This window comes from Miscanthus floridulus, chromosome 8, assembly GCF_019320115.1.
Source record: "Miscanthus floridulus cultivar M001 chromosome 8, ASM1932011v1, whole genome shotgun sequence".
Lineage (NCBI taxonomy): Eukaryota > Viridiplantae > Streptophyta > Magnoliopsida > Poales > Poaceae > Miscanthus > Miscanthus floridulus.
In genome coordinates this window covers 97,445,601-97,516,309 of record NC_089587.1, presented here as the reverse complement: position 1 = coordinate 97,516,309, position 70,709 = coordinate 97,445,601, and the positions used below count along the sequence as shown (strand labels likewise).

The 70,709-nt window shown below is 45.8% G+C and overlaps 5 protein-coding genes and 2 pseudogenes across 7 annotated transcripts; 4 read left to right on the top strand and 3 right to left on the bottom strand.

Moving 5' to 3' along the window:
- The first annotated feature begins 31,223 nt into the window (after window positions 1-31,223).
- Window positions 31,224-32,286, top strand: LOC136473033 (uncharacterized; annotated as a pseudogene).
- A 312-nt stretch (window positions 32,287-32,598) lies between these two features.
- On the bottom strand, window positions 32,599-35,743 carry LOC136473032 (uncharacterized). The gene is made up of 6 exons (XM_066470731.1): window positions 35,315-35,743; window positions 34,650-34,762; window positions 34,427-34,562; window positions 34,268-34,335; window positions 33,664-33,750; window positions 32,599-32,910 (listed from the first exon to the last, which is right to left on the bottom strand). Exons 1-6 carry the CDS (start codon window positions 35,685-35,687, stop codon window positions 32,833-32,835), a joined length of 855 nt encoding a protein of 284 aa, XP_066326828.1. The 5' UTR covers window positions 35,688-35,743; the 3' UTR covers window positions 32,599-32,832.
- Window positions 35,744-36,611: 868 nt separating this feature from the next.
- On the bottom strand, window positions 36,612-40,230 carry LOC136473031 (cytochrome c1-2, heme protein, mitochondrial). The gene is made up of 8 exons (XM_066470730.1): window positions 40,105-40,230; window positions 39,433-39,500; window positions 38,659-38,861; window positions 38,082-38,361; window positions 37,928-37,999; window positions 37,254-37,370; window positions 37,103-37,168; window positions 36,612-37,006 (listed from the first exon to the last, which is right to left on the bottom strand). The coding sequence occupies exons 2-8, from the start codon at window positions 39,490-39,492 to the stop codon at window positions 36,890-36,892; spliced, it is 915 nt and encodes a 304-aa protein (XP_066326827.1). The 5' UTR covers window positions 39,493-39,500; window positions 40,105-40,230; the 3' UTR covers window positions 36,612-36,889.
- A 349-nt stretch (window positions 40,231-40,579) lies between these two features.
- LOC136473030 (manganese-dependent ADP-ribose/CDP-alcohol diphosphatase-like) lies at window positions 40,580-41,833 on the top strand. The gene has a single exon (XM_066470729.1). The coding sequence runs from the start codon at window positions 40,660-40,662 to the stop codon at window positions 41,653-41,655; it is 996 nt and encodes a 331-aa protein (XP_066326826.1). The 5' UTR covers window positions 40,580-40,659; the 3' UTR covers window positions 41,656-41,833.
- Window positions 41,834-43,108: 1,275 nt separating this feature from the next.
- LOC136477054 (28 kDa ribonucleoprotein, chloroplastic-like) lies at window positions 43,109-45,379 on the top strand. The gene is made up of 4 exons (XM_066475065.1): window positions 43,109-43,623; window positions 44,056-44,157; window positions 44,690-44,971; window positions 45,070-45,379. Exons 1-4 carry the CDS (start codon window positions 43,195-43,197, stop codon window positions 45,130-45,132), a joined length of 876 nt encoding a protein of 291 aa, XP_066331162.1. The 5' UTR covers window positions 43,109-43,194; the 3' UTR covers window positions 45,133-45,379.
- A 263-nt stretch (window positions 45,380-45,642) lies between these two features.
- On the bottom strand, window positions 45,643-50,149 carry LOC136477055 (protein-L-isoaspartate O-methyltransferase-like). 3 transcript variants are annotated; one of them, XM_066475066.1, is made up of 4 exons: window positions 49,948-50,077; window positions 49,265-49,541; window positions 46,658-46,822; window positions 45,643-46,057 (listed from the first exon to the last, which is right to left on the bottom strand). In XM_066475066.1, exons 1-4 carry the CDS (start codon window positions 50,020-50,022, stop codon window positions 45,807-45,809), a joined length of 768 nt encoding a protein of 255 aa, XP_066331163.1. In that variant the 5' UTR covers window positions 50,023-50,077; the 3' UTR covers window positions 45,643-45,806. The 3 variants fall into 3 exon arrangements, with proteins under 3 accessions (XP_066331163.1, XP_066331164.1, XP_066331165.1); XM_066475067.1 differs by having other exon boundaries at window positions 45,649-46,057; window positions 50,017-50,149; XM_066475068.1 differs by having other exon boundaries at window positions 45,649-46,057; window positions 49,265-49,518; window positions 50,017-50,134.
- LOC136477056 (uncharacterized) lies at window positions 47,170-48,870 on the top strand (annotated as a pseudogene).
- Window positions 50,150-70,709: the final 20,560 nt, after the last annotated feature.

Below are 70,709 nucleotides of genomic sequence, written 5' to 3'. Positions count from 1 at the left end.
AACCACAACAAAACCACATACTTGTTATTCCCTTGCCTTATGATATTTGGTCTAACTCATAGGTTAACACTTAACCCAAGCACGGTCATGCATTTCTTGATCTAATCATTAGAGTGATCCAGTGATATCTCTCTCATATAGAGAGGGGCAAATTCCTTCTTGATTGTCTATGTCTCATAGCATGTTTCCCGACAAACCCAAAAAACCACATTTATAACTACCCTGTTACGGAGTAGCGTTTGATAGTCCCTGAGTAGGTCATTTCACATCTTGAATACATACAACAATCTCAGGTCTAAGGACATAACGTACATGATGTGAATAGAGATAATAACAACATCTCACGTTGGGTTAGTCCAGCCCCATGTCATACATGTGCCCACATTATTAGTTTGACATCTCCATGTCTATGACTTGTGAAACATAGTCATCAACTAATAATGTGCTGATCCCTTATTCATCTGTGTCCTCACACGAACTCTGACCAGGGACAACATTAGAATAACCGTACAAGTAAAAGAGTTTCACAAACAATTCACATAATTACTAATCGATATAGGTTGTCTTTAATGGAAATTCAATGAACTCATAATATATCATGGATACATGGCAATATAATCATCTCTATGATTATCTCTAAGGCATACTCCCAACAATCTCCCACTTGCACTAGAGTTAATCTCAAAGATATCTAATACCCATAGCTCTCATGTGCGCCTCATGCTTAGGCTGTGGAAGAGTCTTTGTCAAAGGATCTGCAACATTCAAATATGTGTGTATCTTGCACATCTTGATCTCATCTCATCTAACGAACTCTCAAATGAGGTGAAATTTCTGCAGTACATGTTTGTTCTTTTGGTGATTCCTTGGCTCCTTAGCCTGTGCAATTGCCCCATTGTTGTCACAACGTAGATTCAATGGGCTGGACGCATTCGGAAACACACCAAGTTCAATGAGGAACCTCCTCATCCAAACACCTTCCTTCGTAGCTCCAGAAGCTGCAATGTACTCGGCCTCTGCTGTAGAATCGGTCATCGTCTCCTGCTTGGAACCTTTCCAACTTACAACACCACCATTTATTGTGAACACAAAACTTGATTGAGAATGTGAATCATCCATATCAGTTTGGAAGCTAGCATCGGTGTAACCATTTACAACGAGCTCCTCCTCACCTCCATAGATTAGGAACACATCTTTAGTCCTTCTCAAGTACTTAAGAATGTTTTTAACAAGTGTCCAGTGACTCTCTCTAGGATCAGCTTGGTACCTGCTCGCAACACTTAGAGCAAATGAGACATCTAGGTGAGTACATATCATGGCGTACATGATGGAACCAACTGCCGAGGCGTATGGAACCTTACTCATGCGCTTCCGCTCATCAGCTGTCGAAGGACACTGTTTATCGCTAAAGCGCATACCTTGTGACATAGGCAAGAACCCTTTCTTGGACTGTTCCATGTTGAATCGTTTCAACACCTTGTCAATGTACGTATCTTGGCTTAATCCTATAAGCCTCTTTGATCTATCTCTATAGATCTTGATGCCCAAAATGTATGGTGCTTCTCCTAAATCCTTCATAGAAAAAATATTATTCAATGAAGTCTTTACGGATTTCAACATAGGAATGTCATTCCCAATCAATAATATGTCATCCATATACAAGATCAAAAATACAACAGTGCTCCCACTTTCCTTCTTGTAAACACAAGGTTCTTCTTCATTCTGACGAAAGCCAAACCCTTTGACCACTTCATCAAAATGAATGTTCCAACTCTGAGATGCTTGCTTTAACCCATAAATGGATTTCTGAAGCTTGCAAATTTTTCCAGTATTGTTTGGATCAACAAAACCTTCGGGTTGTATCATATACACGTCCTCATCCAAATTTCCATTTAGAAAGGTTGTTTTAACATCCATCTGCCATATCTCATAATCAAAATAAGCAGCTATTGCTAGAATGATCTGGATAGATTTAAGCATCGCTACCGGTGAGAAAGTCTTGTCATAGTCAATTCCTTGAACTTGCCAAAAACCCTTTGCAAGAAGTCGAGCTTTATAGATGTGAACGTTTCCATCCATATCCTTTTTCTTTTTATAGATCTATGTGCACTCTATGGGTCTAACCCCATCAGGCGGGTCAACCAAGTTCCAAACTTGATTGTTTCCCATGGAATCTATCTTGGATCTCATGGCACTTTGCCATTTCTTGGAATCTAGGTTCATCATTGCTTCCGCATAAGTCGCAGGTTCATCATCATCTAACAATAACAAATCCCCACGCAACTCAAGGATTTTTGCTGACCTTCGTGGTTGTGGCGATGTTTCTATTACCACGGGTATCTCAACTTGTTCTGCTACATTAGCATCACTCGTAGAGTCCTTCCCAACTGGCTCGTCTTGATCTTCTTCAAGATACACCTTCTGTCCACTTTTCTCTCTTTTGAGAAACTCTTTCTCTAAGAAAACACCATTCTGAGCAACAAACACTTTGCCCTCTGATCGGTTGTAGAAGTAATACCCTAAAGTTTCCTTCGGATATCCCATGAAAAAACATTTGTCTGACTTGGGTGTTAGTTTATCTGTTATAAGTCATTTTACATAAACTTCACAACCCCAAATTTTTAGAAAAGACAAACTGGGACTCTTACCAGTCCACATCTCATGTGGTGTCTTAACTATGGACTTAGACGGTACCGTATTCAATGTGAAAGCGGCTGTTTCTAGAGTGTATCCCCAAAATGATAACGGTAGGTCTGACTGGCTCATCATAGACCAAACCATGTCCAACAAAGTCTGATTACGCCGCTCGGACACACCATTTCTCTAAGGCATTCCAGGTGGCGTAAGCTGTGGAATAATTTCGCAACTCTTTAGATGATTGCTAAACTCGTGGCTCAAATATTCACCTCCACGATCAGATCGCAAAGCCTTAATTTTCTTGCCATGTTGATTCTCTACTTCATTCTGAAACTCCTTGAACTTTTCAAATGTCTCATACTTATGTCTCATTAAGTAGACATAGCCATATCTACTAAAGTCATCAGTGAAGGTTATGAAGTATTGGAATTCGCCTCTTGTTGTCATACTCATTGGTCTGCACACATCAGTATGTATGAGTTCTAGCAAGTCTGCCACCCTCTCAAGAAAACCTGTGAAGGGCGTCTTGGTCACCTTGCCCAGTAGGCAAGCCTCACATGTCTCGTATGATTCAAAATCAAACGAAGTTAAAAGCCCATCAGAATGGAGCCTCTTCATGCGATTCTCACTTATATGACCTAAACGATAATGCCACATATAGGTAGGACTTAACTCATTAAGCTGAGGCCTTTTAGCACTTATATTATAGACATGAACATCTTCAAGATTTAAAATAAAGAACCCATTCACAATGGATGCAGAAGCCACAAACATGCCATTTTTAGAGATCACACAACTATTGTCTTTACTCGCAAATGAATAACCATCCTTCATCAAACATGAAGATGACACAATGTTTTGACTTAAACTAGGAATAAAATAACAATTATTCAACTCCATAATAAATCCTGACAGGAGGTGGAGTTGCATCGTCCCGACGTTCAACGCAGCAACCTCTTGCATTATTGCCCACACGGAAATCAACTTCTCCCTTTTCCACACTTCTACTTCTTATCATTCTCTGCATCGTATTGCAAATATGAGCAACCGATTCGGTATCAAATACCCAAGAATTAATATAAGAATTAGCAAGAAAAATATCCGTAACATAAACAACAAGTGTACAAGCTACGGGGGTACCTTTACTGCCGTGATCCTTTATGGATTCTAGGTACAGCTTGTAGTTCCTCTTCTAGTGAACTTTCCCATGACAATAAAAGCACTCAGCATCAACAGGTGGTCCAGCCTTAGGCGCAGGTGGGTTTGGCTTAGAGATCTCATCTTTAGCCTTGCTCTTTTTCTTCTTCCAAGAATTGCCCTTCTTCTTAAACTTAGGTTTGTTTTGGACCGCCATCACATGGCTATTGCCAGCACCTTTCTTGATATCAGCCTCTGCTGTTTTAAGCATGCCACATAATTCATTCAAGCCCTTCTCTGCCTCATGCATATGGTAGTTTGCGATGAAATTTCCATAGCTAGGCGGAAGAGACGCGAGAATAAAATCAGTAGCTAATTCAGGGCCAATTGGGAAGCCCAGCTTCTCCAACCTCTGAGTGTAACTAACCATTTTGATCATATGTGGCCCAACTGTTGCACCCTCTACTAGCTTGGTTTCAGCAAAAGCCTTTGAGACATTGAACCTTTCAGTCCTAGCTTGAGTCTAGAACATATCATTGAGCGCCACGATCATATCGTGCGCTGCATGGTTATTGCCAAACTACAACTGCAGATCTGGTTCCATACAAGCAAGCACAAGGCAACTCACTTCAAGATCAGCATCACATGCTCTCTTGTAAGCGTTTTTCTCTGCAGCAGGTGCATTATCAGTAGGCTCTTCTGGTAATGGGGTGTCTAGAATTTCTTCCTTTTTCTCAGCCCTGAGAACAATTCTCAGGTTGCAGATCCAATCCTCATAGTTTGTTCCATTCAATTTGTCTTTCTCAAGAATTGAACGCAAAGTAAATGGTTGATTGCTAGGCGCCATTTATCTACAACAAAAGTAATGCAAAATACTAAGACAATGTATCCAAGATAGAGTAAACAATATTAAACCTTTAATAGAATCTACTCCCACTAAAATCAATCCCTGTCTTGAAACTTAGTGATTCAAGACCCACAACTAACAAGTCTACTAGTGAGCTTTAGCATCACCGCTAGAAGACATGGTAGATTGGTAAACAACTCTTTGCTAATCATATCACATATGACTCTTGTTGTTGGGTAGCATCTCTATGCTTTGGTGCCCAACTACTCATGCTCCAAGGTCCCTAACCGTTAGGATGACCTTGTCCAAGTAACCAACCCTTCTGCTGTAAGTATATGATGCGAACCTATCTAGTCAAGGAAAACTAGTGGCACCCTAATTTCATAGACCCACCACCGATTGTATAAGACACATGACAGTGCAAGGTTTGGGGAAGCATTTTAACTTAAACATTGTTGAGGGATCGTTCTACTTCACCATCGCATGTAGACAAAAACATTATCGCACATGAAAGTAGAACATAGTAAGAACGGCATTAACACAGATATGACATGGTATAGCCCATTGTTCCTTTGGGGATCTCCATCTCCATCGAACTGTTCCTCATGATGATCTCCATCTCCATGATCCATGTATGCCATCCTTCAGTGATGAGTCCACCAAGACTAGCTATCACTAACGCAAGGCAGTGAAGAAAATTACAGTCGCGGATAGGATCATCACAGTTTGGCACGCAGGCCATTACATCAAATTGACAATATATTTGTAGCTCTAGCCATATTGTCATACTCATGACATGCAAGCCATGAATTAATTACATACATGCATCACATACACATAAGGGCTATACCAGTCATAAGTTCCTGCAAAACAGAGTTAACCGATTCCGACGTCTAATTTTAAAACGCCGAAAACACCATCTTCTCGGCCGTTTTTCGCAAATCTAATTTCAACGAAACCACCAGAGGGTGTGAGAATCGGATGTAAATTTTTTTTCTCTACAATTTTTGTTTAGAGTTCGTCTCAATCCGAGGTCGTATGCAAAAGTTATGGTTGTTTTACCGAACAACACTTTTTCTTGCACCCCGACTCCCGACAGTAGATCCAATCTATTACCGCTGCGCATCACATGCGCTCGGCACTTGACCTAGGTTCAATTTGATCAATCTGATTGATCTCCATCTTGCCATGACTGGATTTACATGTATCACTTAACTCGGATGGTGGAATTCTGACCGGTACGAGTAGATCGTTACAAGACCAACACGGTAAAATCACGAACCATGATCAGAGACTCATCTACAACCGCGCATATTGTAACACCCCTGGTGTTATGAACTTGTTTAGCACCATGATTTAGGCCTAAGAAAAATTTTCGAATTGAGTTTTATCGGGTTTTTAATTTAAACGTACTTGAGGCGATAAGCGAATCCTGTGTGACTTAGTTTTGTGGACTCAAATAAACGCTCAAGTTAAATTACATAGTGCATAGAAATATTTAGGAATATTCGATAATGATTTTAGCAAGTAAATGGCTAATGGCTTGTTCTGTTGGATTAAACATGAAAACAATTTTTATAACCAAAGATACAATTTGACTGGTATAGAGTTCTTAAGTAAAATTCAGAGTATGATTTTGGTTACAGTTAAAATATCGAGTAACAAACTTTAGTGCTTTTGCCGTGTTTAAAAATATAAATAGTTGGCTTGGTAAATGAATATTTGACAGCTGAAATAATAACGATAGTGCTGCCGACCACTCATCTCACCTATCTCGCCGGTACGACATGCGCATTATGAGAAAGGACCGAGCTTGCTGGCCTTGCCGGCTGCTTGCTATCCCTCCCTCTACTGGCCTTGCCGCATACTACTCTCTCTCTCTCTCTCTCTCTCTCTCTCTCTCGCACGCGCGCTCTGCTGCTACCCGTGTCCTTGCCATGATGCCTGTCTATTGTCTCGTGCGCCTTTAAGCCGAGGCCAAGCTGCGGCTGCCGCTTGTTCCCCTGCCTCCAAGCTCGAGCTCAGCCATCGCTATTTCCACTGCTCTGTTTACCCGCGCAGCACGCGCACAGCGACGACCGACCATAGCAACAGCATCGCACACGCTACGCATTAATCTCACTTACAAGCTCGGCCCACTGAGCATGCCGCTCGTTCGCTGCTCTGCAAACACAGAGATTCTTCTATGATCACTCTGTTTAATGTCGTGGTACATGCAATCATGCGATCAAAGGAAATATGACAGAACCGCCCAATTTATACAAGATCAAGTATGGCTGTCCCCGCTTAACACGTTGACACGCGCATACTCTCACTTATATAAACCCAGTAGTCCACCGAGTGTCACGTAGGACCTCGGTAAATCAACATCACAACCAAGATCGCGTGATTAAGCAAATACACATCACATACGCAGAGTTGCAGCGGAAATAATATTACAAATAGGTTCATAAATAATAAAACAAGTTTGGATTTCAAAACCGATTAGTGAAAACAACATTGCTTTCGAAGGATTTCATTAATATGAGTTCCAAATACATTGCTAGCATAAGTGACATCCTCAGATAAAAGCATATAGATGAGAATAAATATAGAGTCACCGAGCCCACCGGCGGTTAGCCACCATCTTCAACAGGCCGAAACCTCACCTGCAACATGGTGGGATAAACCCTGAGTACTCGAATGTACTCAGCTAGATTTACCCGTCATAACCAGAAATAAAATTGACTCCAAGGAGTATGCAAGGCTTTATAAGTGGAGGTAGCTTGACAACATTTTGCATAAAAAGCGATTAACTCAATTATACAATTATAATTCTGTCATCAAGTTCATTAGAACTATCCATCTCTAGATTAGCAACTATCCTGTGCCAAACATGTGGTATATCTTTTTAGAGCATACAATAGTAACCATAGCAGGTATAGTAATTCCATGTTTATCCGAACCATCACATTCCATAATCCAATTACTACGATGTTGGGACTAGCCAAGTTTCTCACTATCTGGGAGAGACGGCGATTCGAATCAATTTCAACCAGCTGGGAATTTATTCCTAACACAAACCCAGGCAGACTAGATCAACGGTCACCTTAGGTCACCTTTGGTACAACTCAGGTACACATTTTGCGGGTCCGTACCGCGCCGCACAATCTGGGACACCAGATGCCAGGACGTTCAGGCCTAGCCTGCCCTTGGGCTCAGTCTGATCGTCCCCCGGAAGGAGCGCACAACAGAACGGGTCTCGGCCTGAGTTGAGCTACTCGGCTTCGCGGTCGGAACGAGTTATCTGACCAGCTAAGTGATAGGCATGCGTTCAATCTTGTCAGAAGCGCCAATAACGGTACGGTCCTTAATCGACATAGACGGAATCACATGAGTCAACCTAGACATAGACTCCGCCCGGCCTCGATTTACTTTTACCCCATGGTTCTTTTCCACGATAGCAAATATAGCCAACCGTGCTCCGGTATCCACCTATATCTCGCAGGTGACAGGATATCACCCGACTTCTACCGGTCTAAGCATGGCTAAGCATATATTCGATCCTGGACCTATACCGGTTAAAGGTGTAATATCTGGACAAGGAATTTATATGCATCAAGTGGTTCCATTCAACTCTTATAACCTAATGCATCAATCATAAGTACTTAAGTAATCATTTGTAAAATACTAGGAGACTTAAAATGCTCCGGGGCTTGCCTGGGATCCGACACAAGTCAGTTCAGTTAGCTTGCACCGACTTGGTGACATCTTAGATCCTAGCACTTGCTTAGTCCTTCCATCTTCGGGATAGATCCACCAAACACCGTCTTCGGGTTTGACTCCACATCACATCCTTCACGTGGTTCATCTAGCGTACCTAAATGAGATGCAAGATGTATGTGTATGAATACATGGAAGTGCAATAGATAATGCAGTGCATGCAGTAAGTAAGACAAGCATAAGGTTACGTTAACATGCACAAGCACTTCGCATTGCTTACTATAAATATCGCACAATTTATCATGCCACGATAGCAAAGAAGATGACAACACCAAGCATGACACAAGTTTCCCAAGATCTCAGGTACTCTAATTCAACCATCATCAAAGGTATGAGCCACACTTAGCAATATACAAGCAAACAACTATAATTGGAATCTATCAATTTCTGGACATGCAAACAACAGCTACCAGATTTAGCTATAACTGAAGTTACACAAATCCAAATGACTTGCAAGAAGACATTCTGGAAAGCTTATGAAATTATCTACAATTCATATTTAATCATCTTAGCATGATTCTCAAGTTAACTAAGTCAAATATACCCATTTACAGAAACTGGTCTAAACAAGACAGAGAGTAATCAATTCTGTAACCCAACTTTAAACAGGCATAACTCACAAACTACTTGGCCAAATACCACCAAATTTTAACAAAATCTAGATACATTAATTATCTACAACTTTGTTATTATCACCAAAAGTTAATTCAAATCCTAACTAGATCAAACACTAGCATCTTTCAGATCTGCTCAGAATAAAATCAAAACTTGCTAGAAGACTTAAAAGTCATGTAACTCCTACACTATCAGACCTGGGATCATGAAAATTTAACACAAGCAAGATAAGATAATCATCTACAACTTGTGTATTTACCAAAACTACAGTAAACATCATTTACACCATGAAAATAATTACACAAGCAAAACTACAAATCCAACCCAACAGCAGTGGTATAGAAAATGGATAGCATCATCAGAGAAGCATAACTGGAGTTCTAGACCCCCAACAAACATGAACCATAACTTTTTGAAAAGCTTAGGAAGTTACCTACAACTTTCTTATTCTCATATTAAGATGATTCTACAGTTAGAAGGGTCAACTAATCCAATAATTGCATCTCTGTCCAAAACATAGACAGAAACTAACATGCCACTTTAAACAGCAGTAAATGGAGTTATACATGTCTAATAAATGTGGTTCTAGACTTTTTAGAAAGCTTCGCAAATTCTAAACAACTTTGTTGTAAACACCTAAAGCTAATTCCACAAGTAAGAAGGCCCCACAGTAAGAACAAGGAAACCCTGTCTGGGTTTGGGCAGAAACAGCCACAGAGATTTAAGCAAGTATAACTCAAGATCTACTTAGCCAAAAATCATGATATTTAACTTTTTGGAAATCTTAAGAAAAGTACTACAACTCATGTATTTTCATCAAGTCATGATTCATAACTTAACTGAGCCAATTAATTCAAACATGCAGAACTATTCAGAGTAGGAGCAAAGCATTACAGGGCATTTGTTATTTTTATAACTCTTAAAATATAAATCCTAAACTCATGAAATTTTTACCAGACAACAACAATCATCTTAGTAGCACTCCACAAAAATTTCACAATTATTTGAGCACAACAACTGCAGTTATAAAAAAACAAATAAGACTAGCATTCAAACCCTAACTACACAAATCTATTTTTACAGCTACAACTTTAAACTAAAACCTGACATATTATAGATCTAGTGCATAGAGAATTTCACAAGGATTCCAAAAAGTCCACATTTACTATTTTACGAATTTTCTACGATTTACTATGAATTTCCAAAGTTCCTGCAAAATAATTACAAACCAGTCCTTACGACACTATTCATTTGAGTCTACGGTTCTGCAGAAAACCCCCTTGACTTGTTTCAATTGTTACCTGAGGTCCTCGGTCACGATTTACAGAGGGGTATGCACAGGAGCTCGCCGGAGGAGGCGCGTCGGCGGCGGGAAAGCGGCGGGGAAGCATCCAGGCATCCGTGCGCACCCGCTAGTGGCCGTGGTTGTGCGGGAGGCGGCCCGTACGGGAGCCGGCGGCGGATGTAGCTCCGGCGGCTCATGCACGAGCTCCAGCTCGGCGGCATCCATGGCAGCGGACGGTGGGTTCGGCCGGGCACAGGCGGCTCCGGCGGTGAGAGGGAGGGCCACTGCAAGCCATGCACTGTGCCTGGCCCTAGCTTGGCTGGTGGTAGCGACAGGAGGAGGGCACAGCTGGCCATGCTTGCGGCAGCCATGGCGTGACCGTGCTCATGCACGCGCGCTGGAGAGCGAGAGGGAGAGGGCAGAGAGTGAGAGAGAGTGCCAAAGAGAGGGCAGGGTGCCGGTTCTGAACTTAAGCACGTCAAGATGGCCACGCGGCGCGAGCAGGGACGCATGGCGGCCACGCGAGCTGCAGCGCCAGCAATCTGTTGGCCACTGTTCAACATTTTTAAAATTCTAATACCACCGCGAAAATACAAGCTGAAATCCCATTTTTCTCCCCTCATATCTCCTAAACCGATCGATTATTTGCTCCACCGATTACACCGTTGTGTAGGGCTACAAGAGTACTCTAACTTTCCTTAAAGGAGTTTTCCCAAATTCGAAATGGTTTGCAAACTAAAATTCGCCAAATATGGGTACATTAAAACTGAAAACGGGAAGTTCGTCATCTACACTTAGCCAAATTTCAGGGTTCCAAAAACAGCAGTTCATTGAATCTTGTGAGCTCTGTTTGACTAGGTTATGGACCAAACTAGTTCTGGAGCATCAAACAAATTTGGTTCTATTCGACTTAAACTTCAACTTTTATTTAAGGTGTAACTCCATGCAAGCACTATAAGCAATTGGTCAACGTCGGTCAAAGTAGCATCGCGGTAAAGCTTAAATCCAAGTTTTAGACCGATGGAGGTATTTTCTTGTCCTCCGCTCAACATGAACCCTTCATGACTTTTGTTGTAGATTTCAATTTGAGTCGTTTGGGCAAGGTAGCAAGGTTTGGTTGACGATCTATAATTCCATTCACTTAATAAAGCAATCCAAGAAAGATTATAACTTATCATTTCATGTAACTTTTTGATTCCAAACTTCACAAAACTTTTCCAATCATCCATGTGGGTGGAAATTGATGTGGGGCACATGAAAGAACTAGATCCAACATTACTCAAGCATACTTTTTGGAAAGGGCAACATGTAAGCAATGGTGCATGGTCCAAGTTTAAGTGGTCACTCATTTTGTAGATTTGATCTTGAAACTTTTATCACCACTTAACATGTCATGTTTGAGTTTAAACCCATTGCTTAACTGGTGACAAACACCTGGAGTGTTACAGGAAAGATGAGCTTTAGAAAGTTTATTAACGTTGCAATGCTGCAGTTTATAAGCTACATATAGTATATAAACACTCGTCGCGGCCACCTGGATGGATAGCCGAAAGCAAGAGCTGAGCTCATCAGGCTCACACACTCACATACATTTTGTGCAAGTCTGGTTCTGTCTCTCTGACCAATTATTTGTGTACTAGTATTTCGTGGTAGCTGAGCACTATAGCCAGCCATGTGAGCAGCAGCAGCCCCTCATGCAGCCCTGACGATATGAATTCCTAGGGTTGTGTTGTGCTGTTCTGCACCTGGTTTGGTAGCAACTAGCTTGGCGACGATGACCGGTCGGATGACGAACCGTGTACTAGATTGGATTGGCGGAAGGGATGACCCATGGCCATGGCATATATACCAAGTCAATCGTCGTGTTGGTCGGGGTGCGCCCATCAAACACGCACTTGAATTAATAGCAAATGCAAGTAATAGGGATCCCCGTATGACAATTTGTTAAGTCTACATTCCATGTTCCCTAATACAATGATAGCAGATGCAAGTAATAGCTTGTTAGGCTTCACGTACTCTACTTAAGACACAAAAGGCAAGCTTGAACTAACACGGCTATTACTAAAACAACAATAATGAGGTATTTGGTACAACACTTCTTTACTGATTGATCATCCCTTTCTTGTACTTTTTCTCTTGGCTTCTTTCCAACTTGCCCATTCATTGCTTCTCCTATTGCTGCTTGAATCTCCACGGCTTGCTTTTGTTCGTGCATGTACTTTTTCCAAGCATGGTCAGCTTCTTCCCACGAAACACAGTAGCACACAGAAAACACTGTAGCTACAACTTCTTTTGTGCTCCTGTGGCCCAGTTTTTGCTCTAGTCCAGGCCCATCAGTGATATTAATTGCATTAATTTTGCAGAAACCTTTTTCGTCCAAGAAGCAAAATAGCTAAATGCATCGGTCATGCAGCATATATTCACCAAGTGCTTTGCTCCATTGCTTGACTCGCACACTCAATCACTAGTTGGTCAATAATGCACCAGGTGAGACGCACAAGTACCTGGCTCTAGGCCGGTCAGAGCATTAGTTATTTCTTCCTAGGTCCGGTCCAAGCGTCTGAAGCATCCAATCACCTACAAGTTACAGTGGAGCTAACTATTCTAGATTTCCCACAGATCTGATCCATCGCTCTCACCTTATCTATAGCCCATCCAGCATGCGCACGATGGTAGGCGGACAAGCTTACCAGCTTCTCTTCACAGCCTATAAAATGCGAGCCCGCACAGTCCAGTAGCTGAGCCTCCACTCTCCATAGCTCCAGCTCTCTTTTCACTCTCTCGACTTGCTTGTTCTATCCGCAAGCTGCACGTGGGCCGGAGTCGACATTACTCGTCGGGCGAGGAACGATGATGGGTCATGGGATCGAAAGGAGTAGCTGAAAGATGATACTATGGTGATCATGTCACGGAGATGGAATGCTAACTTTTGGTTATATTTTACCAAGGCAAGCCCCGGTGCATAACCCCTACTTTTCTGTAGTTTAAATTATATTTGTGCATTAAGTTTTAAGGAGTTGAATGAAACCCACTTGCATATATATATATACATATATATATATCTTTATCCTATGAGTCTTACTAGTATGATAGGATCATGTAGATTGCTATGCTACAGGACTCCGGTAGAAGTCGAGTGATTGCCTGTCACCCATGAGAGATAGGAAATATATTACTGTATTATTATCACTTGAAAAATATAAATGGTGGAAAAGAAAATGGTGACCAGACAGAGATATGGTTTGGGTATTGGTGGGTGTAAGAGGTTGTGTCATCGTGGACGCGGGGCATGGCTTGGTTACACTGCTTTCCCTGTCTATGTCGGTTAAGGACCGATCATTACATAAGGCTCTAGGCAAGTCATAGACTTATTATCCTAAGCACATACTTGGGTATGGGCGCTTAGAAGACTTGTTGCTCTCTTGTCGCGGATCTGGCTCTTTCTGGACCGACTGTCAGGGTTTATTTTTGTGGAGGAGGTCCTTGCACCGCACTGAGTCCGAGACTTAGGGGTGGGGGCTTGGAGTCCCAGTTCGGACGGGGACCTGGACACCCAGAACAGGAGAGTGATGAGTTGGTCCTACTTGTGCCTTGGGTACAAACGGAGCGTGTGTTTTTGGGGTACCCAGCTGGGGGCATTGATTCACGAATCACCGGGAAATCCGGTATGGCTTGTCTGCGGCTTAGCATCGTAGTAAGAACTGAAAGATGGAAGATGGAAGATGGAAAAAGAAAATCTAATTGCTTACCACCTGCTTGAAAGTAGCATAGGTGCTTACATAAAATGGTTAGTTAATGAACCAATGTGGCTGTTAATAAAAATCGAATATAAGGATGCACGCTTAGTAATGCTTCCTGCAGATGCAATGAACCCACAAGTCAGATAGCCTTGCATATCCTTGGAGTCTTTTTCTTTTCTCCTATTGGGTAAGTCTTGCTGAGTATAATTGAGTACTCAGGGTTTTATTCCCCCTATTGCAGGTGACAGGTTGATGCTAGAGCTGATCCTTGTGTGTGGATTCCTCCTGGTGGGCTCAGCGAGGATTCCTTTACGCTTCGATCATAGTTTTTATTTATAACTCTCACTAAATATTTTTATAAATGAAAGTTTTATAATCTGTTGTCATATTGTACATATTGAAGTTTCATCATGTCATGAATAGATGATTATTTCTGCTGTAATTCTGATCACATATTTATATTCCGCTGTTATATTAAATTGTTCATAACTCTGATAATATGATTACATTTGGCTGTTATACAATAACTATTATACTCTGATGTTGTACTAAAAGTGATGTATGAAATGGTTAAGAATGATGTAAGCTTTGTTCTCTTATTTGTGATCCTGATGGCAAAAATGTAGATTTTCGGATTCTCCCCTGGGGTGTGCCCGATGGAACCAAGTAATTTAGTGTTCTCCCTTGAGTGCTTAGTGTCTAATGGAAGACAAGCACTCCTATGAGGTATTAGATTAGGCGGTTCTGCCACAAGTGGTATCAGAGCGCAAATGAGGATATAAAGCTTTGAAAACATTTTCTAAACTAAAATTTAACAATAAATTCCTTTCAAAAGTTAGAACGTTTGCATGCGAAGTTATATAAGTAGCCCTATTATTATGGTTATGTATCTAGGATAGATGACACTCTGTTGACTTAGATAGGCTTAATCAAGTTTTCTACAGGTACACTGACTCGAGCATAGTCTGATAGTATCGACTAGCTACAGGGAAAGAACGATGTGCCAAAAATCTTAGAATGGTTGCCCTATATGCTGGCAACAGTGGAAGGACGTATAGGACATGCATTCATGCATATCTTGTTTGTGCATTGTAGTGCCGTATTGCTTATACGCCATCCATAGGTGTCACACGTGTCGTATTGTGCATGATGGACTTGTTCCTGTTCTAGAGTTAGGTCTGCACTGGGGCTTCGTGTTTCGCGTTCGCCCGTGGTTCACGCCTGTCGTGACCCACGTCTCCCCGTACCCCATTTCTATACTCTTGTTGGACCCTTGCCCTGCAGTTGTACTAGTTAGTAATGGCCTCGGACGTCGCTCGCTTCGAACGTGCAGAATTTAGTCGATTCATCGTAGTGATCTCATGCGGGAACCCTGGTGAACCGCGCCAGGACCACTGAGCGCTCCGCCTTTATAAGCAGAGCCTGACTTAGCCCTTAGTATCACCACTCGGCACACTTTAGCTCGCTTAGCTTTTCCTTTGAGCTAGCCTTTCTTTTCGCTTAGCCTTCCTTGCAACCACCGCCAGAGATGGCAGGAGCCTGGGTTAGTACCTACTGCCTGAACGTTGAGGGTTTTCCCAAAATCCTGCATGCCACCCTACAAAAGCTCAGAGTCAAAGCTCGTCCCGAGTATGAGGGCCATGAGTATGAGGAGCATGGCACCGAGCGGTGTGAGCATACCGTCTACATCGAGAAAAGTGAAGAGTTCCCTGACCTCACCGAAGCCTAGAGTATGACCGCAACCAGGTTTTGCTTCATCGACACCTACCAGGTTGTGGCCCACAAAGCCTTGTGGTACCTCTGTCAGATCTATGAGGAGCCCATTACCCGTACCCCCATGCGGTTCTTTCCACCTTTGGATAAGAATCGACGGGCATGGAGGGCTCGCATGGAGGCTCTATAAGGGCGGGATGCGCAAGAGGATAGTCCTACCATGGTGCACTTGACCACGTACCTGCTTGCTCTAGATGAGCAGTATGACCGGCATAGCTTGGAACTAGGGATATGCCTCCGGCGAGCGGAGGAAGCTGAGATCTTCAACCGGATGCTCCAGGTGCAGCTCGCCGAAGCACATGCTAGTGCTGTAGCTGCTGAGCATCGGGAGATTGCAATGTCGGAAGCTCTGCAAGAGGCTGAAGACCGGCATGTTCATCAGCTGCATGCAGCCTATCTTGTCACCAGGGCCAAGCGGAGGACGCTGGCTATTGAAAGGTAGGATGCCCCAATCTTGGAAGGGATCCCTATCCACCCGTCAGAAAGAAGAAGAACTGGTGTTGCAGCACCACCAGCACCTCCACCCTCGAAAGTGTTAGAAGTCGAGCCCTTGATTCCTCTCACTCAGCCATTGCCACGAGAAAATGTAGATTAGTTGCCTTGGGATGTTGTACCCATAGTAGTAGTGTTTTTCATTGCTGTCCTCTGGTATTGTGTTCATGCCATTGTTGTTCATCCATAGTTATTGAGATCGTCCGCCAGTAGGGAAGGTGAATGTTGTATCATGCATGGGAGCCTAAATGCCTGTATGATGTACCCGTATCAGACTATTGGAACATGCATTTTATTTATTTCACTGTGTTTATTGTGTTCATCTACCTTAAGTTCGTTAGATGTGCTTAAGAGTTTTCATGGGTGAAATTAAGCGGGTTACAAGAGAAGTTGACATTCAGATGCCAGCAAATCAGCCATGAACATAGGACACTATATCGACTAATTGTGGATGTCCTAGCAGAACACTTGAATCTCTTTAAAATAAATCCGTCATTGGATTTGAATTCCTTGTCCCTTGTTGTGAAGGGAACTTTCGTTGTTTGAATTTTTCCCTTGCAATACTCCCCTACTCTGTGGTCTATGACCCCACTGCCTTTATAGCATGTAAGTTGGTAATAGTTGCCTGGTTAAAAGCTTATGGTGCCATGACGAAACCGAGGGCTCCCTGTGGAACAGCTGCCACATGGTGAAGATGCTTGGCACGCGCTGGTATTGAGGTTTTTGACCAAGTACCTTTACCAAGTTACATCACCATACCATTTTGCTACAAAATTTTCTCCTTGGAAATGTTCAGGTGCTCAAACAGGAAGTCCACAATGGGTTGATGCAATAGTGTACTATCAAAGTAAACAAAAGGAGGTGGTTTTGAAGGAAGAACGTACGACATAATCTGAGTTTACAGGAAAGACGGATGTGGGCAAGGAAAGGAAGGAAAGAACACTAGGGAAAGAGTTAGCCTCGGGTAGTCGGGAGGGATTGTAAAAGCCTAAGTGGACGTTATGTCCCAAGCCCTGTGCTTAGTTGACCGTGCTTTGCATGCTGGGTTATTTCGTGGTGTGCCCTGCGAACGTCGTCTATGTCGGGTCCTTTAGCACCCCATTTTTGCGTGGCCGCGGCATCATGCCGTGCTCGCCGTCTTTGTGCACTGTGCGTTTCTCCTTTTCCCAGCATCCGGTCGGCTCTCGACTCTCATGCCTTGTCCCCATACCAGACCCCCCACTTCCCTCTTCTTTCTTTCTTCTTTTGGTGACATGACCTCTCGCATGCCTGCCTCGTCGAGCGGACCCCCTCTACTCTCCTTTATTCCCCCCTCCACCGCTTGCGTAGGAAGCGCACCATGTCTCCGACCTTATCTCCACAACATGCACCATCTGTGTATTTCATCCCCGCCGCATCCGCTTCTGGTGTGTTGCGCCCCACCTTCGTTTGCCTCTATAAGATACCCTTGGTCCTCACTTTTCTTCTTCATCCCATTCTATCGACGAAATATGGTTGGTAGTCCACTAAGGGGGGTGCCCGTGGTGGTAGATTGTCGGTAGACGGTGCATGTAATCAGGATCCAGATAGTGACACAAGGCATAGAGACAGCGATTTAGACAGGTTCGGGCCGTCTGGTCGACGTAATACCCTACGTTCTGTATCTTTGGTGTATTGTATTGAGATGTATACATATTAACCTATCCTCTAGGGGACCCTTGTCTCTCCTTATATACTTCAAAGAGACAAGGTTACAAGTAAAGTATCCAATTTAGTACTATTACAATATCTAGTACAACTTGTAATCTTGATGTGTACGCCTTGATCTTACGGGCCGGGCCACCTCGGATGGTGCGGCCCATGTACCATCTTGTGGTACCCGGGGGTATATCCCCCACAGCTAGTCCCCGAGCGCCATGTATTCTGATGCGACATGCTATTTTAACCTTCTCCAAATAGTGAGGCTTGAGTTCTTGACATCTCCGACCACCGTTGTCGCCAGAGAAGTAGGTTGTTCGAAGAATGTATGGTGCTCTTAAGAAGAAAGAAAAATATTTCCGTCCCGGGAAGTGTTCCCACTTATATTTCTGAAAAGAAATGTAAGTGCGTCTTGAAGCGTAGCATCTTTGATCATCAGAGGCGTAGTGGTCGAAAAACAAGCACATTTACCATAAGGTGAAGTGTGCCCACTTAGTCCCCGAGCCTAATAGTAGGTGACGTAGGCACATGGTGCCAAGGTCTAAAAAGAATTCAAAGTTAAGTTGAGAATCCAATCGTCGTACAGGCGATATGAGATGCACCGGCAGGTGCATCGTACCGATGTAGTCCCCGAGCTTGCTGGAAGGTGAGGTATGAGCCTTGTAGCAAGGTCTAAACAAGAAAGAATATCCCAACTATATGCGAGTCGCCGGTCGCATGTAGTTGAGACGCAAAGTTCCCGAGCTATGGTCGGAGAGTGGTCGAGGTAGTCCCCGAGCACAGGTCGAGGAGCGAGCGACGAAGTCCCCGAGCTATGGTCGGAGAGTGATCGAGGTAGTCCCCGAGCATAGGTCGAGAAGCGAGCGATGAAATCCTCGAGCTATGGTCGAAGAGTGATCGAGGCAGTCCCCGAGCATAGGTCGAGGGGCGAGCAACGAAGTCCCTGAGCCATGGTTGGAGAGTGATCGAGGCAGTCCCTGAGCGTAGGTCAAGAAGCGAGCGACGAAGTCCCCGAGCATAACTCGAAATTCCTGCAATATAAATATGTAGAATGGTAGTACATGATGTACAAAATAATAAATTATGGAGAAAAATCAGCGGTGAAGAAACAACGCTCAGCAGTCATTTGCAAATGAGCATGATGTGATAAAGTAGTTGGTGCTTTGTAAACATCAGTGTTAATGTGAAGTTTGTGTTTATACTTAATATAAACCGCCCGACCAGTTAGTATGTAGCTGAGTCTCCAGCCCTAGCTAGCTCGTGAACCATAACACGGGGTGCGGAGCCCGTGCACGTGTAGGAAGAACAAAGCGTCGCTAAGGAGCCACTGCCGACCACCCATAACGCAGAGGGTAGACGCTCGTGCACGTGTAGGGAGGAGCCAGAGACAGGGCCGTCTCTGTAGGCATCGAGCGTCAACATGACTGGTCGAGGATTTGCATTAAGTATAGCTGTATGTTATATTTAAGATGGTATACATGGACAAACGCTATTTGAAGAATAATCATGACCAGGACGTTGTGGAGAAACATCGTAATGAAAATTATATTAAATATAAATATTAGAAGTGTACTTATCTTTGGATAGAAATCTGGTCAGTGGCGATGAAGTTGTCCGGTCCTCGAGCTTTTCGGCCTGTTGTGACGGTGGTCGTGGTTGTCATAGCACCGTTCTTCGCGGCAATCATCATTGCGATGTGGTCTGGTGGTCGAAGCTCGGCGGAGCCGCTCGGGACGTGGTCTGGTGGTCAGAGCTCGGCGGAGCCGCTCAGGACATGGTCGTGGTCGATGTGGTCGGAGCTCGGTAGAGCTGCTTGGGACGTGGTCAACGTGGTCTATGGTCAACGTGGTCAGAGCTCGGCGAAGCTACTCGGGACGTGGTCGATGTGGTCTATGGTCGACGTGCTCGGAGCTTGGCAGAGCTGCTCGATCGGCCCACTTGGCTCGATGTGGCTCGCTAGACGGCTCGATGCGTGCGTTGTCTTCGTAGTCGTCGTTCACTTGTGTGGTGATCTAACTTGGACTTGTGCGAAGTATCAGTTGTTATGCAAGAAACGGTGACATATACATGTATACGCACTCCATTGATGCATGGCCCTGTATACCACATATATGCTTCCTTGGTTGCATGGTTGCATGGTTCTGTAACATAGCACGGTGGCTTGATGCAGTCGGATAGCTTGTTCGATGCCTCGAAAGATCATCTCGGCGATCATGTCGGCGTTGGAGTGCTTGTCACAAGACGGGATGAATAGACAGTGCTCGGCTTGATTGCGGCCACATGATGCACACGTACATATACACGTGCACATGCATGTGCCCCTGTAGATCCATGGTTGCATATTTGCATGCATGCAGATCTGTTTATACTCTGAGTAGCAGATCCGTACAAGCACGAGGAGTCCAATCTGAGCGGGAGTCAAGAAGCCACCGCGATTGACGCTGCTCATTGCTTGTACGACTGTTCGTGGTCTAGGATCACCACACGCAATAGCATGCCGCCACAAATCATCGCATGATGCCGAGGCGATCTTGCCATCTAGCGGGCCGTCGGTCGTCGATAAGTCACTGCCGGGATAGTAGTGCTTCGACTTGGCAACGCGTGCTGCTCGAAGATGCGCCGTGATCGTTGAAGGATATCGACACGATCAGTCGAGTTGTCGCGAAGGATGTTGATCTTGAGTTATGCCATATGAGTCGCCAGGGATCAGCGCACACGACCCCTAAAGGGGACCCCTACCTGGCGTGCCACTGTCGACGAAATATGGTCGGCAGTCCACTGAGGAGGGGTGCCCATGGTGGTAGATTGTCGGTAGACGGTGCGTGTAATTAGGAACTAGATGGTGACACAAGGCGCAGAGACAGCGATTTAGACAGGTTTGGGCCATCTGGTCGACATAATACCCTACGTCCTATGTCTTTGGTGTATTGTATTGAGATGTATACATATTAACCTGTCCTCTAGGGGACCCTTGTCTCTCCTTATATACTCCGAAGAGACAAGGTTACAAGTAAAGTATCCAATTTGGTACTATTACAATATCTAGTACAACTTATAATCTTGATGTGTACGCCTTGATCTTATGGGCCAGGCCACCTCGGATGGTGCGGCCCATGTACCATCTTGTGGTACCCGGGGGTATATCCCCCACACATTCCCTCGCATTCGGAGCAGAGCTAGGAGATCCAGTCATCCCTCGTGAAATTAGGTTCATCAGTCTGAGGTGATGGTGTAATCTGAGGAGAAGAAAGGATCCGGTTCATCGAAGAAGTTCAAGTTCCCTTGGGGTAGGCAACCTTAGGGTTCACAATATTTTACTTCTCTGTCGACTGTTTCTGGATCTGTTGGTGCTACGCTATGTTTTGGATAATCATTATCTTGTTGTTTCTCCATTGCCCTCGTCTATCTCGACTTCTGGATTAAGTCTCGGTTGTACCAGGTTGCTCTTAACCATGTATCCCTAGATCCCCGTGTGGTTTAGTATTCGAAGTCATATAATCTTTCGTGTAATCCCTAATCTATGAAATGTGATCGCGTTTTCCCCTCTTCTGGTTCTTGCTTTGAATCTCAGGATGAGATTCTTTTTAAGGGGGGTTAGTTGTAACACCCCTGGTGTTACGAACTTGTTTAGTACCATGATTTAGGCCTAAGAAAAATTTCTGAATTGAGTTTTATTGAGTTTTTAATTTAAACGTACTTGAGGCGATAAGCGAATCCTGTGTGACTTAGTTTCGTGGACTCAATAAAACGCTCAAGTTAAATTACGTAGTGCGTAGAAATATTTAGGAATATTTGATAACGATTCTAGCAAGTAAATGGCTAATGGCTTGTTCTGTTGGATTAAACATGAAAACAATTTTTATAACCAAAAATACGATTTGACAGGTATAGAGTTCTTAAGTAAAATTCGGAGTATGATTTTGGTTACAGTTAAAATATCGAGTAACAAACTTTAGTGTTTTAACCGTGTTTAAAAACATAAATAGTTGGCTTAGTAAATGAATATTTGAGAGCTGAAATAATAACGATAGTGCTGCCGACCACTCATCTCACCTATCTCGACGGTACGACGTGCGCATTATGAGAAAGGATCGAGCTTGCTGGCCTTGCCGGCTGCTTGCTCTCCCTCCCTCTACTGGCCTTGCCGCATACTGCTCTCTCTCTCTCGCGCACGCGCTCTGCTGCTTCCCGTGTCCTTGCCACGATGCATGTCTGTTGTCTCGTGCGCCTTTAAGCCGAGGCCAAGCTGCGGCTGCCGCTTGTTCCCCTGCCTCCGAGCTTGAGCTCAGCCACCACTGTTTCCACTGCTCTGTTTACCCGTGCAGCACGCGCACAGCAATGACCGACCATAGCAACAACATCGCACACGCTACGCATTAATCTCACTTACAAGCTCGGCCCGCTGAGCACGCCGCTCGTTCGCTGCTCTGCAAACATAGAGATTCTTCTGTGATCACTCTGTTTAATGCCGTGGTACTTGTGATCATGCGATCAAAGGAAAGATGAGCTTTAGAAAGTTTATTAACGTTGCAATGCTGCAGTTTATAAGCTACGTATAGTATATAAACACTCATCGCAGCCACCTGGATGGATAGCCGAAAGCAAGAGTTGAGCTCATCAGGCTCACACACTCACATACGTTTCATGCAAGTCTGGTTCTGTCTCTCTGACCAATTATTTGTGTACTAGTATTTCGTGGTAGCTGAGCACTGTAGCCAGCCATGTGAGCAGCAGTAGCCCCTCATGCAGCCTTGATGATATGAATTCCTAGGGTTGTGTTGTGCTGTTCTACACCTGGTTTGGTAGCAACTAGCTTGGCGACGATGACCGGTCGGATGACAAACCGTGTACTAGATTGGATTGGCGGAAGGGATGACCCATGGCCATGGCATATATACCCAGTCAATCGTCATGTTGGTCGAGGCACACCCATCAAACACGCACTTGAATTAATAGCGAATGCAAGTAATAGGGATCCCCGTACGACAATTTGTTAAGTCTACATTCCATGTTCCCTAATACAATGATAGCAGATGCAAGTAATAGCTTGTTATGCTTCACGTACTCTACTTAAGCCACAAAAGGCAAGCTTGAACTAACACGGCTATTACTAAAACAACAATAATGAGGTATTTGGTACAACACTTCTTTACTGATTGATCATCCCTTTCTTGTACTTTTTCTGTTGGCTTCTTTCCAACTTGCCCATTCATTGCTTCTCCTATTGCTGCTTGAATCTCCACGGCTTGCTTGTATTCGTGCATGTACTTTTTTCAAGCATGGTCAGTTTCTTACCACGAATCACTGTAGCACATAGAAAACATTGTAGCTACGACTTCTTTTGTGCTCCTATGGCCTAGTTTTTGCTCTAGTCTAGGCCCATCAGTGATATTAATTGCATTTTGCATAAAACTTTTTCTTCCAAGAAGCGAAATAGCTAAATGCATCGGTCAAGCAGCATATTTTCACCAAGTGCTTTGCTCCATTGCTTGACTCGCACACTCAATCACTAGTTGGTCAATAATGCACCAGGTGAGATGCACAAGTACCTGGCTCTAGGCTGGTCAGAGCATTAGTTATTTCTTCCAAGGTCCGGTCCAAGCATTTGAAGCATCCAATCACCTACAAGTTACAGTGGAGCTAAGTATTCCAGATTTCCCACAGATCCGATCCATCGCTCTCACCTTATCTATAGCCCATCCAACACGTGCACGATGGCAGCCGGACAAGCTTGCCAACTTCTCTTCGTGGCCTATAAAATGCAAGCTCGCACAGTCCAGCAGCTGAGCGTCCACTCTCCATAGCTCCAGCTCTCTTCTCACTCTCTCGACTTCCCTGTTCTGTCCGCAAGCTGCACGTGGGCCAGAGTCGACATTACTCGCCGGACGAGGAACGATGATGGGTCATGGGATCTATAGGAGTAGCTGAAAGATGATACTATGGTGATCATGTCACGGAGATGGAATGCTAACTTTTGGTTATATTTTACCAAAGCAAGCCCCGGTGCATAACCCCTACTTTTCTGCAGTTTAAATTATATTTGTACATTAAGTTTTAAGGAGTTGAATGAAACCCACTTGCATATATATATCTTTATCCTATGAGTCTTACTAGTATGATAGGATCATGTAGATTGCTATGCTACAGGACTCCGGTAGAAGTCGAGTGATTGTCTGTCACTCGCGAGAGATAGGAAATATATTACTGTATTATTATCACTTGAAAAATATAAATGGTGGAAAGGAAAATGGTGACCGGATAGGGATATGGTTTGGGTATTGGTGGGTGTAAGAGTTTGTGTCACCGTGGACGCGGGGCATGGCTTGGTTACACTGCTTTCCCTGTCTGTGTCGGTTAAGGACCGATCATTGCATAAGGCTCTAGGCAAGTCACAGACTTATTATTCCAAGCACATACTTGGGTATGGGCGCTTGGAAGACTTGTTATTCTCTTATCGTGGATCCGGCTCTTTCCGGACCGACTGTCATGGAGGAGGTCCTTGCACCGCACTGAGTCCGAGACTCAGGGGCGGGGGCTTGGAGTCCCAGTTTGGATGGGGACCTAGACACCCAGGATAGGAGAGTGATAGGTTGGTCCTACTTGTGCCTTAGGTACAAGCGGGGCATGTGTTTTCGGGGTACCCAGTTGGGGGCATTGATTCACGAATCGTCAGGATATCCGGTACGGCTTGTCTGCGGTTTAGCATCGTAGTAAGAACTAAAAGATGAAAGATGGAAGATGGAAAAAGAAATTTTGATTGCTTACCACCTGCTTGAAAGTAGCACAGGTGCTTACATAGAATGGTTAGTTAATGAACCAATGTGGCTGTTAATAAAAATCGAATATAAGGACGCACGCTTAGTAATGCTTCCTACAGATGCAATGAACTCACAAGCCAGATAGCCTTGCATATCCTTAGAGTCTTTTTTTTCTCCTATCGGGTAAGTCTTGTTGAGTACAATTGAGTACTCAGGGTTTTATTCCCCCTGTTGCAGGTGACAGGTTGATGCTACAGCTGACCCTTGTGTGTGGATTCCTCTTGGTGGGCTCAGCGAGGATTCCTTTACGCTTCGATCATAGTTTTTATTTATAATTCTCACTAAATATTTTTATAAATGAAAGTTTTATAATATGTTGTCATATTATACATATTGAAGTTTCATCATGTCATGAATAGATGATTATTTCCGCTGTAATTCTGATCACATATTTATATTCCGCTGTTATATTAAATTGTTCATAACTCTGATAAATTTATTACATTCCGTTGTTATATAATAACTATTATACTCTGATGTTGTACTAAAAGTGATGTATAAAATGGTTAAGAATGATGTAAGCTTTGTTCTCTTATTTGTGATCCTGATGGCAAAAATGTGGATTTTTTGGTTCTCCCCTGGGGTGTGCCCGATGGAACTAAGTAATTTAGTGTTCTCCCTTGAGTGCTTAGTGTCTAATGGAAGACAAGCACTCCTGTGAGACATTAGATTAGGTGGTTCTGCCACACATATCTCCATATGTACTCATCCGAACCTATAACACTGCAGTAACCTGACTCTGATACCACTGTAGGGTTATGAGGATGCTACGCTAGCAGGAAAACAAAAAAAATTAACCTCATAAACCATGATCTATTGCTAGTTATAGATCATGAGATTACCACTAGACGCGCAGGTGCAGCGGAAGCGACTCGATGTAGTCGTACGCGTCGTAGCAGTGCCGTGCAGTTGCAAGGTCGTCCGTACGTCTGTCCCCTTCGTGCGGTTCATCCTTGTGGTCCAGATGCAGCAACTCCGAGGTATCCACACGTACAGGGAGGAAGCGTCGCGCCTCTAGACTGCTAGGTCCACGAGGAGCAGCAGGCGTAGGATGGGCGGCGGCAGCTGCCAAAAATGGCATGGATCCCTAGCCCCGTTGCCCACCCCACTTATTTATAGGCATCCCTAATGAGCTCCTGAGTTGGAGGCACATTAGTAACCCTAAGCCTTGTCTAACTCGGATCAAATCCAAATTAGGCTTCTAGCCCCTTAAGCGTGCGACCCTATGGGTTCACGCACACATAGACATGGCCCGAGTACTCCTACTCGGCCATTAGTTGATAGCGGCCTCTAGCAAGGCATGTCAACTCCTATGCGTACGCAAAGATCGTATCAGACGAACCATAATAAAACCACATACTTGTTATTCCCTTGCCTCACGATATTTGGTCCAACTCATAGGTTAACACTTAACCTAAGCACGACCATGCATTTCTTGATCTAATCATTAGAGTGATCCAGTGATATCTCTCTCATATAGAGAGGGGCAAATTCCTTCTTGATTATCTATGTCTCATAGCATGTTTCCTGACAAACCCGAAAAACCACCTTTATAACTACCCTGTTATGGAGTAGCGTTTGATAGTCCCTGAGTAGGTCGTTTCATATCTTGAATAAATACAACAATCTCAGGTCTAAGGACATAACGTACATGATATGAATAAAGATAATAACAACATGTCACGTTGGGTCAGTCTAGCCCCATGTCATACATGTGCCCACATTATTAGTTTGACATCTCCATGTCTATGACTTGTGAAACATAGTCATCAACTAATAATGTGCTGATCCATTATTCATGTGTGTCCTCACATGAACTCTGATCAGGGACAACATTAGAATAACCATACAAGTAAAAGAGTTTCACAAACAATTCACATAATTGCTAATCGATACAGGTTGTCTTTAATGGAAATTCAATGAACTCATAATATATCATGGATACAAGGCAATATAATCATCTCTATGATTATCCCTAGGGCATACTCCCAACAAATATTCCATAAGAGAGAAATGTATTTCAAAGAGCATAGTAGAATTAAGTTAGCCATCAAATATTCCACGCACATGCACATCTTGATCTAAGAGTATGATATTTCTCTCCTTAGATCCGGGATTTGATCTTACAATATATGCAAGGTAAGTACGCTACATATTTTATCCCTACCTAAAACTCCACATAAGCTTTTTAGAAGTAGGATAAGAAGAGACAAAATAATGCTTTGACGAGGAACTATACACATTGAGCGATCTGAGAGAATCATTGGAGGAGCAAAGCTATGTTTTAATTTGAAAATCTTTGAAAATCCAAGTTTTCTAAGCAGGGGAAGCGATGATGACGGGATTCTAATCCATTCCTCAACCTCCCAAGATGGTATGGTAGACACTTCAAAGTTCACATGTGTAGGTGATGCTTGAAATAAGGTAATATCGCTGCCAGTAAATTCCTCGGCTCCTTGGAAGAAGACTATCGGCTACAATACCTAAACTTTTATGCAGCATATTTCTGTACTTCCGGTTAACTTGTATTGCTATGATCGAACTCAGGGGGCCAGCTCCTAATCGGCTAAAGCAGATGAACGGAGATGCAGAGAAAGATCAATTTTGAAGTTATCAAGATCAAAAGAAGATGGAGCCGATGCAGCTTTCAGTGATTGCGATCAAATGTCGTTGGCTAGGGAAAAGAAGATCATCGGATCAAAATAGTTCAAAGCATGAAAACTCATACTTTGAACTAGGGGGCCTGTGTTTACACTAAAATTTGGTAAGCTTATCCTAGAAAGGAAGAGATCGGCCGATGATGTCAAAAGCGAGAAAGTTTTCTAATTAAGGGATATTTATGGACCGGCCAAGAAATATTATTTAATTAATTTGAGAGAGACATGACGTCCAGGTGCATATTAGGATGAAAGAAACAATGACACGTATCAAACAAGGAAGCTTCATCAGCAAGGATTCTACATAAGGGAAATTAGAGTCTATGTATCTTGGTATTTCTTTTTATCTAGTCATGTTAGTTTAGGACTATTATCAGCCCAGGGTATAAATATAAACCCCCGGCTATTGTATCAAACACACAATCAATCAAATACAAGTCATTTATTTTTTTTTGCTCCGGCCACCCCTTAGGAGTAGGAGTAGAGTAGATCTCGGCGAGTTCTTTAGCAAGTACGGCTGCATCGATCCGGTTGACCTCCACTGTTTGTCTGTAAGTACCGTCATGGCTCATACCTCTATTCGTATGGCTGCATCGATCCGGTCGACCCCCACCGCGACTCTGGTCTGAGTTAGTTATCAACTCTTGTCTAGTTCAAGTATGGCTGCATCGATCCGGTCGACCTCCACTGCTCGAACTAGATTAAGGTCAAGTTATCGGCTCTATCTAAGGGTGGCGTTCCTTCGGATAGATTCATTAAGTTACCGATATTGTTTATTGCTTTCATTATTTATTTAATTACAGCAATATCCCTTCGTCCGATTGGGATTGATCTAGATCGGCCTTATAACCTTTTTAACCCATCGTTTGTTAATCTAAAACTGATCTAATCTGTACTTTAAATGATGAGTTATGTTTTATCGGTTGTTTTACATCAATCTTGATCGTGCATAGCGTGTGGTTAAGGCGTGTTTGATCTTGAGTAGATCTATTGGTTAGCGAAAACTGTTCCATGACCCGTTATCACGGCCTGTGTGATTTTGCCTCACACCCCAATGTTAGCACCGTGGAATAGGGATTGTTATTTGGTAGATCTGTTCTTGAGAGGGCATGACCTTAACAGGGCGCTATGCCTGAATCGGCTGTTTTAGCCGATATCGAGCGCTTTCACGATCAGTTCGCATCACGAGATCGTTAAAGTAGCGATAAGTTGAAAGATGTGTTAGCCCTACGATCTTATTATTGTATTACGGCCTGCATGATTCTGCCTCATTACCCACTGATATTAGTAATAAGTTAGGGTCATCGAGTCTATTGTTGTTTCTACGGCCTGCATGATTCTGCTTTATGCCCCACTGGTCATAGCAATAGATGAGATCTAATATGTTCATTATATTTATTTCTATTAAATGGTTGAATGACGATGAACTGTTTCTTTTATAAAAGAGTTCGATTACTTGCAGTCATTGGCTTAGCATAAACCAATCATTGTTGACATCTTATTGCCATTGATTAATATTTGCTCAAATAACGACATTTATCTTGAATGATAACCGATTCTTCTTGTACAACCCAATGAGCTTTAACCGATTTATTCTTATGAATATGCTGAAAGCGACTATTTAGTCGATCTCCTTTCATATCGGCTCTTAGAGCCGCACATTCGGGACTGTCTGGCAACACCGGCAAGTTTCGCCCTTAATTACTGATAAGCTTTCTCTTCTTGTCAATTGCAGGGTTAAATTGACTAGCACATCTCAGGAGAAGTGTGTAGGATCGACCACCCTTGCACTGAAGCTAGGAAAATCTCTAGCTTCATCGAGCGGATTCTTTCAGCTTGCTACGTGTGTCCTTGGCACGGGACAAAATTCTGTGTCGACACCAACCACCTCAGCCAGAGATATGTCTGATGTTTCCAAACATTGCTTAGCTCATGGAACGATCATGTGTCGTGGATAAGATATCTGTTCGTGCATCGCGAATTGCGTGTGGCGTCGATTTGGTCGACCAGTATCTTGCTTGCCAGCCGAACGCCCAAACATACATTTTCCTCAAAAAAATGACAAACAATTATTATTAGAGATGGTGGGACAGAAATCAAATATAAAACTGAGTTAGGGCGTCAAGCACATTGGGCCGGAATATTGATATGGCTGCTCTGTCAGCTGCCACCATGCATGGCGTCGTGCAAAGTTCACCTAGGCCTTATTCGGTTCCAGGGAATGGATTATCGGCTTGTTCGTTTGCGCTGGTGTAACTTATAAGTAATTGTTGAAAGGTTTAATGTGAAAAAAAATATTATTTATTGACTGATAAATTATAGCTTATAAATCAAATATGATCTGGCGAACATGCTGTAATATAAAATGTTATGTTAGTTTATACAATCTTTGATCATCTGTGTTGGAATCAGGGCTAAACGAACCAGCCTGCTAGTAGCGCGGCAGGCTACGATACGACAGCTAAAAATGGAATATAATTTGGTCAAACTGCCGAACACTTTAACTAAGGCGGTTTAGTTACTTAAATTCAAAAAGTGAATCAAAGAATTTCAGTATCTAGTTATTAGTTAAAAAAATATTTATTAAAATACAAAAAAAGATTGAATAATTTTACTTTCTAATTATTTTTGCATTTCTTTCTGTTAAAATAAAAGAACTCTGTTGTTTCGTAATTGATTGATTGAATTCCAAAGAAAACCTATATTTATAGGAAATTCTCGAATATTGCTTATTTCATATAAAAGGAAATCCTAATGACTAGAATTCTCTAAGTTTTAGCTCAGTTGGTAGAGCAGAGGACTGAAAATCCTCGTGTCACCAGTTCAAATTTGGTTCCTGACACAGAAAAAAGGATCTACCGAATAGGTATTGATAAAAATGACTCGAGATGGATTGGGATACATATTCTAGAATAATATAGAAGGAGTATTATTTTTTCATCTAAGTAGATAAATCTCTAAATAGAGACACTTCTTTTTCTTTAGGGACTCGGGTTATTTTCTTTATGGTACAGAAGGAGGTGAGATTAGGTTCCCTTTTCTTCATTTTTTCATTTCTTATTCTGCTATTCCGAATATTTTTATATTCTTAATTGCAAGTTTTTTCACTCTCTCTCTATCACATCAAATCTTTGAACACATACATAGAGTATTAAATGTAGATAAAAAAAATAATTAATTACATAGTTTGATTGTAAATTACGAGACGAATCTTTTGAGCCTAGTTAGGCCATGATTGGACAATAATTATCAAATACAAACGAAAGTGCTACAGTACCTAATACTGATTCCTAACCTCAATCTAAATAAGGCCTAACAAATTCCTTATTTGACTAAGGGCCAATTTGGTTGCCAAATTTTTTGACAAAACGCTACTATAGCGTTTTCGTTGTTATTTGGCAATTAGTGTCCAATCATAATCTAATTAGGCTTAAAAGATTCATCTCGTGGATTTCGTCTAAACTGTGTAATTAGTTTTATTTTTTTATTTATATTTAATACTTCGCACATGCGTTTAAAGATTCGATGTGACGAGAAATCTTAAAAAATTTGGTGTTTTGGAGAGCAACTAAACAGGTCCTAAACCTGAAGATACCGGCGGGTGGTTCTGCCGTTAATTAATCCTCTGACTGCCACCTCGTTGCAAGCTCAGCCAACGACACACCCGCCGATTAAAACGCCGGCCTCTTCTCTCCTCGCCTCCCTCCACTGCATTCGCATTCGCATTCGCATTCGCAGCAGATTCGCGCCCGCCCGCTGCAGCGGTCAATCGTTTTGCTCTGCGTCGCCATTGCTGTCCTGCTGTCCGAATCAAGAGGCGGCGGCGGCGGCGAGCAATGAGGGAGCTGTCCTGCTTCGGCGACGGCTCCGTCAGCGTCGCGGCCGCGGCCGCCTCCGTCTCCGGCCACGGCGCGCTCGACCGGGCGCTGCAGGCGGCCACCACCAGCGTGTACAGGGCGTTGCTGTCCTCGGGCAAGGAGATGCTCGTCCGGGTGACGTGGACCCGGAGCGCGGCCGGAGCGCCCGGCGTCGCGGTCGCCTTCGACGATGGCGGCGCCAACTCCTCCGACGCGCCGAAGCCGTCGCCGCCGCCGCCGGCGAGGACAAGGCCTGTCCTGTTGCTGCACAAGAGGCGAGGGAGCCGGTCGCTGGTCACCGGCGCCGGGACGGCCGTCGGCGTGCACTGGGACACCCGGAGGCCAAGTACGCCTCGGGGTCGTCGTCCCCGGAGCCCGAACGCGACTACTGCCTCGCCGTCGTGGCCGACGCCGAGCTCGCGCTCCTCCTCGGCTCCGGCGGCGCGGCGCGCGAGCTCTCCCGCCGCCTCGGCCTCGCCCCGAGCGGCGCGCGCGCCGCGCTCCTCGTCAGCCGGCGCGAGCAGCTGCGGTGCGCGGCGGCGGCGCACGTCACACGCTTCAGGTTCCGGGAGGGCGGGGACGAGCACGAGGTGGCCGCGCACGCGTGCCGGGGCGGGGGCGAGGGGGAGCTGCGGGTCACCATCGACGGCGAGAAGGTGGCTGAGGTGCGGCGGGTGGGCTGTGGGTTCCGCGGCAACCGCGCCGCCGTGCTGGCCAACGGGGAGGTGGTCGACGTCATGTGGGACGTGCACGACTGGTGGTTCGGTGGCCAGGGCAGCAGCGCGGGCTCGGGGGCGCAGTTCATGGTGAAGGCCAGGGCGGAGAAGGAGGGCAGGCTGTGGATGGCCGACGACACGGCGGCCAGGGGGCAATCGCCAGGTGGCTTCTTCTTGCATGTGCAGTGCTACCGCCGGTGACGATTGATGGTGGCCGCAGTCGCCCGGTGACGATTGATGGTTGCAGTTGCAGTCTTTTGCTCCTTTAGATTGATGATGGGTGATCTAAGGCCCTGTTCGCTTCGCTAAAAAAACAAGACAAAACAATATTCCGACTAATTTGTTATAAGAGAAAAACATTGTTTCAGCTAAAAAAAAGCTAAAAAGTATGGATTATCAGTCTGTTCGCTTGTTGGTTAGCCAGAGCTTATCACCTGCCAACAATATTTTTCTCTCACAACAAATCAGCATCAGCTGGGCTTATCAGCCCAGAAACTAGCCAACGAACAGACCGTATATGAGAAGCGAACAGGGCCTAAGTGTAGTAGTGGGTATAAAGAAAAGCAGTGCAAAGTTCAAACAAAGGGAAGAAATGTTCATACAGTTTTATGCGAAAAAAAAGATGTTCATACAGAATGATGATGAGCATGTTTTTGTGTGTCACTTATCACATGACCAAGGATGGTGGTAGTGGTATATACAAACCAAACCAAGACCTAGGTACATGAATACCAACCAAATACTCCAGTTCTGCATGGATGCTGCAGCCTTTGGTGTGTCTGAAAAAAAGATGTCTGAATGTAGAGATTTACATCGAGGTCACCCAGAAATGCCTGCATTGTCTGCAGCGATACTATCAAGCAGGGACTCGCAAGCATCTTCCAATATATCCAACACCTGAAAGCCCCAAAACATCACTTATTAAAAGAAGGATATCAAACACAGCTGCGCATCTCATGTAGATCTTGTGTAAGCATGGTCAGCAAATTTGTAGACATAATGCATGACTATAGCCAATATTATGGCAAAATGATTGTTACATCCAAGGGGCTTAGTAAGGTTATATCTCAGGCCTCAGCATAGCTGTGGATTGGTGATCCAGTATCAGCTTGTCAACAAATGTATATCTAGGGTTGTGGACATTTTCATTTTCTGAGGTTTGTTAGTGCCATACTAGTTTGTTACCGACTTATTGTATCTCATGTTAGTTGCTCATGCAAACTCCTGGGCATAATGTAGTTGTGCCCAGACCTGATTTGACAATTTGTATCAGAAGAAGACAAATTGCTTAAATCTCAGAGGTATAATCATAGTCGATAACTATATAAGTGAATGCTGGCATGTAATGATTATACAAGTCATGTAAAGTTCACACTAGTGCACAAATACTTGGCATTGGTGGAACTGAGCATATCTCAGGTCATCAGTCACTACAGTCTACATAATTGTTTATTTATATAGTTAAAGGTATGCCACACTCATGCACAAGCTATTTTAATTGGACAGGAACAAAAACCGAGTGATTAATTAGTGGAGACAGGCCATGGCATTCATACTCATTGGTCACTGGGACAAAATCTCAACTAATAAGATCGAGAACATGATTGCAAACTTTGTGCTAACAACTAACAAGTACATCATGCTACTAGCCTTTTCAAATCCCTGAGGGCCTCCATAATAAGGATCTGGGACTTCATACTCAGTATGTCGTTTGCAGTAGGAGCACATCAGCTTAACCTAATAAACACATGAGTACCAATTCAGTAAGTGTGAACTTTCAAGAATGAAGAAAACATATAAAAAAAATGATGCCATCACATACCTTAAGTTGACAAAAAGTATCAATATTAGATTAGTAATTTCCCTACATAAAAAGGCTAACGGCAAGAATAAATGCTACATAAGGTCAAGCACAAGATACAAGATATGCTCTTTTAATTAAGTGAACAACTGACAAAAAAAAAACAATCACAATTTACTCTTTGCAGGTATCATAGTTTTCACCCATTGTAATGTTAAAATACGTGAAGAAGGCTACACTATACCAGTCTACAGACAGTAAAACATAAGCAAAGAAAGTAAAATAGATGTTCAATTTAGTATCCACATCAGCTCACATGGCTCACTCTTGTTTCTGCTATAAAGGGAAAAGGACATGTCTAGAAAATTGAAATGACAAAATGCATATGGGATAAAAATTCTAGCTGGACAAGATTGCACGAGACAAATTGAGATTAATAATCTACACGCTAACCTTATTGGGTGCATTCTCAGGGAGGGGCTCCTTGCGTCTCCATCTCTCAAACGAGTTCAATATATCTTCTGCATATTGTTCAAAACAGAAATGCTCCAATGCATCAAGCAGCATACAACAATAAAACTGGAACACAAATAACAGGGTCTGAGAGAGAACCATAGTTCTGCCTGTCCATTGCAAGGATAAGATCAAAATCACGAAAATCTGAGGGTCTGATAGGCCTGGATATTGAGGTGACCTCAATCCCCCGCTTCTTTGAAGCTGCTCTCATCCTTGAGTCTGCCTTATTACCCTAAACCCACGAAAAACCTCATTAGCACTGATGCCATCATTGATCTGAATAAATGTACAAAAGAGCACAGTAAACATATGATACAACCTCATGATACCCAATGGTACCAGCAGAGTCTATGAGAAACTTGGAGTCAAGCCCACGCTTGCTTACGAGGGTCCGGAACACAGCTTCAGCCGCAGGACTCCGGCAAATATTTCCTGTACACATAATTTACATCAAATCTCTGGAGAACAGACAGATACAAATGCATCGATAACTCGGATACCTCCACGGTCCACACTGTAACGGGAAATCATCCAGGACAAGGCATTCTGATGAGATTATCCACAACTGAACAGGCACCCAACTACCCAAGCATATGCAAAAAATAGTTGTAGCGCCTACATAGTTCAATAATCAATACGCACAATCGCTAAGCATTAGATTGCTAGGATCAAGTCATCCGAAATTCTTAATCGCGCTGCTGGGTAAATTGATTTTTCATCAACAAGCCAAATCTCCAAACCTTCAGCCGATAAATTGTGAGAATAGTAGCTGTGGTGCTAAGATGGGAATACAAGGCTATGGCTACCGGCTATTTTCGATCAGATTCCAAGGAATACCCGAAGGCCATCAGACGACACAACAACGAGTGAGTTCAATCCGCACGGACGCAGGGAAAACCGGGAATTGGTACCCGAATTGTTTGGCATCCACATGTACGGAGACGGAGCCGGAGGTGAGCAGAGACTAGGGTTGAGGGGACTGACCGAGGCACACGAAGAGGACAGCGAAGGGCTTCGCCTCGGCTGCCGACGCCGCATCCGCCGTGCTCGCCTCCGCAGCCATCCCCTCCGCCGCCGCCGCTGCCGAAGACGCGAATCGGAGGCGAGGGTTTCGAGCGTGGTGGGGACTGGCGACTAGAGGCGCGCCGCGGCAGCCGCTCACGCGCACGTGACGACTGGTTGCCGCAACGGGAACAAGTGGAGTAGCATTGCGGCACGACCTGCTAGTTAAAAGCGGGTCGCCTCGGCTCGTCGGATTCGGAACCAACGTGGAGGAGGCCACGGCCGCGGACGTGGACGCGGAGCTGCTCGCCGACGCCGACGCGAGCGTGGGCGCAAGCGCAGCGGCTCCGGGCATGGCCAGCAGCGCCTTGGCGTGGGCTCGCGAGCAGCAGGCAGTGTGAGGCTCGCGAACGAGTGGCCAGCGCTCTCGGGCTGCACCGCGACCGCAAGAGAACAATCAGACAAGCGGTCGGGTCCCGGACGGCCGGACCCGAAGCGTTTTTCCTTTTTCCTCTCTCATTTCATTTCCTCGTTGATTGGAAAAAAAAACATAATGAATATGTCTTCCAAGTACACGAGGAACAGTTTGATGAGGAAGACAAATGCGAAGGGTGTTCTACTCGCACGTCTGACTGTACCTTGAACAAAGTTTTTTCTCAAAAAATAAGTTTTTTTAACACAATATTAAAGCAGATACAGATGTTTATATGCGTGTACACATTTACCACTGTAAACGTACACACACTTTACCCATCTTGGCGGCATGCAACTCAAAATCCAGACGCAGAAAAACTGACAAATACTAAGATTTTTTTTCCCATACGCTAGTTTTGTATAGATGAGTTACGGTCACTTCTCCAACTCCTGCGAGGTCGGCCGCAAAACACCCCCACCCCGACCTGGCCCAACAGAATCCACCGCCACCAGAACACGAAGCCGCCGCCCGCCCCTGTCCTCACCGCCTAGCCGCCCTACCTCCCACAAAACCCCTTCTGTATACCCGCCAGAGTTGAGAAAAAAGAGGGGGAGAGGCCGAAGAGGTAGGCCAGAGTTGAAGAAGCTCGCCGAAGCGGCGCTCAGTTCACGGTGCAAACTGTAAAATCATGGACCAATCCATGCAGTTCAAACATAGGACAGCAAAACTTCAGGTGTTTTGTAGTGGCATGCCCAGATGCCCTGTCCAAGTACGTGTTTTTCACCTGCAATAGATCTATCCATATCCATGCACCACAGAATAACTGAATAAGCAAACACAAAATATTCCGGCAAGTGAGAACCAGACATACAATAGGAGTATTCAATAGCATAAGAATTTATCAACTCCCATAGCTGTTAAGTTAGAAGATTGCTGATAACATTGAGGCATTGCCAACCGAAAAAAACGTGAAATGTACCCCTTGGCGAAATGCTTTTGCAGCTCAGCAGAGTAAAGAAAACAAAACAATTTCTAGGCAAAGAACCTAGCCCCAGTGGCAAAATTGTACATCACAAATTCATTATTTTCAATGCTCCTTAACGGCTCAACATATTTCAAATAAAAAAGGGTAATGGTAGTCCTCAGTTGACAACATCCAAGACCAGCTTACGGGACTTCAAGACTGACCACTTCATGCGGCGGTAGTAGGCAGCTTGGAGAAGCGCTAGTGATAGTAGGAAGATCCATTTCACTCCCATCTACAATGGATTTTGAGTTGGTTGTGATTAGGATATGGAGTAGCAAATTGAAAAGAAACAGAGCAACCTGAATGATTTAAGTCACGAGGTTGTTACCAGCTTTCTCTCTTCCATCTCAGGCTCAGCTGCCCATGAAAGGAATGATACGACATCCTTACCCATCTGTGAGGGAAATATGAGCGATCAAACTTTAGTCCTGCCCCACAATTCAAAAGTACAGAAATCAACAATGACAGTAGAAGTTTACCTGGGCTTCAGTTGCAGGAGTACCATCCTCATACTCAACAGCTCCATCATTAAGCATCTTGGGCATGGCTATGGCACCACCAGGGAAGTAGGGATTGTAGTGCAGACCCTCACGAATCTAGGATGCAAATCAACCAAAGTTTTTATGGTTGATTACAAGATAGTAAAAGGCATGGTTTCGAAGGCGACAAGGCAAACAAAGGCGTGCTGGGTATGCCTTATCACGTAGGCGACAAGGCGTAACTAGATCCCTTGCCTGGACTCTAGGCCTAGGCGACACCTTTGAAACAGAGGTATAAGGCAAATACAAAATGCAAAAGAGTATGAAAGATAATACATCCTTTGTCAGAATCAAGAAATATTTTATTCAATATCTATAGGACACACAGTTGGACTAGATTGCTCATAGAACATAAAGGATTGTGCACTGAAAACATCATAATCTGCAGTTCCGTGCTTTCAACATACAACATCATTAAAACAGAAAACACAGTGCATGAGTATGATGCAGTGATTTGAAATGTATCATGTGATATAAGTGATTGTATATCAAGGAGGATTTGAAATGTATCATGTGATATAAGTGATTGTATTAACCATTTTATAAACAGATACTGGAGAACACATCACGGAGCTGTAAAGCAGATTGAAACAATAAATAAACAAGGAAAGTACCTGAACACCAGCAGGTGGATCATGATATCCAGTAAGAAGAGCAAAAACGTAGTTCTGACCATTGTGCCTTGCCTGAATGAATGCATTGTGAACAGTAAGCCATATGCAATGAAAGATCACACCATATCACTGCAAGAAATTTTGCTGCAATTACCTTTGTGATGAGACTAAGGTCCGGAGGGTATGCACCACCATTAGCAAACCGGGCTGCTTGCTCATTTGCATAAGGCTGTGGGAAGCGATCGCTCAGTTTACCAGGGCGGGTGAACATTTCACCCTCATCATTAGGACCATCAACTACCTCAATCTCAGCAGCCATTGCCTTTGTTTCCTCTTCAGTATAGGCCACGCCAACCAAATCACGGTACGAAATCAAGGACATGGAGTGACAAGAGGCACAAACTTGCGTGTAAACTTGATGCCCGCGCCGAATTCTGTACAATAATATTTTTAACATAAATTAGAGCAGCATACAAGAAAACAAGGTACTAGCACTTCAGTAAGATTTTTTCCTGGAAACAAGACAGCTAAATATTGACTTCAGCTTTTATTCTTAAATTAGTATGACATGTCATTTAAGAAATATATACCACAGTACACAAAAAGGTTGTCACTGTGCAACAATCCACATTTCATCAATAAAACTTGCACGAATTTGTAAACACCAAGCCATGTCATATATCATATATGAAATAAAGATTCATGAAAAGGAGAGGATATGGTTGACTTACGATGCGTGATCATACGAGCTCATGATGCCAGCATGTGGCCAGGGATAATCTGGGGCTGCCAAGCCATGTTCAGCTTCATCAGCAGATGCTATTGTAGCAAAACTAAAAAGACCAGAGGCACCAACTCCAAGAAGAGCCAATGCTCTCAGTCCAGCAGAGGACTCTTCATGCTTTCCTCGAAATGAAGAAAGCAGCGATGAACCCTGAAGAGCATGATAACAATGTAGAGACAATCGAGACCCACAGAAAAATGGTACTTGTCTAACCAACTCGAAAACATGCTCTTCTAGATAACAAATTGATTTCCGGAAGTACTAGTTTTGATTCAGAATGGAGGGCGACAGTAAAAACAGGATAAATAGTCAAAGTCCAGCCAACAGAACTTTAAAATGTACCATAATGTATGTTATCAGGTTCAAATCTATACAGTAGGAGAAGACAAAACTGAGAAACAAGAGCCATACAAGAAACACATGCAGCAGTGATTTATCATCATCACTTGATGGAGATAGTGTAGATTCCAACAGGCTAAGCATGTTTACTATGATTTGTTTTTAAGCATCACTTGATGGAGATAGTGTAGATTCCAACAGGCTAAGCATGTTTACTATGATTTGTTTTTAAGCATGAGCAATAGATTCCAGTCAGATTCCATATTGTGATGGTGCACCCAAGATGGATATGTGGAAATAAAAATCACATGATAAGAAGATTGAATATGGATGCAATTTAAAGAAACTAGCAAACAAACAAAGAGTTCACCAAAATACTTACAGCAGACTGGTTGTGGAGAGTTCTCTTCAGAAGCTGGTTAATGCCCCTTGCGGCAGCCATCGAGGATTCTGCAAATTCCAGTATGATGACTTAGTTACATAACAAATGGTTTTGATTCAACAATTACCAGGAGCACGTTTCAATCCCACTGACGAAGTGACAATAGTCGACCAATCTAGTGAATTCACTTGAAACAGAATCACATTATTACGAGAACAAAATCAGGAGGCTTTGTTGCTAATTTCTTCAGTATAATACCCAAACCCGCAACAGATTAATAAGGCTAGATTTTGCACTCTAGGGATCATAGACAACGAGGAAATGGTTCTGCAGAACACAACTAGCAACCTAGCGCGTCGTAACAAGCAAAACAAAAGGAAACAAACAGAAATCGACTCAGGTTGGAATGGAGGGATCTCCAGCCCAGTGAAATGCAGAGGGACGACAACGATGACTTCGGTGAAGCACGCGAGATGAAGTGCCGGATGCCCACGATATGATTCGCACAGATCTAGCCGCCCGATTCCTACGGCCCCAAGAGGCCAATACCCGACCCAGGAGTCGTCCGCAACTACCGGAGGCTAGAGCAGATCACCAGATCGGAGACCCCAGATGCCTGGGAAGGGGACGAACCAGCGGAAACCAAAGGGATCAGGGGTACGGAGCAGTTACCTGCAGGGCGCGGCGCGGGCGGAGACGCGGGGCTCCGGCGAGCGGCGGCGCGGGGAGGGAGGCGGAAGGAATGGGGTAGGAGGAGAGGGTGCGGGAGCGTGAGATGGTTTGTGGCGATGCCGATGCCGCGATGCGCCTCGGACCCGGCGGGGTGCCGGTCTTTGGGGGGCGTCACACTGACACGTGGGGTCGCCTTGTGCGTGGCTTCAGGACGGGCCACGTGGGCCCTTGCTAAGCGATTGCTTCTAGCCCTTGAGGCCCAAAACGATCGGCTATCATAGAGGCCCAAATGAATAGGTTGTTTATTTATTTCCCTTCAGAATTGTTCCTCGTTTAATAAATGAATTATTAATTAATTAAGAAAACAAAATTGGCGCTTTAATCCCAGCCGTCGATCGTGCTATCTGTCACCCACTTGTTATGGCGCTTTTTTTAATCCAAAAACGAGAGGCGCACCGTGCACCGGTGCAAGGGAGCGGCAGATAGTTCTTTTGCGCCTCGAAGTCCCATCCTCCTCTGCTCCTCAATCCGCAATCGCAGTTGCTCGGTCGATCCATGCTGGCGCACCCGAACGGTGTGGTCCGGCCGTCGGCCAAGGAGCCGCTCTTCTCCTTCGGCGTCATCGCGGACGTGCAGTACGCCGACATCCCGGACGGGCGGTCCTTCCTCGGCGTGCCGCGCTACTACCGCCACAGCATCGCCGTCCTCCGGCGCGCGGTCCAGAAGTGGAACGGCGAGAAGAGCGTCAGGTTCTGCATCAACTTCGGCGACATCGTCGACGGCTTCTGCCCCAAGGACAGGTCGCTGGCCGCCGTGCAGGCGGTGGTGCGCGAGTTCGACGACTTCCGCGGCGGGCCGGCGTACCACATGCTCGGCAACCACTGCCTGTACAACCTGCCCCGGAGCGAGCTGGTGTCCGTGCTGCGGATGCCGTCGGCGTCGGCGGGGCGCGCGTACTACGACTTCTCGCCGTGGCCCGGGTACCGGTTCGTGGTGCTGGACGCGTACGACTTCAGCGCCGTGGGGTGGCCGCGCGACCACCCGGTGTCCTTTGCGGCGCGGCGGTTCCTGGAGAAGCGGAACCCGAACCACGACAAGAACAGCCCGACCGGGCTGGCGGGCACGGACCGGCGGTTCGTGATGTTCAACGGCGGCGTGGGCGACGCGCAGCTCCGGTGGCTGGACGGCGTCCTCCGCCGCGCGTCGCGGCGCGGGGAGAAGGCCGTCGTGTGCAGCCACCTGCCGGTGCACCCCGGCGCGGCGTCCCCGACGGGGCTCATGTGGAACTACGAGGAGGTGATGGACGTCGTGCACCGCCACGGCGGATGCGTCGTCGCGTGCCTCGCCGGGCACGACCACAAGGGCGGGTACGCCGTGGACGACCGCGGCGTGCACCACCGCACGCTGGAGGCCGCGCTCGAGTGCCCGCCGGGCACCGACGCGTTCGGGCACGTCGAGGTGTACCCGGACCGGCTGAGGCTCGTTGGATCGGACAGAATGGACAGCACGGAGATGCTACTCAGCTCCTCCAATGAGCTAGCTTCCGCGTAGAACCTACAGAGTACCTGCTTCTGCTTGTATGAACTAATGAACACCGATACTTATTACTCTCTTGCTCTCCTGCGGCCATCGTCGTTAGCGTTTGTTTCTTGTAGTTTGTAGTGAACAGAATGACAACTGAATCATGGATGATACCAACGAGCCCAGCCAATATACGTACAATCTAAAACACGGGTCAATGGCACGACCCGTAATTGGGCCAACAATGCACAAAAATGACACATCTATTACTGCTTGTCTTCTGTACTTAGGCATATGAACTCTATGATCTCGTCCCGCTCCAGGGCCCAAATGCACTTGGCCAGGTTGCATTCCAAAAAGAGCATGCCTCCAAGAGTCAACTCCACCAAACAAGGAACACCCCCTATCCCACCTTCGTGTAGTTTGATCAATAAACTCACTAATCCATTGCGGTGGATTGGCCTTCACCGGACACAATCACACAACGGCTGCAACATGTCGTCCCTGGGCAGCCAAGGTGTCCTCCATATCCTAGTGGACGCGCTTGACCAGGTCCTGCATATCAAGCCTTATCGCAACACCTCAATGCCTTCGACTATTGCCCTCAAAACTCGGGACGGGATGATCCCACCACCTCTGTCTCCAATAGATTACCCGTAGGAAAAATAAAGAAATTGACTTGAGGACCCTCGCATTGAGTGAATGTGGATCATTGTAGAACTCGCCAAGCCTGACACGCCAGCAAAGCCAGGTTGAAGAGCTCGATTTTTCTGAAAACCAACCATATTAAATAGACATAAGGAGCAATAACAATATGTTTCGATAATTGTTGGGATTGGATTGGTGGCTTACCCATTCAGTGACTTTGGCACTCGACGTTCCAAAAACGGGTACTACCAAACCGGGTGAATTAGAGAATAGACAGAGGTCCGTTGGTATTTCAGCTTCTCTTCTCGTTTCAGGGCCTATCCGAAAGAGAATCCAGGACCTCTTGGTCCTGAATATCAGAATAGGACGAACGAACCGGCCTCCTTGGATATCTTTGCAAAAGTTAAAGCACCCATTTTTTCAGATGATGTTAATAGTCCAGGAAGGTTAGAAAAACTTCTTTCTAAAAGATAACTCTAAGGCCTCATGAGCTGTTTGAAGCGGTTTTGTGCCAAACAGATATTTTTGGAACAACTTCACATGCAAAGCTCTTTAAAGCGTGCTCTCAGGGACGAAGTTGAAAATAACTACTTCTCCCGGCTTTAACTCGGTCTGAGAGTCTCCACATAGGATTATGTGAGACCATATTTTAATGAACTCTAATTATCTTTGTCAAACGATTTAACAAAACTGCTTCAGCGCTATCGGTAAAGTTGCTTATAGAGCTGAAAAAAAAATGTAGTGCCAAAGGGATCTAATCTAGAAAAAAAAATACATTTAGGCCGGCCCAAATGAGAAGCCCAAACGCGGATATAAATGGAGGACCAACAACGGCATCAAATCGGCTTCGCTAAAACCTCACCAGCTCAAATCCATCCTTTCCTTATCCCCTCCGCGTCCTCTCCCTTCCTTTCCTTCGCCATGGCAACCATGTCCCTCCGCTGCCTCGCCATGGCCATGGCCGACACCGCGCTCCCGCCCGCCCACAAGCTCCTCCCCACGGTCTCCCTCCCGCTCCTCTCCTCCTCCACCCACGCCGCGCCGCTCCTCCTCCGCGCCAGCCGCTGCCTGCCGCTCGCGCCCCTCGTGGCCTCCTCCGACGCCGTCGAGGCGGGCGTCGAGTGGGCTGACGAGGAGGAGGAGGAAGAGGAGGCCGGAGAGGCCTTCGACGAGGAGGCTGGGGAGGCTGAGGAGGAGGTGCTGGCCTCAGGCGACGAGGGTGAGGGGGAGTACGCTGCGGTCGAGCCGCCCGAGGAGGCCAAGGTCTACGTTGGGAACCTCCCCTACGACATCGACAGCGAGGGACTCGCGCAGCTCTTCGACCAGGCCGGCGTCGTTGAGGTCACCGAGGTGAGCCGGACGCGCCTCACCCCCTAAATTTCCTATTGACTTTGACGTGCGATGTTCAGTTGGTTATAATTGCTATGTTGTGCTTGACGAAACCTAGAATTTACAGTAATAGCCTCTGCTCATTGTGAGTATGATCTCCAGTTGCTTCCTGTAACTAAATACTGCTCAGTAAACGTTTGATTCTGTCTATGGACTCGTTATGAACTTGTTTGCTATGTGCACAACTGTACATTCATGTTGCCTTCAGAATGCGGTGTTTCCCCAGTTTGATTCTGTCATATACTCATACGTCTTAGTCTATGGTACTTGTTTTCAAATGTTCCTAGAAATTGCATTATTCTTTTAGGCTACTCTTGTTTTTAAGAAAATATTCCTTTAGTGAAATTTCTTCCATTGAGGTTGTAAGCTTGATAATGTTTTGTGCAATTTTAGGTTATTTACAACAGAGAGACTGGCCAGAGCCGTGGGTTTGGCTTTGTTACCATGAGCACTATTGAGGAAGCTGACAAAGCCATTGAGATGTTCAACCGCTATGTAAGCTCGTTTCTGTCCTCTCGTTTCTCTGTTCTTCTCCAGAGTTAAAACAGAATTGTAATCCACTAAATCTCAAAGCTCCCATCCTCTGCATTCCTTGATGTTCTGAGTCACCAGGTCGCGGGTTCGAAGCAGCCTCCCCGCAGATTTTGCGGGGGAAAGGCTTGCCTCGGTTTTTCCTTTCCCCAGGCCCCACTCATGTGGGAGCCTCTGGCACTGGGTCTGCCCTTATGCTGTTATTATACATGGAAATTGAACTGCCTTGAGAGGTTCAGAACTTGAGATGACCATACATCTCATCTCATGGAGAAGAGGCAGTCCTGTTAGTCTCATCTCATTTTATCTGGTGGCTTAGATCAAAGGGGCACATATATCTACCACTTTAAAGCCTGTAGACTATAGGCATCCTCATATTTGATCATTAACTGCTTAATAAAATACACCTTTAGCGCTATTTCTGCACCTAGTAGAAGAGCACATATATGTCACAAATTGTGCTGAATAGATTACTAACCAACTTATTTTTCTATAGGACATTAGCGGGAGGCTTCTGAATGTAAACAGGGCATCTCCTAGGGGCACTCGCATGGAGAGACCTCCAAGACAATTTGCACCTGCTTTCAGAGCTTATGTTGGCAACTTGCCATGGCAAGTCGATGACTCTAGGCTGACGCAATTGTTCAGCGAGCATGGAGAAGTAGTTAATGCTACTGTTGTCTACGATAGAGAATCTGGGCGTTCACGAGGATTCGGTTTTGTAACAATGGTGTCAAAGGAGGAACTCGATGATGCTATTTCTGCCCTGGATGGACAGGTGAGGATAGTTTCAATTCTTAGCAGTGCAATACTAGTGCACAAGGTAAACATGGAAGCACTGAACTAACGTTAATTATCTTTTAAAATTCACCGTAGGAATTGGACGGCCGCCCTCTTCGAGTCAATGTTGCAGCAGAGCGACCACAAAGGGGCTTTTGATGCAGGTGGTACAAGAGAGATGACGGCTTGTTTGTAATGAGCACGGAGACACAACGGAGGAGCAATGGTACAAATTAGCGGAAGCTGATGCTGTCACAATTTGCTAGACCCCTCCCTTAGCTTCCTGATGTTTGGTTCTTGCCACATAGCTTTTTGATGCTTCTCTTGGCAGCTGAACTTAATGTTTTACTATTCTTGTCGACATCACGAGTTGAATTGTCCAAGCAGGCTTCTATGTTCTATCCAGATATGCCTTGATCAGATCTCATCGTGGCAAAAGGTTTTGTTGGTGAAACCGTAGGAGCAAACAAAGATTATTATTTATATCAGCCGTATAAAACCGTACCAAGCGTGTAGCATTTACATTCATCTCCCCTCGGCTGCTGTATCATATAGCATCAGCATCCTTGAAAGTGTAATGTCCTACCTATTGTCGCTCGAGTCCAGATGAATTTCCAACCAAATTGTTAAGATCACAAAATTTGGATGGCAGCTGTGGCTCTGAAGAAACAAGTTGCACAAGTACGAGCACGGGTGCAGCTGAACAGAACAAACCGTTTCATGATGTGTCATTTACATTATTTCCAAGCCAGCGCATATATTTACAACGGTAGCGATTGGATTGAATGCCTCACCCTAACTGGGTGAAGATAACATTTGACATGCTAGGGCAATCATCTTGCGTGCAACTGGGATTCCTTGCTAGTGAGCGGCACATATTGCACAGACGTTTCGTCTCTTAGGCCGACCGTGCCATCCAACTTCTTGTCCACAACCTTCAGCTCCTGGAAGACTGTCCCAACAGGGATCACCATTCTGCCGCCGGGCTTCAGCTGCTGGATCAGCGCCTCTGGGATCTGCGGTGCTGCAGCTCCAACATGGATGGCGTCATAGGGTGCCAGTTCTGGCCAACCTTCCCTGCCATCTGCATCCATTTTAAACATCTGTTAGTGCATCAGGTGTTAAGGGTAAATAGAACAACCAACAATGCTGAATGCACATGAGGCCAGAGTGCCAGACTAAGGAATATTAAAGCCGCTGCAAAATTCCTCATACAAGGACAAGAACCTCACAAATGGGGGAGATCCTCATGGTATGACAAGCAATATAACAAAACCTTGCTAGTAGGACACACAGAAGTATTGGACAACCTCATGGTCCTTTTATTCAATCAATAAAAGAAAAAAGGAGAAGTGCTATGGAAATGATATTTTCATCTGAACAATAACTCAGCTCACAGAGCGGTCCTGGTGCAAGCGGTCGAGTCTTACCGCCTGTGACCGGAAGGTCCCGGGTTCGAGTCGCGGTCTCCTCGCATTGCATAGGCGAGGGTAAGGCTTGCCACTAACACCCTTCCCCAGACCCGCACAGAGCTGGAGCTCTCTGCACTAGGTACGCCCAACAATAACTCAGCTCACAGCAACTAAGTTGTTATATGTACACCTAAGTCAGCATTGAACCTGTTGGAAATTTGCTGCTTCAACATGGCTGAGTTTATGGTAGCACAAAACAAGCTAATATTTACCAGCAACGTGTATACTGAGGGATCCATCATTTAGCTGTGGGGCTGCTGCGCTTTTCTTGATGTTTTCAATAGAAGTAGCAACCAATTCTGGGATATGTTCAACACCAACTGCTCGCCCTTCTGGTCCAACCATCAGCGCAAAGCAAGCAGTTAGGTATCCAGTGCCTGCAAAAAATACCAGAAACAAACAGACACATTGAGATTAACAACACAACAAACATATAATATAGGGCCTGCTTGCTTCGTGGACTGGGATAACTGCCTGGTGCAGGCAGCACTCTCAGGAGTCTGATTTTGGACACCTGGGGCTAAATGGAGCTGCCTAGCCGGCGCTGCCCGGGCCACAACCCCATAGAATCCAAGAGTATTTTCATCCACTATGAAGCTGGCAGCATTAACATTAATCACTTATAGCTACATATCAGTTTGGAATAAATGAATATGTTATATAACCATGCATTGTATCTAAATATTCAAAGTTAAGGTAAACGGGAGGCTAATGATAAAAAATGGGGAGTTCTCCTCTCATCTATGCAGCATGGATACGGATACGTGCATGGGTATTGGAAGGATACGGATACGCAGATACGGCAATTTTCTAAAAAACCCGATACGCGGATACGTTTTACTATTTTTTAAATTAATAAATAATGGCACATATTAAAATTGTGAAGTAGTTCAGTAACCACTAATTAGTACAAGTAGTAGTTCAGTACATCACCTTGAACTCTGAAGTAGAAAGGAGAGGAAGAGGACAAAGGAGCGCAGGTACAGCCACAGGCCCACAGCCCACAGGAACAACCGCACAGGACATCAAATTCTCAAATCACAAGTGTCCTGGTTGCCCCACTCTGCCGTCGACCATAGACTGACTCCAACAGATCACGCATAGTGTGACCCAAACCCAAAATGGGTTGGCTACAGTGTTTTATCCGCGTAAAACACTTCTCCAACGGAGTTGGCAAACCAGCTACGCATTTTGAGTGGGAGCCGACACGGGACGCAAATAAGCGTCTTCTCTCCGTCCTTCTGCGTCTCCACGCTGCCGGAGCTCGTCTGTTCCCCACACGCACCATTTCCTCCCCCCAAACCACCATGGACTTCTCCGCCGGAGGGAGCGGGAGCGGAGGCGGCGGCGGAGGCCCCGGCGACGTCCGGGCGCAGGCGAAGCGCTGGCTGGAGATCGCCGAGAAGCTCCTCGCGGCGCGCGACCTCGTCGGCTGCAAGCGCGGCGGTGGAGGCGGACCCGCTCCTCCCCGGCGCCGACGAGCTCCTCGCCGTCGCCGACGTCCTCCTCGCCTCCCAGTCCATGGGCCCCTCGGGCCACCCAGACCCGCTCGCCATCCTCCAGCTGCCGCCCAGGGACAGCCCCGACCACGCTGCCGTCTCCCGCGCCTTCCGCCGCCTCGCGCTCCTCCTCGGGCAACGCAACCCGCACCCGGGCGCCGCTGGTACCCCTTCCTTCTCCCAGTATGCCGCCGCGGGCGCGGCCACGGGCGCTCCCGCCCCCGACCCGCCGGAGTTCTAGACGGCGTGCCCCTTCTGCCGGAGCTCGTATGAGCGGGCGGAGGAGCGCGGCGAGGCGAGCGGCGCGCGGCTTCTCATTTGCGTCGCCTGTTGGAAAAGGGTAGTTTTGGGTCCGGGATTCTTTCACTGTGCGGTACCCAAACCATCGAATGCCTCTTGTTTTTAGGTCCGGCTTGTTGGAGACAGTCTTATCCTCTTCCCAGCCTCCCAACGACAGCGCACGTCTCCCCCGTCCTCCCTCCCAATCCAGACGCTTCTCCCGTACCTAGGTCCCTAGACATCTCCGCCGCCCCCACCACGCCACTGCCTCCACGCTGCCCACCCTCCTCCCCTTCGTATATCTCTCCCGACGTCAGGGCGCAGCGGGTGGCCGCCTCTTGGCACCGCGCTGTGCGGGTGAGCAGGCCTCGTCGCCGGCGAGCAGAGGCTCGTCGCAGGTGGCCGGTGGCTGGCGAGCGGGGATGCGGTGCAAGGCGCGGGCGTGCGGAAGTGCGGGCATCTGAGGCTAGGGCGTCGGGGACAGAGGGATAAGGGAGTCGATTGTTATTGGGCCAGGTCGTATCCACAAGCCAGATATGTATCGACTGCCGTATCCAATATTCGCGAAAAAAACAAAAAAATCGGATACTCCGAGGATACGTATCAGAGGCGCTCCCAGTGACGTATCCGTGTAACATAGCCTCTCATATATGCTGACACACAGCTCTGCATCTTCCAGCTTCAAAGTGTGTGCAAGTTGTGATTTGTGAAGGACATGTAGAAAGACAACTTCCTAGAACCTTTTGGACCAGATTAGGGAGGATGTCAGATTTACTGATGCAAGTAACAATCTGAAACCAATAAATTACTAGGATTTTTTATTGAAACAAGGAGCAACTAAGTTATTAAAACTCTCAGCTGAGGAGCCAAAATACAACTAGAATTGACTGCATTCTCTAAAACTAGTCGGTCTCGACCACGGTACTGGGAGTCTTAACATAGCTGCCATGGAAGAAAACAAAATAATGCCTTGAGATTCGGGAGTCAGCAATAGCCAGCCATGTATAGTCGTCAAACTAGAACGAATACACAATAATTTACCTGACCCAACATCGAGAGCTCGCATTCCAGGCTGAAGGTTCTTCTCCAGGAGCTCTAGGCAAGCCGCGTGCATGTGTGGCGCTGATATGGTGGCATTGTACCCAATCGGCATGGGGCTATCATGGTACGGCGTGCCCCCAAGTGGCACGAACAATCCCCTGTCGATGGCCTCCATCACCTCCGCGACTTTGGTCGACCTGATGACCCCGTACCTCTGGAGCTGCTCAACCATGGACTTGTTCTTGTCGCTGGCCCTGCTAGACCACAGGCCATGATGCTGCATCAAGAGAAGTAGCAGGAGGAACGAAATCAAATTGACCCTCTTGTGCACTCTTTCTCGTCAACGCAATAAATGGGATGAACAGAACAGACTCTATAGTGGACAAGTGGACCGAATTATGAAAATCACAGCATATCAGACTCGTAAATCTTTGGAGTGTAATCATATGTCTATCGAACGACTTGTAATAGATACGCAGCAGAATTGTGGTCGGGTCGATTGCGGTTGGCAAGAGGTTGGGAATGGGAACGAACACAACCACACAAGCATCTGCCCGGAAATAGAAGTACCGTCACTAAGGTCGGGTTAGGGCTTATCGGTCGCAGGATGGAACGAAAAAGGGCAATCGTTACGCAATCTGGGAAGCATGGCCGACGATTTGAAGCGATTGAGCAACACTTACGGATTGGGCGCCGGGGCGGGCGCGGGTGCGGGAGCTGGAGGAGAAGCAAGAGAGGATGGAGCGGAGTACCTCCATGGTGATGGTGGCGGGGCTGGAGAGATGACGCCTCGATTCTTCACTGGGGTTCGGGGTGAGACGGGACCACCTGCGGCGGGCCGGCAGTTGAAGGTGGGTGGAGGCTGGAGCAATCGGCCGGAGAAGAGACGGATGGGAAGGAGAGGATTCGCGATGGCGCAGCGCAGGTGGGGACGACGAACCGAACTGGATGCCGCTGCTCGGCACTTGGCACAAGCACAAGCACAAGCCACCGGAATCCGGGCAGTGAGGACTCTGAAAGCACGGCCCCATCCCAATTACCAGCCCAACACGGCCCATCCTGAGATTTCCAAGCTTACGGCTGGGATGGTGGGAAAAAATCAGGCAGGATTTTATATGTAGTAGTAATCGCAAAATTACGCTTCCAAGTCTTAATAATGAACGAATACAGACAGTCATGTACTCATGTTTCAATCAATAATAACTAGCAAGATTGCCCGTGTATATATAACTAACCTTAGCTCCATGATGAATGTTACAGGGGATTCAGGTGGCAATGTGGCAGGGTGGGTAAATAAAGCAGCAGCAATAACAACAACATAACTTTCAGTCTCAAGTAAGTTAGGATAGGCTAGAGTTGAAACACATCGAGAGCCTCAAGTCACGATTTAGGCACTTCAATAGCTGTTTTTCAAGTACTCATATTCAAACATAGATCTCTAGGTATATCCCAAGCTTTCAAATCTCTTTTTATTACCTCTTTTAATGTTAATTTCGATTTTCCTCTATATCTCCTCTTATTATTAGCTTGGCTTAGGACTCCACAATGCACTGTTGCATCTGGAGGTCTCCTTTGAACATGGCCAAACCACCTCAACCGATGTTGGATAAACTTTTCTTCAATTGGTGCTACCTCTAGGAGATCACGTATATCATCGTTCTGAACTCAGTCCATTCTTGTGTGACCGCAAATCCATCGCAACATACGTATTTCTGCAATACTCAGTTGTTGAACATGTCGAATCTTTGTAGGCCAACATTCTGCTCCATACAACATAGCCGGTCTAATCGCCGTTCTATAGAACCTGCCTTTTAGTTTTTGTGGTACCCTCTTGTCACAAAGAATGCCAGAAGCTTGTCGCCACTTGATCCACCCTACTTTGATTCTATGGCAAACGTCCGCATCAATATCTCTATCCATCTGTAGCATCGATCCCAGATACCGAAAGTTATCCTTCTTAGGCACTACTTGACCTTCCAAACTCACATCTCCCTCCTCCTATACAACTCCGCCAAAGTGTATCTCATGTATTTGGTTTTAGTTCTGCCCAATCTAAAACCTTTAGACTCAAGGGTCTGTCGTCATAACTCTAGTTTCCTATTTACTCCCGCCTGGCTTTCATTCACTAACACTACATCATCAGCGAACAACATACACCAAAGAATATCCCCTTGTATGTTCCTAGTAACCTCACCCATTACCAAGACAAAGAGATACGTGCTTAAGGCTGACCCTTGATGAAGTTCAATTTTAATCAGGAAGTAATCTGTGTTACCATCGTTTGTTCGAACACTAGTCACAACATTGTTGTCCATGTCCTTGATGAGGGTCACGTACTTTAATAGGACTTTATGTTTGTCCAAAGACCATCATATAACATTTCTTAGTATCTTATCATAAGCCTTCTCTAAGTCAATGAAAACTAAGTGAAGGTCCTTCTTTTGCTCTCTAAACTGCTCCATAACATGTCTTATTAAGAAGATTGCTTCTGTGGTTGATCTTCTGGGCATAAAACTAAATTGGTTTGTTGATATCTACGTCGTTCTTCATAGACGCTGCTCGATGACTCTCTCCCATAATTCATAGTGTGGCTCATCAACTTAATTCCCCGATAATTAGTACAACTTTGGATATCTCCCTTATTCTTATAGATTGGTACCAATATGCTTCTTCTCCACTCCTCAAGCATCTTGTTCAATCAAAAGATATTTATTGAACATCTTGGTTAGCCATACTATAGCTATATCCCTGAGACATCTCCACACCTTGATTGGGATACCATCAGGGCCCATCGCTTTGCCCCCTTTCATTTTTTGGCAGAACCGTCTGAAATAACACACCTTCGGAGGCGTTTGTCTTCCACTAGACACTAAGCACCCTGAAAGTAAGCTACACTAGACGGTTCCGTCGAGCACACCCCAAGAGAGAACTCGAACAATCCACGTTTTTCATCTAGGATCCAATAATGAGAACGAGTTTATAATACTTAGTATATTTCATACAACAAGAGTTCTCGGAAATACATTATTACAATACCAAGTTCATAGTGCAGAATTTAAACAATGAAATTAAAATAAACATCTAACGATAAGATACAAGGATCCGTCTATGCCCACCAGAAGAATCCTCCACACAATAGCCACTCCTCAAGCTGCACCTACAACAGGGGTAAATAAACCCTGAGTACACAATGTACTCATAAGACTTATCCGACTAGTGGGAATAATTTTCTAACTCCGAAGGATATGATAAGCTTAATGGTTCATTGGGTTTCTTTTTTACAAAAAGCATTACTAGTAGTGAATCCTTATGTATGTGTTTTATTAGCAGTCATGATTAGTTCATTAGCTAACCATTCTATGTAAGCACTTGTTCTACTTTAAAGCAAGAGTTGAGCAATCAGATCCATTCATCCCCTTTCATCTTATAGTTCTTACTACGGTGCTAGACCATAGCCAAGTCATACCGTATCATACGACAATTCACGAACCAATTTATCCTAGCTGGGTACCTCGAAACATATGCCCTGCTTGTACCCCAGGCACAAGCAAGACCAACCCACCACTCTCCTATCAAGGGATCCAGCCATCTAGGTCCCTGTCCAAACTTAGACTCCAAACCCCCACTCCTGAGTCCCAAACTCAGTGTGGTGCTTAGACCTCCACCATCCCCGCCTCCAATCAGTCGGTCCGAAAAGAGCCAGAACCCACAACAAGAGAGCAATGAGTCTTCCTGCTCCCATAAGTAAGTATGTGCTCAGGATAATAATTCTATGACCTGACTACCATCCACAGCAATGGGCGGTCCTTAACTGACACGGATAAGGAAAATAGTGTAACCAAGCTATGCCCCATTGGCCGCGGGACAGAACCTATTACACCTACCAATATCCGTACCGTATCCCTGCCCGGTCTCCATTTTCTTTCACTATTTTATCATGAGAGTAATACTAATAATCACCTATTGTGAGTAACGGTAGGTTACTCACGCTACCGATAGCCTAAGCATAGCAGCTACTCAACCTATGCTAGTAGGACTCATAGGTAGGTTTATCTATGCATGTAGTTTCAATATAAATCATGTAACATAAATGCACATCACATATGTATATCCAGTGATTATTCAAAATAAGGGTTATGCACCGGGCTTGCCTTGGGTTGGCGGATTGTTAGCTACATCAGTCGTCGGTGGTTGTGGGGCTTCCTCCTATATGAGGACCTCCTCCTCGTACTCCTCGATCACCTCCTCGTACTCCTGCTCTCCGGCGGTCATGAACTCCACCAACTCGTTCTCTACATGCATGCAATGATGATGCAACACCTAGTATTTTAGCAATAGCAACTCTTAAAATAAGAATACACCTGCTAAGTTACTAAGCTAGCTCTAATGACTAAGATACTAAGCTAATCATTATCTCTACCAAATAGATTTCAAGCTCACCCTACAAGTGATTAACTTTTATAAACCAATATCATGCCATTATTCCTTTAGCCTTAATAGGTATTTAGCTACCATATTAAGTAGTCTATTCTAGGGCTATAAAAATACAGTGAGCACATAATAATACAATGAAGCTACTATCAAAATTTTAGGGTTTTGCTATCACCAATGTACCACAAAAATTCCAACAATTATTAATCAAAATAATACTAAGCATCTCAACTATTTTAATGCTCCTTAGCAACCATATAGATATGTATGAACTAACTATACTAACAGGTAGATAATGTTTTTGGAAACCTAACAAAATTAGTTTCACAATTTTTTGATATCTACATTATTTTATATTAATTACCAAAGTTTAGCCCAGAATTAAAATAAAAAGCTATTTCTATTTTCCACAAAAAAGATAAACCAATTTCGGCCCAACGAGGCCCATGCGGGGCACGGCCCACGTGCGGAGGCAGCCGACGGTGAGGAGCCCGCGCACGCTATCACTCTTGCAAAAATGCCCTCGCGTTATCAGACAATAGCACGAACACTACACGTACTATTTCTATAGACAACGACTTTGCAACAAAGCCCTCATATCTTTTCACCTTTGCACCAAAGAGGTCCCCGAGACGCCCCGCACTCACCGGCACAATGGACGGTGGCACTAGGCGGTATGCCGGCCACTCAAGGCTCGCACCGACCCAACTAATGAGCCGAACCCCATCTACGACCCTAACGCCTACCCTAAGCGGCGATATGGAGCAACAGGGCGCACTAGAGCGAGCTGCCACCGCGCACGATCACCCATGACGGTGCCACGGTGGACAAGGCCATGTCAGCAATGGTGGGGAGGCGGTAGCGCTCCCACTAGTGTGCACACGGTGGAGAGGGAGCCAAGGCAAGCTAGTGGTGCAGAGGAATTTGCGCGGGGTGAAGTGGTGGAGGGTGGCCATGGCGCAGGCGATGACAGGTCTTAACGGCATGGTGATGGGGTGAAGCTCCAAAATTGAGGCTCGACTGAGCTACAATCAAAGCGGGGTGGGGGCTGGAGAGGGGACATGAAGGCAGAGGCGCAGACAAGAGGGATTGATGAGAGGTGACCCCTCGTAGCTGTGGCACCGGTGCGATTCGACGGTGGTAGTGAGATGAGAACAGAGAGAGAGAGAGAGAGCGTGGAAGCGGTGGGGGAGGGGCAGCCAGCGACTCGGTAAGGGCATGCCTTGGTGGGACACGGTTGGCGTGACCGGTGCAGCCCACGGCTTGGCACTAGTCGACAAACATGCACGCTTGCGATCAGCAAGGCCCACGAGCCATAGTGCCATCAATGGCAAGGCGATGGTGACATGGCTACGTGCGCACAGTGTCAAGGCAGGCCAGCGATGCAGCACACCTGTAGGCACATAGCATGGTGATGTGACAACGGCAGCAGCGGCGGCGGCGCAGCATGAGCACGGAGGCAGCAGCAGCACCAGTGGCAGTCATGGTGGTAAGGGTGGTCAGGCGTAGAGTGGACTGGTGGCCTTGCTATGCATCCAGAGCGGCCAAGCCATAGCAAGGCCATGGCAGCCACGGCCAGCCGGTGCGCGGCCACGTGCGCACGCATGGCACAACCGCACTGCGACGTGGGTCGGCCACGCGTGGTGACCATGCGCACAGCGCCAGACAGCACAAAGTTTACATTTCAAACTTTATTTAAGTGTCATATACATGCTCTATAGCATTTTTGTTTAATAAAAAATAGTTTAAACCCCTACTTATTAACTGTACAAATTGTGGAGCAACTTTCGTTTTGCATTTTTATTGATCATTTTAGTTGCAATGCATTATCTACTCACTTCACCACATCCATTAACACACAAGTATGATGCTCATGACATGTTTTAGTAGATGATTTACGATGTAGCACCGAGGGTGTTACAATTCTACCCCCTTAAACAAAATCTCACCCCAAGATTTCATGTGAGTGCCTAGTGTAGGAAAAGAGATAAGAATAAATTCTAATTTAAACAATTACCTCGGTGAACTAGAAAGAAGGTGGGGATAATGCTTCAAAATATAGCTTTCTTGCTCCCACATTGCTTCATCCTCTGAGTGATTTTGCCATTGAACTTTATAAAACTTCACCACATTATTTCTAGTCACTCTTTCTTTTTCATCTAAGATCTTGATGGGATGCTCAATATAAGATAAGTCGGGCTGAAGGGGAAGTCCTTAAATTTCCATAGCTTCATTGGGGACCCGCAAACATTTCTTTAACTGGGAAACATGGAAGACATTATGTACTGCTGACAAAATATCCAGGAGCTGGATACGGTAGGCAACAGAACCACACCATGCCAAAATCTTGTAAGGTCCAACATAGCGAGGAGCTAGTTTTCCTCGGACACCAAAGCAATGCACACCTCTCATCGGGGATACCTTTAGGTATGCATGGTCACCAACTTCAAACTACAAGGGCCTTCTCCGCTTGTCCGCATAAGTTTTTTGACGATTCTGAGTTGCCTTCAAATGCCTCTGAATAACACTAACTTGCTCTCAAGCTTCTTTGATAAAATCAGATCCAAAATAACCATGATCACCCACTTCAACCCAGTTAAGAGGTGTTCTACATTTCTTGCCATATAAAGCCTCAAATGGTGCCATTCGAATGCTTTCTTGATAACTATTTGTTGATTTTTCGAACAAACACCAACTAGTAAATTTATAATTATTGCGTGTTAGGCTCAGATGGCGTACTAAAGGACACAAGGTTTATACTGGTTCAGGCAGAATGTCCCTATGTCCAATTTGCTGCTGCTCGTGTTATTAGTACCGAGAAAGGTTCATAGTAGGGGGTACAAATGGTCGAGAGAGGGACATGTCCCAAGTCTCTGATGGAAAGGTCAAAAGGATGCCAAGAGCTCGGTTGCTGCTTGGTTGTGTGTTGTGTCAAATTGATTCATCATCTTACGTCTCAAAATGATCGGTCCCCTTAGTGGGGTGCCCTACCCTCCCTTTTATAGGCCAAGGGGGGAGCAGGGGTGACAAACGGGAGAAAGAGGAAAAAACAAAGGTAGAGAAGGTCTCTTGAGGGAGCCGGGTCTTCCTTTTCCCCTGTGGCTACCCTGCTAACATGGCAGACCGTGTCAGGGAAGGCGTGTTTGCTGATCCTTATAGGGCCATGCCCTGGCCTCTTTCAGCAAGTGGGTGCGTCCCATCCTACACTGGCGGACGGTGCGGCGTGCCAGAGAGCCAAGCTATGACCCTTCGCAAATGGGGAAATGACCATACGTCCATCACTGTAGATGATGTGAGTTCTGTCTTGGATCATAGTGGTTGTCGTATGCTTGTTTTAGTATCCACGTCCGAGGGCTGATGGCGGCACCTACAACACTGTGGGACAAAAGTCGGCGCCTACAACACTGTTCGGGCTCTGTCAAGTCGAAAAGGGCCTAAAGCACCCGTCCCGTCGTATCCTGATAGTACCTTCCTGCAGGCATATAGGGCATGGCCCTCGGTACTGCGGTTGACTCGAATGTCCTGTCATATCCTGTGCAAATCTTTATGAAGGAGCAGGGTGCAGTCGTCCGGCGAGGCGGAGCTAGCCCTCAGCTATCGGGCAAGGTGGGGCCTGCCCTCAGTCATCGAGCGAGGTGGGGCCTGCCCTTAGACGTCGGGCGAGGTGGGGCCTTCCCTTAGCCATCGGGCGAGGCAGGGCCTGCACTTAGACGTCAGGCGAGGCAAAGCCTACCCTCGGACATCGGTCGAGACGGAGCTAGCCCTCAGACGTCGGGCGAGGCGAAGTCTTAGCCCTTGGGGGTCGGGCGAGGCAGAACCAATCTTTCATCATTCGGGCAAGAAGTGTTGTAGCGTTCTTGTCTAACCGAAAGCATCAATGTTCTATGGTTATTAATTCTACCTCATTGGGTACCCCGGTATTAGGTCCCCGATAGTAGCCCCCGAGCCCTCGGGTGATTCGGATAGAATCGCCCGGGGGGTATTTTGACTTGTCAGAGGGTACGCGCGAGTGCACCTGATGGGTGTAGCCCTGAGCCCCCGGGTGATTCAGGCATAATCTCCTGGGGGTATTTTGATTCACTAAAGGGTGCGTGCAAGCGCACCCATCGAGTGTAGCCCCTGAGCCCCTGGGTGATTCGGATAGAATCACCTAGGGGTAATTTTGGACCCTTCGTAGGTATGGCTATGAGATTTGGTTTTTGTCAACTGGATGGTTTAAAGGGAACCTTGGTATCCCATTCATGAGGATTCGTCTAGGGTTAGCCCAGTTGGGACTTGATTGTGCATCGAGGTTTCCTTGAGGCTTGTGTGCTTGAGTTTCAGCCGCTCATGGGCCCATCCCTCATTGGGATGGCCGTCAAGACTGTTGGGCCAGCCCTTGAACTCCTAGGCCTAGGTGGGCTGGAGAAAAGCTTTTTGACCCATATCCCCTCTATGGGAAAAAGAGTCCTGGTCTAACTAGGGAAGGTGAAATGTCCAGCGCGATTTTGGTGGGAAAGGATAGGGATCGCGGGCGCATATCCCACGATGTGACGCGGCGATATACCATGGTAGGCTCGGAGACCTAGGAGGGAGGTTGCTCTTCTTGCATCTATCGCCCCTATAAAACTAAGGGGTTCGCCCCTAGGGTTTCATACTTTGCCTCCTCACCTTCGCATCAACAACCTCCGCCGCTAATCGCCTGAGGCTCCCACACTTGTATCACAGCCGCTGTCAAGCTCACATCCGCATCACAACCACTGTTAAACTTGCATCCACCCCTTCCCAATCATTTCAATGGAGCCATGGTGCAGATCCAACATCACCCCTCAGTGCCTAGAGGGCCTCGTTCGCCGTGGCCTCCTTCGCTCACTGACCGTCGCCGAGGAGTAGCGACTGCCCGGCAATGAGGATGAGTCATCGCTGCCCGAAGGGTATGTTGTGTCCTTCGCTCACTTCCATGAGCGGGGATTCGCCATACCTGCTCACAAGTTCCTTTGGGGGCTGTTAGATTACTACCAAGTGGAGTTGCAGCACCTTACTCCCAATGGGGTCTAGCACATTGCGACATTCATTGCCCTATGTGAGGGGTTCCTGGGGATTAGTCCCCACTTCGACCTGTGGTGGTATCTCTTTGCTGTCAACCTATCGAAGAAGCGGGTTGGGAAGCAAGAGCTGAACGTGCCGATAGGATATGCCAGCATTCATCTTCGCAACAACCGAGTGAATGAATACCCGTCAATGCATCTATCAACATCCAACAAGGGGTGGCATTCGCTCTGGTTTTACGTCAAGGACGATGTTGCCACCGCCTTGCCAGTGTTCTTTGGGCGCATCATCGAAGAGGTTCTAGGGTCATGGAAGTGGGGTGTCCTAGACAAAGACAAGAAGAGGATCAAGGACCATCTTGCCGCCCTCCAAATTCTAAAGGAGAGGGGCATGAAGGGATCAGAGATCATTAACGCCTACCATACGCGGAGAGTGCCGCCGCTGATGAGCTGCACGCTTCCCCTGCACCTGATGAGCTCGCTAACGGGGATGTTCAAACGGAATCTGATCCTATTGCTTTGCGATAGGGCCGACAAAGCCCTTGGGTGGAGTTCTGTTGCTCCTTGACCTGCCTTCCAACAGATTCCCCCTCAATGGGGATTCTATGGGCTCGGCTGAAGGTTGGATTGAACTAGAAGGTTGAGATGACCCTATCTGCCTCAATGCAGGTTGGACAAAGGTCACTGAGGCTCATCTGTGTTTTCTCCTCTAGCTCTTGTGTGATGCGAGGCAGACTCAGACCTTTCACGGGTCAGCCTTCAAACCTTGGTCTCTCGATCTTGGATCAAGCAGCTTGAGCCCTCAAGCCCCATAGGGTCTGATAAGGGTCGGCCATGTTTCACGCGTCACCCCATCCTCGGTTTCTACAATCGGAGGTGCTGAGTTGATGACACTTGCCTTGATAGATCGAGTGTCGTGCTCAATGAGCTCGCTAACAGGTATGTTCATGTGGAATCTGGGTCCATCATTCGCTGATGGGGTCGGTAGAGCCCTCATGTGGCATTCCACTACTTCTTAACCTGCCACCCGGTAGATGCCTGAGCCGTTCGATAGGCTCAGGTGGCCCATTGGCCTCTCCTCGATGGAGATTCTGTGGGTTTGGCTCGAGGTTAGAATTGAATGAGAAAGGTCAAGATGTCCCTGTCTGCTTCTGAGCAAGGTCGGGCAAGGCCGCTAGGGTTCCTCTCTGTTTTTCTCCCCTGGATCTGTTTGACATGAGGCAGCCTCAAGCCCTTTACGGGCCAGCCTTCGAATCTCGGTTAGTCGCCACTCATATCGAATGAGGCGGGTGCAGTTTTGTGGTGTGACACGAAGCGTTGAGATGCGACGATCGCATATGCAACGTTTGGATGTATGGGTTTAATGTATGATTTAATTGAAACAAGAGCAGGGGTCAGTAGTGTTACCTTGGCAGTATGAGCGACGAGAGGCTCTTACCAGACATGCTCATGTAGGGTTCGAGTCCGACGTTCATGATGGGGCCGGCATGACCTACAGGAGCCTCGCAATTTTTCATTTCCGTCTCTCAATGGTGATTTGAGCCGTTCAATTGACTTTAAGCGACCTGACAGCTTGTCCTTAAAGGAGACTCTGTAGGTGGGCCCCTCAAACCCTTCTTGAGAAGGCATATGCAAAAGCTTGGGGTACGGGGAACTATGAATTCGATTATGCTGGTGAATAAGAACACCGTAGCTGCTGGGGCATAGGGTCTAGCGGTTCATCCAGTTTTACTCAAAGTTTTACACCCGCACCCCATGTCTCCGGTTTTTAAACATAAGGAGGGGTCAGGCGATGAGGATGTCTAAACAAGTAGACACTCTCGATAGCCCCCGAGCGATGTCTGTGCCCCTAGCGTTGCTAGGGTCGGAAGCTTGGTAATGAAATTAACATGCAAAGTAAGAAAACAGAGGTGCTTATCTTTCAGTGGTCGTTCATTCATTATTTTACCTAGGCCGTCTGATCAACCCAAGAGGACCATTGGGCCCCCCTGGGCAGGGGTTTCATCGTCAGGTCATTCCATGGTCCTACCTAGGGAAGTGGGGAGTCGCCTGCATGCGAGTGCGCCCTGATTCTCATGCCCGGTGCATGGTAGTGGTGGGTCATGCCCAGGCAATGTCCAGTTTGACAAGGCGATATCTCATCGACCAAAGCACGTCCCGTCAGTCCAAGCATGTCCCCTCGATTCCCGTTAGCATCGATTTCCTATCTGCATTGAATAAGGGAAGGAAGAGAGTTTTTCGTCCCAACCTTTTGCCTTTCCTTAGCTGTTGTATCTCCTCTTTAAATAGGGGGAGGGAGGGGGTTTTCGTCCCCATTCCTTTGCCTATTCCTAAGCTACAACCTCCTCTCCTTCTTCCTTCTTGCTGAATACGTTCATGCGTCGCACTGGCTCCTAAGTGAGAGAGGGTAATGCCAGGAAAAGAAAAACTCACTGACCCGCTTGTGAATTTGGAGCGCGATGTCGAGCTGGAGGTCATCCAATGTAGATGAGATGGTGTCGGCTGCCTTCACTGAGAAGGGGCCGCTTTTGCCGAAGGAGGAGGTGCACTAGAGGGTGCTGAGCATCATCGGTTTTGCCATCGTTCGTGGTGGCCTTTCTTCAGCGGGAAACGCACCCCATCCAGACATCGTTGTCAGGGTTGTGACTGATCACAATGGCGTAGTCCCTAGATGCCCTAGTGGAGGTGCCATTGTCAGGGTTGTGGCTGATCATGATGGCGTAGTCCCTAGATGCCCCGGCGGAGGTGCCGTTGTCAGGGTTATGGCTGATCACGACGGCATAGTCCCTAGACGCCCCAGCTAGGGCACCACAGTCGCCGACATGGGGCTCGATGTTGCAGATGACGGCACCCTCAAGGATCCCATGGAGCGGTAGGACGTCGCCGATGGAGAGCATGGCGCAGCGACCGTAGTAGCGCTCATAGTAGAACTGGTCAGAAACTATAATCGAATAAGTTGTGGGGGAGCCCCCGGGTGAACGATTTTTTGTATTTATGAATACATCAGTCCTTTTTGTGATGAAATCACTTTGTAAGCGATGAATTTGTGTAAAAAAGGAACAAGTTTTTAACTTTCATTATGGCAAATAGCTTTTTGTAAAAGAGGTTTGGTGCCTTCTGACCCTTCCCATAGTTAAGGTCGCAAAAAACTAGGAGTGCGTGCGAGCCAATTCTGATCATACTGGTGAGCAAGGAGGTCGTAGCTGCTTGGGTGTGGGTTTTCCACAATCCTACCAGTTATACTCAGATTTTTTCCCCGAAATCCTAGCCCTTAGGACTTGCCATGAGAAAAGAGAGAAGACTTAGAGAATGTTTGCAAAGATAACACATAGAGTATTTGCAAGATAAACATACTTATATCAGCCCCCGAGTGAGGTCTGACCCCTCGCAACTTGCATGGGTCAGATGTCACTAAAGATCGGGGATTTTTTAAGACAAAAGCTGATAAGAAAAAGTATGCATTTATTTAAGGGTAAAAACGATGTAGCTGCTCAATGTTCCAGGCATTAGTGAAGACCTCATCGTCGATGGTTTTCAACTTGTAGGCACATGGCCAAAGTACTTCCATGATGACGTATGGCCCTTCCTAGGGCGGGGAGAGCTTGTGATGGTCCTTGTTGCTCTGCACGAGGTAGAGAACTAGGTCCCCGACATTGAAGGCTTGGTCCCACACCAGTCGGCTGTGGTACCATCACAATGTTTGCTGGTACTTGGCTGAATGAAGGAGGGTGATGTCACGGGCTTCGTCTAGCTGGTCTATTTTGTCTTCGTGGGATGCCTTGGCTCCCTTTTTGTCATATGCTTTGATTCTTGGCGCTCCATAGTCGAGGTCGGTTGGGAGGATGGCCTTAGAACCGTAGACCATGAAGAAAGGCGTATAGCCGGTGGCTCGGCTGGGAGTTGTCCTCAGGCTCCAGAGCACCGTAGGGATCTCAGCGACCCAGCGTGCACCGAACTTGTTCAACCAGTTGAAGATCCTAGGCTTGAGGCCCTATAGGAGCATGCTATTTGCGCGCTCGACCTGCCCATTCGTTCGGGGGTGTGCAGAATTGAAGGAATTTCTTGCCGATGAACTATGTGCCGTTGTCTGTGATGATGGAGTTCGGTACTCCAAAGTGATGGATGATGTCGAGGAAGAACAGCATGGCTTGCTCGGATTTGATCACAGAGATCGACCGAGCTTTGATCCATTTTGTGAACTTGTCTATGGTGACAAACAAGTGGGTGTAGCCCCTGGGCACCTTCTTGAGAGGCCCAACCAGATCGAGTCCCTAGACCGTGAAGGACCACGTGATGGGTTTCATCTAGAGTGCTTGGGCCAGGAGGCGAGTTTGCCGAGTGTAGTATTGGCACCCTTCATAGGTGTGCACGATCTGCTCAGTGTCGGCTACTGTAGTGGGCCAGTAGAAGCCTTGTTGGAATGCGTTCCCAACCAAGGTTCTAGGCACAGCGTGGTGACCACAGACCCCACTATGGATATCGCTCAGTAGAAGCTTCCCTTGTTCGATGGGGATACAGAGCTGTAGGATCCCGGTGTGGCTCCATTTGTAGAGTTCGCCTTCTACAAGAACAAAGGACTTGGCGCGATGTGCGAGCCATCGAGCTTCCGTCTTGTCCGTCGGCAACGTGTCACAGAGGAGGTAGTCGAGGTAGAGTGTTCTCTAGTAGTCCAGAGGATTGGGCTGTGTTGTTGGATCCTCTTCAAGCTCTATGACCTTGGGGCCAAACGGAGCCGTCAGTTGGTCAGCCCCCGGGGCTAGATCAGACGTGCCATCATCGGCCCGCTCTGACCCTTTGTAGCATACCGAGGGTTTGTGTTGGTCACTGGCGAAGATGCCCATTGGCACCGGCTCTTGACCGCACACTGCTTTTGCAAGTGCGTCAGTCACCTCGTTGAGGCACCTTGGGATGTGATTGAGTTCGAGGCCATCGAATTTGTCTTCCAGCCATTGGACCTCCTAGCAGTACATAGCCATCTTGGCATCATGGCAAATTGACTCCTTTATGACTTGGTTGATGACTAGCTGGGAGTCACCTCGAATGTTGAGGCATTGGATGCCCAACTCGATGGTGATTCGTAGGCCATTGATGAGTGCTTCATACTCAGCCACATTATTTGATGAGGTGAAATGGAGGCGAATCATGTACCTCATGCGGACCTCGGGGGTGATACGAAGACCAGCCCCATGTCGGCACCCTTCTTCATCAGCGATCTATCGAAGTACATCATCCAATACTCTTGATCGATGACCGCCGGTGGTGTCTGGACCTCGGTCCATTCCACGATGAAGTCAGCCAACACCTGGGACTTGATCATCGTTCAGGAGGCATATGTGATGCCTTGATCCATCAACTCGAGTGCCCACTTCATGGTTCTTCCTGTGGCGTCCTAGCTCTAGGTGACCTCATTGAGGGGGAATGACGTCACAACCATCATGGGGTGTGACTCGAAGTAGTGGGGTAGCTTCCTCTTGGTGATGAGGACAGTATATAGGAGCTTCTAGATTTGGGAGTAGCGGGTCTTGGAGTCAGATAGTACCTCGCTGATGAAGTACATAGGGCACTACACCTTGAGGGTGTGCCCCTCTTCCTCCTGCTCTACTACCAGGGCGACGCTGACCACTTGCGTGGTGGCCGCTATGTATAGCAGGAGGGATTCTCCGTCGCTTGGAGGAACTAGGATCGGGGGCCTTGTTAGAAGTAGTTTGACCATGTCAAGTGCCTCCTAGGCCTCGGATGTCCACTTGAAGCGGTCAGCTTTCTTTAACAGTCGATAAAGGGGGAGACCTTGTTTGTCGAGGCGCGAGATGAATCGGCTGAGCGTGGTAAGGCACCCTACGATTCGCTGAACCCCTTTTATGTTCTGAATCAGGCCCATCCTTGTGATGGCTAAAATCTTCTCTAGGTTGGCTTCGATGCCACGCTCGGAGATGATGAAGCCGAGCAGCATGCCCCTCAGGACCCTAAAAACACACTTCTTAGGATTGAGTTTGATGCCATTCACCCAAAGTTTCAAAAAGGCTTGCTCAAGAGCGGCAATGAGGTGGTCAGCCCATTTGGACTTAACTATAATGTCATCAACATAGGCCTCAACGGTCCACCCGATGAGGTCCTCGAAGCATCTGAGCATACAGCATCGGTACGTAGCCCTAGCGGTCTTCGGTCTGAACGACATTAAAACATAGTAGAATGATCCAAAGGGGGTGATGAAAGACATCACGAGCTGGTCAGACTCCTTCATTGTGATTTGATGGTAGCCAGAGTATGCATCAAGGAAGCAGAGGGTTTCGCACCCTGAGGTAGAGTCAACTATTTGGTCTATGCGTGGCAAAGGGAACGGATCCTTTGGGCATGCCTTGTTGAGACCCGTATAGTCAACACACATCCTCCATTTCTCGCTCTTCTTAGTTAAAATAGACTTTTTAAAACCAAAACTTGACTTTTAAAACTATGTACCTGACAGTATTATGCTTAATCTCGCTCTGATACCAGCTGTGACAGAACCGCCTAATTTATACAAGATCAAGTACGGCTGTCCCCGCTTAACACGTTGACACGTGCATACTCTCACTTATATAAACCCGGTAGTCCGTCGAGTGTCACGTAGGACCTCGGTAAATCAACATCACAACCAAGATCACGTGATTAAGCAAATATACATCACATACACAGAGTTGCAGCGGAAATAATATTACAATGAGTTCACCATTAATAGTACAAGTTTGGGGTTTTAAAATCGATTAGTGAAAACAACATAGCTTTCAAATGATTACATTAATATAAGTTTTAGATACATTGCTAGCATAAGTGACATCCTCAGATAAAAGCATATAGATGAGAAGTAAATATAGAGTCACCGAGCCCACCGGCGGTTAACCACCATCTTCAGCAGGCCAAAACCTCACCTACAACATGGTGGGATAAACCCTAAGTACTCGAATGTACTCAGCTAGACTTACCTATCATAACCAGAAATAAAATTGACTCCAAAGAGTATGCAAGGCTTTATAAGTGGAGGTAGATTGACAACATTTTGCATAAAAAGCGATTAACTCAATTATACAATTATAATTCTGTCATCAAGTTAATTATAACTATCCATCTCTAGATTAGCAACTATCCTGTGCCAAACATGTGATATATCTTTTTAGAGCATACAATAGTAACCATAGCAGGTATAGTAATTCCATGTTTATCCGAACCATCACATTCCATAATCCAATTACTATGATGTTGGGACTAGCCAAGTTTCTCACTATCCAGGAGAGACGGTGATTCGAACCGATTTCAACCAGCTGGAAATTTATTCCTAACACAAACCCAGGCAGACCAGATCATTAGTCGCCTTAGACCACCTTTGGTACAACTTAGGTCCACATTTTGTGGGTCCATACCGCGCCGCACAATCTAGGACACCAGATGCTAGGACGTTCAGGCCTAGCCTACCCTTGGGCTCAGTCTGATCGCCCCCCGCAAGGAGCGCACAACAGAACGGGGCTCGGCCTGAGTTGAGCTACTCGGCTTCATGGTCAGAACGAGTTATCCGGCCAGCTAAGTGATAGGCATGTGTTCAATCTTGTCAGAAGCGCCAACAACGGTACAGTCCTTAATCGACATAGACAGAATCACATGAGTCAACCTACACATAGACTTCGCCCGGCCTTGATTTACTTTTACCCCATGGTTCTTTTCCACGATAGCAAATATAGACAACCGTGCTCTGGTATCCACCTATATCTCACAGGTGATAGGAAATCACCCGACTTCTACCGATCTAAGCAGGGCTAAGCATATACTCGATCCTGGACCTATATCGGGTTAAAGGTAGTATTTCTATACAAGGAATTCATATGCATCAAGTGGTTCCAATCAACTCTTATAACCTAATGTATCAATCATAAGTACTTAAGTAATCATTCGTAAAATATTGGGAGGCTTAAAATGCTCCGGGGCTTGCCTGGGATCCGACACAAGTCAGTTCAGTTAGCTTGCACCGACTTGGTGATATCTCTGGTCCTAGCACTTGCTTAGTCCTTCCATCTTCGGGATAGATCCACCAAACCCAATCTTTGAGTTCGGCTCCACATCACATCCTTCACATGGTTCATCTAGTATACCTAAATGAGATGCAAGATGCAGGTGTATGAATGTGATGAATGGTAACACAAGATGCATCACATAAGCATTCAAGACAAACACAAGATTATGCAAGACATAGACACCAATAGCTATTTAACTAACATCACACCACTAACTATAGAGAGCAAGCACATCAAGCATGACACAAGTTTAACAAGGTCACAAGTATCATAACTTGACCATCAATAAGGGCATAAGCCACACTTAGCAACACATGGAGTAAACAAACACAACTAGCATATGTCTATTTCTGGACTGGAAACAACAACTTCATGTTTGGATCATAACTAGAGTTATACAAATCCAATAGCCATGCAACAAGACATTCTGGAAAGCTTATGAAATTTTATACAATTCATCTTTAATCATATTCACATGATTCTCAAGTTAACTAAGTCAAATATACTCATTTATAGAAACTGGTCTACAATTGACAGAGAGCAGCTATTTCTAAAACCCAACTTTAAACAGGCATAACTCACAAACCACAAGGCCAAATACCACCAAATTTTAACAAAATCTAGATACATGAATTATCTACAACTTTGTTATTATCACCAAAAACTCATTCAAATCCTAACTAGATCAAACACTAGCATCTTTCAGATCTGCTCAGAATATAATCAAAACCTGACAGAAGACTTAAAAGTCATGTAACTCCTACACTATCTGGCCTATGACCTTACAATTTGAACACAAGCAAGATCATGAAATTTTCTACAACTTTTGTATTTACTACAACCATAGCAAACATCATTTACACCACAAAAATAATTGCACAAGAAAAACTGCAATTGCAACCCAACAGCAATGGTACAGAAAACTTATCGGAACTCCAAGAAGCATAACTGGAGTTCTAGACCTCCAACAAACATGAACCATAACTTTTTGAAAATATTAGGAAGTTACCTACAATTTTCTTATTCTCATATTAAGATGATTCTATAGTTAGAAGGGTCAATTGATCCAATAATTGCATCTCTATCCAAAACATAGACAGAAACTGACATGCCACTTTAAACAGCTATAAATGGAGTTATACATGTCCACTAAATGTGGTTCTAGACTTTTTAGAAATCTTAGCAAATTCTAAACAACTTTGTTGTAAACATCTAAAGCTAATTCTACTACTAAGAAGGCCCCACAATAAGAACAAGGAAACCCTCTCAGGTTTTTGGGCAGAAACAACCACATAGATTTAAGCAAGTATAACTCAAGATATACTTAACCAAAAATCATGATATTTAGCTTTTTTAAAAGCTTAATAAAAGTACTACAACTCATGTACTATCATAAAGTCATGATTCATGACTTAACTAAGCCAATTAATTCAAACATGCAGTCCTATTCAGAATGGGAGCAAATCAAAATAGGGCATTTGTTATTTTTTATAACTCTTAAACTATCAAGCCTAAAATATTGAAATTTTTATCAGACATCAAGAATAACATTAGTAGAACTCCACAAAAATTTCACAATTATTTGAGCACAACAACTGCAGTTATAAAAAAACAAGTAAGACTAGCATTCAAACCCTAACTGCACAAATCCATTTTTACAGCTAACACTTTGAACTAAAACACGTAATATTATAGATCTATTGAATAGAAAATTTCACAAGGATTCCAAAAAGTCCTCATTTGATATTTTAGGATTTTTCAACAATTTACTACGATTTTTCAAAGTGGATCATTCAGATCTGCCTAAATCAAAGAAAAAGAGATTTAAATCTTGCATCGGGGACCCTGCGGAAAATATAAATCAAACGTCGGCGAAGAGGTCCTTATGAGCACTATTCATCAGAGTCATTGCTTTGCACTTAGATCCTTCCCTTTTCTCGAAATGTTGCGCGAGATCCTTAGCGTGGCTTGGAGCAGAGGATGCGCGGGAGCTCGCCGGAGGCGGTGCGTCGGCGACGGTGGAGGGGCAGGGAAGGACCAGGGGACCCGCATGCGCCCGTGGGTAGCCGTGGCACGGCTAGAGATGGCCCAAGGCAGCCCAGCCACACGCGCGGCGGCCGCAGTGGATGGCGACGGCCCTGTACGCTGGCGTGGCAGCGATTTGCAGCGAGGAGCTCGCCGTCTCTGGCGGAGGCAACTCGGCTACAGCTTCCTAGGGCGAGAACCACACAAGAGAGAGATAGCCGAGAGGGAACGAGCCTCGGCAGTCACATATAGCTCAGCGTTAATGGCGGTGGCAACCTGCTCCTTTAGTGCCTAGGCAGACAAGGAGAGGGAGGTGAGTGAGTGGGAGCTCTTGAGAGGCAGCGTCGGTCCTCAAATAGAAGAGCAGGATGAGCTGGCGAGCGACGCGCGCGCATGGAGGCCACGCGGCAGCAAGCAGACTGCACGGTCGGCCACCGAACTCCAAATTCAAAAATTCTTAAGGAACAGCAATACTACCTCGAAAATACGCCTGAAATCTCAATCTTCGTCCCTTCACATCTCCTAAACCAGTTAGTTTTGGCACAAGATGTAGTAATAAAAGTTGTATACCTACGTGACATCTCCAACTTTTCTGAAAGCGTCAAAGTCTGATTCATCCTAGTTGGAGAGATACAAGGCTCCAAAGCAGCGTAAACGAAAACTGAAATCTCAGTTTCAGTTCATTAGGGACTTAGCCAAAATTTTGAGCTCCAAAACAGCCGTGGATTCCAACTTGAGGGCTCGGTTTGACTTTCTTCAAAGCTGATCTAGCTCTTGACCATTAAACAAAGTTTGTTCTGCTCTACTCAAACTTCAACTTTGATTTAAGGTGCAACTCCATGCAAGCACTATAAGTGATTGGTCAACATGGGTCAAAGTAGCATCACGGTAAAGCTTAAATCCAAGTTTTGGACCGATGGAGGTATTTTCTTGTCCTCCGCTCAACACGAACCCTTCATGACTTTTGTTGTAGAGTTCAATTAGTGTTATTTGGGTAAGGTTGCATGGTTTGGTTGATGATCTAGAATTCCATTCACTTTATAAAACAATCTAGGCAAGGACATAACTTGTCATTTCATGTTACTTCTTGATTCCAAACTTCACGAAACTTTTCCATGGATCGATATAGATGGATATTGATGTGAGACACATGAAACAAGTAAATCCAGCATTACCTAGGCATACTTTTTAGAAATGGCAGCATGTAAGCAATGGTGCATGGTCCAAGTTTAAGTGCTGGCTCATTTTCATATGTTTGATCTAACATCTTCATCATCACTTAATATGCCATGTTTGAGCTCAAACCCATTACTTAACTAGTGGCAAACACCTAGGGTGTTACATCCTCCATGGGCTTCTGACCAACCTTATGGTCAGTAGCAGCCACGAGTGAGTCCTCACGCCATTGCTTCTAATTCTTCCTTTTGGTGGAATGATTGGAGGTGCCTTCACCAGCACCCTCGTCCCACCTTGCCTTGCCCTTTAGGCAATCGAAGATTGCTCCGACTGCCCCTTCTCCTGAGGTGTGGCTGGTGGCGATGTCCATGAGTTCTTTGGTGGTTCGCGGGCCCTTGTGTCCTAGCTTATGAACCAGAGACTTGTAGGTCATCTCGGACAGGAAGGCTCCTATCACGTCAGTGTCAGCGATGTTAGAGAGCTAATTGCACTATCAGGAGAAGCACTGGATGTACCCATGGTGGGTCTCACCAGCCTTCTGATGATAGTTCTTGAGGTCCCATGGGTTCCTAAGGCGCTTGTATGTGCCCTGGAAGTTTCTAACAAAGATCTCCTTCAAATTCACTCAACTCTGGATTGCGTAGGATGGTAGGTGCTCCAACCATGCTCGTGCTGAATCAGCCAAGAATAGTGGGAGGTTGCAGATAATGAAATCGTCATTATCCACACCACCAGCTTGATAGGCAA

Excerpts from the sequence above, each read along its gene's own strand:
- LOC136473032 (XM_066470731.1), bottom strand. The coding sequence starts at position 35,687 with ATGCCCGGAGCCGCTGCGCTTGCGCCCACGCTCGCGTCGGCGTCGGCG. Across the intron at positions 34,563-34,649 it reads GTACCATTGGGTATCATGAG|GGTAATAAGGCAGACTCAAG; the intron begins GTTGTATCATAT and ends TCGTGGGTTTAG. Across the intron at positions 33,751-34,267 it reads CTGAGAATGCACCCAATAAG|GTTAAGCTGATGTGCTCCTA; the intron begins GTTAGCGTGTAG and ends TGTGTTTATTAG.
- LOC136473031 (XM_066470730.1), bottom strand. The coding sequence starts at position 39,492 with ATGGCTGCCGCAAGGGGCATTAACCAGCTTCTGAAGAGAACTCTCCAC. Across the intron at positions 37,371-37,927 it reads ATCCACCTGCTGGTGTTCAG|ATTCGTGAGGGTCTGCACTA; the intron begins GTACTTTCCTTG and ends TTTGCATCCTAG. Across the intron at positions 37,169-37,253 it reads CTCCTGCAACTGAAGCCCAG|ATGGGTAAGGATGTCGTATC; the intron begins GTAAACTTCTAC and ends TTTCCCTCACAG.
- LOC136477054 (XM_066475065.1), top strand. The coding sequence starts at position 43,195 with ATGGCAACCATGTCCCTCCGCTGCCTCGCCATGGCCATGGCCGACACC. Across the intron at positions 43,624-44,055 it reads GCGTCGTTGAGGTCACCGAG|GTTATTTACAACAGAGAGAC; the intron begins GTGAGCCGGACG and ends GTGCAATTTTAG. Across the intron at positions 44,158-44,689 it reads TTGAGATGTTCAACCGCTAT|GACATTAGCGGGAGGCTTCT; the intron begins GTAAGCTCGTTT and ends ATTTTTCTATAG.
- LOC136473030 (XM_066470729.1), top strand. The coding sequence starts at position 40,660 with ATGCTGGCGCACCCGAACGGTGTGGTCCGGCCGTCGGCCAAGGAGCCG.
- LOC136477055 (XM_066475066.1), bottom strand. The coding sequence starts at position 50,022 with ATGGAGGTACTCCGCTCCATCCTCTCTTGCTTCTCCTCCAGCTCCCGC. Across the intron at positions 49,542-49,947 it reads CCCGCCCCGGCGCCCAATCC|CATCATGGCCTGTGGTCTAG; the intron begins GTAAGTGTTGCT and ends CTCTTGATGCAG. Across the intron at positions 46,823-49,264 it reads AGCTCTCGATGTTGGGTCAG|GCACTGGATACCTAACTGCT; the intron begins GTAAATTATTGT and ends TATTTTTTGCAG.